This window comes from Micromys minutus (genome assembly GCF_963924665.1).
Source record: "Micromys minutus genome assembly, chromosome: 4".
NCBI lineage: Eukaryota > Metazoa > Chordata > Mammalia > Rodentia > Muridae > Micromys > Micromys minutus.
In genome coordinates this window covers 20,863,716-20,935,804 of record NC_137973.1, presented here as the reverse complement: position 1 = coordinate 20,935,804, position 72,089 = coordinate 20,863,716, and the positions used below count along the sequence as shown (strand labels likewise).

At 44.3% G+C, this 72,089-nt stretch overlaps 3 protein-coding genes across 3 annotated transcripts; 2 read left to right on the top strand and 1 right to left on the bottom strand.

Moving 5' to 3' along the window:
* Positions 1-16,814: 16,814 nt before the first annotated feature.
* Positions 16,815-19,264, top strand: TLR2 (toll like receptor 2; the record flags this gene model as incomplete). The annotated part of the gene is made up of 1 exon (XM_080916333.1): positions 16,815-19,264. The coding sequence occupies one exon, from the start codon at positions 16,815-16,817 to the stop codon at positions 19,167-19,169; it is 2,355 nt and encodes a 784-aa protein (XP_080772459.1). The 3' UTR covers positions 19,170-19,264.
* Positions 19,265-24,528: 5,264 nt separating this feature from the next.
* On the bottom strand, positions 24,529-56,875 carry RNF175 (ring finger protein 175; the record flags this gene model as incomplete). Its single annotated transcript, XM_080915359.1, is given in 6 exon segments — positions 24,529-24,666; positions 26,831-27,032; positions 38,408-38,515; positions 41,573-41,655; positions 41,657-41,680; positions 56,780-56,875. Coding segments are annotated over 6 exon segments (651 nt in total).
* A 6,981-nt stretch (positions 56,876-63,856) lies between these two features.
* LOC308419818 (mitofusin-2-like) lies at positions 63,857-66,480 on the top strand. Its single transcript, XM_080915639.1, is given in 2 exon segments — positions 63,857-64,309; positions 64,311-66,480. Coding segments are annotated over 2 exon segments (2,268 nt in total). The 5' UTR covers position 63,857; the 3' UTR covers positions 66,127-66,480.
* Positions 66,481-72,089: the final 5,609 nt, after the last annotated feature.

Here is a 72,089-nt window from a genome sequence, read left to right as displayed (position 1 = left end):
GAGTGGGGAGAGGGGGAGGGAAAGGGGGAACAGAGAGAGTGGGGAGAGGGGGAGGGGGAGAGGGGGGAGGGAAAGGGGGAACAGAGAGAGTGGGGAGAGGGGGAGGGAAAGGGGGAACAGAGAGAGTGGGGAGAGGGGAGAGGAGAATTGGTAGAGGGGGGAGAACAGAGGGACAGGGGAGGGAGAGAGGAGAGGAGAGGGAGGCGAGTGGGGAGAAGGGAGAGGGGTGAGGGCAGAGAGATTGTTCCTTGGTGATTTTCCTGAAGTCCTTTAGTATTCTTTATATTCTTATAAACAAATACTGTTTAGGAACGGTGAGTCACAGTTAATCTAGCTATCTTTGTTCATCCACACTGTTATTTTTTCCTGTAGTTTTTAATCCTTCACCAACATAGCTTTGGAGGCTGCAGTTTCATGAGTCCAGATGTCCCTCTGCTAGTCGACCCACAATCCCCTTTCTTAGCTCATTCAGCTATAACTGTGTAATTTCTGCCATCCTATTACTAATACTACTGCTATTACTGCTACTACTACTGCTACTGCTACTGCTACTACTACTACTGCTACTGCTACTACTGGTGCTACTATTACTGCTGCTACTACTGCTACTACTGCTACTACTACTACTACTGCTACTACTGCTACTACTACTACTGTTGCTGATACTACTACTGCTGCTACTACTGCTACTACTGCTACTACTACTACTGTTGCTGCTACTACTGCTACTACTGCTGCTACTGCTGCTACTGCTATTACTGCTACTACTGCTACTACTATTACTGCTGATACTACTACTACTGTTGCTGCTACTACTGCTACTACTACTGCTACTACTGTTACTGTTACTACTGCTACTACTACTACTACTACTGTTACTACTACTGCTACTACTACTGCTAGCACCACTACCAGTACTAACACTCCCACTCTCCTGCCTTGTGTTTCTGTCTGTTCTTAACAGTCCAGCTTGTATTCAGCACTTGTGAACACCAGGCACCATTTGTGCCCTGTGCACACACTTCCTTCCATACATTCACATACGTTTTGTAGCCAGGATGACTTGATCCAGATTTCACAGCCAGCACGTTTCTCCAAATTCCTTTAGAATGTTATTTTTTATGTCAGAGACATGGTGTCCTCAGGGACTGCTTTACCAAATGAAGCTCAGGCATGGCTCAGCCCTTTGGTACCCAGGACGTGCTCAGGGTTGGTGTGCTAAGTGAGAATTTCCACACTTAGCAAGTTCTTGTATCTGTTCACGGCAGAGGCTGTTGACTTCTGGAAATAGAAGGCTAAGGGTAAACAGAGCAAGGGGCTGTATGATAGATACCCCCCTTTTCTCCCCAGGACAAGAACCCTCTTCCTATCAGTTGGATCCAGATTTTTCACAGTCTGACTAGACTGACTAGGTGAACTACAAACTAGAGATGGAATTAGTTTAAGTTAGAAAGCCTTCCTAGAAAACATTACCAAACCTTGAGAGGTTGCTTGGCTCTGGGCCCTGCCAGCTCAGGTCTGCTTTGCCCCTCAGGATATGCAGGTGGACTGGAAGGAATGGGGTTTAGCTGGATGGGTAGGACATGGTTTTCAGTGAGACAGTTCTCTTCACTGGAGGTGAACAAGGAGTATACAAACCTTGGGGAGTGGGAAGGAGGTTTTTCGGGCTAACATTGGCTGAGGCTGAGGTGCTAGGAATGTTTCATTTGCACGAGGAGGAATTTCAGGTGTTTGCTGGACATGTCCTTATAAGGAGCGAAGAAGTTTAACCTAAAACCTGGCCACCAAGCTATGGGACTGCCTCAAGGGTGGCAGAGGTGGGGGTCAGAAGACTACATGTGCCAGGACATGCAGGCCCAGAGCAGGGGGGAGTCCTGCTCACGCCAGTCTTAGGACGAGATTTTCAAGGTTTGAACACATCTTGACCTCACTCTTGCTCCAGGCTGGGTTTCCCTGGATGTATGGCTTTCCCACAGAGCCCCTGTATTGTGGACAAGAATGATTTCCATTTTCCAGATGTGAAAGCTGACTCTTGTGATCTACTTAGTCACACAGCCATTGGAATTTAAGCTCAAGTCTGCTGACAGTGCTTACCCTGTCACACAACATTTCCCCAATAGTGCTGTGGAGGCTAGGTAATGCAGGAAGCAATGTTCTGGGACCCAGCTCTGGAGTGGAGGCACATGGGTCACTGCTGGAGGCTGCCCAGAGTCAGTCCAAGAGATGATTTAGAACAGTGATTAGCTGTAAGCCCATTAGAGCCAAAGTAAAGGTGTGTATTTTACATCTGCAGAGAAGATTCACAGCCTGCAGGTTAGAAATGGTGACGATGACAACTTACCAGTACTGAGCTCCTTCTGTATGGAGCATTTTGTATGTATGTACGTATGTGTGTGTGTGTGTGTTTGTGGTGTGTATGTGTGTGTATGTATGTGTGTGTATGTGTATGTGTGTAGGTGTGTCTATGGGTGTGTGTGGTGTATGTGTGTATGTCTGTGTATGTGTGTGCATGTGTATGTGTCTGTGTGGGTGTAGGTATGTCTATATGTGTGTGTGTATGTGTGTGTATATGCATGTGTGTATGTGCATGCATGTGTGTGTATGTGCATGCATGTGTGTGCATGTGGTGATGTGGTGTGTGTGTGTGTATGTGTGTGTGTTTGTGGTGTGTGTGTGTGTGTGTGTGTGTGTGTGTGTATGTATGCAGACCCACCTGTTATTGGAGTGGAACCTCATACTTGAGTCATTATTTAATTATCACTGACTTCCATCTTAGACCTAAAATAAAAAAGGACATTGTCTCAGGCATGGTTTTTTTGGCTTGAAATGTTCTTGTTTGGCAATTGCAGTTGAATTGTGCAAAATCTGTTGGGCAACATTCCTGTAAAGAGAACTCACAGGAAGATGAGAAGACATTCACACGCTGTAGAACTCTGGCCCCGTGTACTCCACGAGCAAGTGGCTACGTTCCACTGACTGAGTAGGTCATGAGGACTGGGGTGTCAGTCTCAAGAGCGCCAGTGAGGTGCTCAGTGTGTGGGCTTTGCTCAGATGGAAAAACCAACCCAGATGTTACTTGGCAAGTTCTTAAACAGTCTGAGCATCCGTGGCTTAAAGGAGGTTAATACCCCTCTTACAAAATTGTTACAGAATGGTGCGTGTGTGCGCACACACCGCACAAACAGATTTTAGCTTAAGATAGGGTCTCAGTGGAATTTATTCTCTACCTCTCAATCCCCATTTTGGATCCACTTATGAAACTTTGTAGTGTCTTCTTTTCCTCACATGTTATTTTTCTGCTTGCCTTGATTTATCTGTCTGTCTGTCTGTCTGTCTACTTCTCTACTCTCTCTCTCTTTCTCTCCCTCTCCCTCCCTCCCCCCTCTCTTCCCCCTCCCTGCTTTCCTGAGATTCAAAGGAAAAGCTCCCAGGGAGGGTATGGGGAGGCAGAGTGTGAGATGCCACTGTGAAAAATACGGGATTCCTGAAGAAACAGTGCAGTGCTTGGTTAACTCAGAGAAAGCGGGCATTAGGGCTGTGCAGCTCTGGGATTTCCTCACATAGCAAAACCAGGGACATGAGAAAGAAAGCGAGGGCTCTGCAGTGTCGAGAGTTTGAAGTGACAAGCTGATGTGGCAGTAGGAAGGACTGCACAGTGTCTGAGCTTCACCGGGCAACTCACCCAGCACTGGGACAGTCGGCCATCATGCTCAGAATCCCATGGCTACACCCAAGATGGGTTATTCCCCCTTTTCAGAAGGGGACAGAATTCTTCATATAGTCTAATTAGAAGCGTTAGGGCTCAGGTATGGCCCTCTATTTAATACTGAGAGGTTCACAAACCCAAGAATCTACAGAGCTTCCGTCGACACACGGGGCTTGCCAGAGAAGAAAGGAGTCAACAAGTGGGTCTAGGAAGAAGGAATGGTTGACGGAGGGAGAGGGAGGTGTGTACCATAGCATACAATTTTGTGTGTCCATACTGTACACAGCACACTTGTATCCATATGTTAGAATGAAGCCTGCATGTGCAGGCTATTAATGCCTTATCAGGAATACACTATAAATGACTTGTATTTTCTAACTCGGTGCCTACTGCAGGACTGCACAGCTGATACGGGAGATACTAAATAGACTCAGTATCCCAAAGGGATGCTGGAGCCCTGGTCTCCAGAGGTAGGTTAGTAACACGGGAGACACGGAGATCACAAGTCTCATGAATACTGGGCTGACCACCCCAGTAGAACATGGAGACTGAGTTCTCACTGGATACTGTTGTTCCCTTCCCTGTAAAACAGTGAGTCTCAACTTGTGAAATAGAGGCAGATCTCTATTTCCAAAAATAAGTTCAATATAATTCATGACAAAAAAACATTACAAATGTACAGTTATGAAGTTGCAACAAAAAAATTCTTTTTGGTTGGGGGAGGGGGTCACCACAACATGAGGAATTGTATTAAAGGGTCGCAGCATCAGGAAGGTTGCGAAACCACTGCTGCAGAGCCTGCCGGCTGGAGGTGGGTTGTACAGGTTTTGTTTTCTGATGTGTTAACCTGCTGCCTTCTGCTAGCTCTTTGAAGAAAGCATAACTCAAATGTCCGTGTCTCTGCTCAATGGTGTTTGTGGAGGCCGGCAACATGAGCTCCAAAGTTAGGCCACATGTTGGTGACTCCACAGGACTAGCTGGGGAACTCTCCAGTCAGTGGTGGAGTTAGTGAGGACAGCCCAGGATTTTTACCTAAGATCCTCCCTTTTGCACCTCCAGGCACTGTCTCATGGTTTCTCTTAGCCAATTCAACCAAAGTACATTTCGGGTTTGTTCCTGGGCATTAGCTTCATCTGGCCTCTGGCCTGAAAGTACTTTTGGTGATTTCTTCCCCGATCTGGGAAACTTTCCTCCCACCTCCTCCCTGGGGTAAAGTCTGCTTAGTCTCTAGGATCCTTTCTGCCCAGTTCTGTTGTGTTTCAGGGGGGGCTGACTTAGTGTGGCACGGCCTCCATTCCCGGTGACAGCCTCCTGGAGTATGTTCTGAAGAATTGATCTGACTACGGTTATGACTCCATGAAAGAGAAGAAAATGTGCTATCGCAACACAGCTTGTTCTACGTACTGGCTTCTAGAGCGAACTGGCCATTCAATGGACCTCAAGACTGTTATTTTGCCAAGGATGGAAATTATAAGGAAAGATATTCACTAATGTACACAAAGCAAATCCTGTTTTTTGATATGATTTCACCAAGGGAAGCTCTGAGATGTAAATTTCTACCTCATAGTTTCTAAGAGTGTGCTCTGAATTAATGCTACTTTTTTTTTTTTTTTTACATGTCACATTGTCTCATAAAAGCATCTGGGACAAAAGTCAGTCTGCCCCGGACCTGCCATAAACAACAGACTAGCAAGCCACTGTGTGGCTACTTCAGTGATACATATCGATACTTACTGTGTCTACAAATGACTCTTGTAACTTATCCTAAAAATAAATACAAATTTATATGAGGCTTATCAAATACATCCTATAAGGTTCATGCATGATTATGTTGATAACAGCCACAATATTTTGGTTAAGCTTTTTAATGCCATATGTGTGTGTGTGTGTGTGTGTGTGTGTGTGTGTGTGTGTGTGTGTGTATGCTTCCAAGAATCTAAAGCTTAGGAAATGTTACCAAGCTGAGGTCCTCCAAACTAGAACTGTTGGGGATACTAATCTTTTCCAGATTGTTCATGTTTCCCCAACTCTACTATAATCCGTATTTTTGAGTAAAGGTAACTAATTCCTTTTGTGATTGCTAAGCTTTCTGTAAAATCCTAACCTTGCTTGACTATTCTAGGCCGTTTTCCATCCACACTTTTGGTCCTTTTCTAAGCAGTTTACTATCAAACTCTTGGGAAAAAAAAATCACTCCAACCAAGTACCTGTTTTGCAAACTAGCTTCTTTTAAATATTCGCTGTGGATCCTTGCTAGATTCTTTCTATCTGGAAACCTTTGTGGTTCTTCTCCGTTGACTCTTAGAGAACTGCAGCTTCTAACTAAAGAAACTTGTTAGGGATTGCTTCTACAGCTGCCTCAATTCAATTAGGCTCCTAAATGCTGCATTCACAGACGCTGAGGGTCTCAGCCCCCAGCTCGATCTGATTGGCAATAAAAAATTGCCATACAGCCAATGGCTGGGCAGGGAGACTGAGGCGGGACTTGGAGATTTGCACCGACTAGGAACTGGGATAGAGTAGAAGGTCTTGAGGAAGAAAGGCCAGACCTGTGGGACGTGGGAACCAGGGAAAGTGGCCATAAGAGCCACTTCCCCAATCGTGTTTGGGGTAGCAGAGATGAAATATAGACTTTAAAAGATGTTAACTCAGAAGTACCGCAGGGGAGAGTTTGCTAGTAACGGGAAGGATTAGAACTGCCCAGCCTTTGGGCTAGTCAAGGCGTTTAAAATTAACTGGCATGCATGTGTGCCTTTCATTTGAGAATCCAGAGGGCCTGCCCTGACGGGTGGCCAGGAGCGCGACCTGCCGGGAGCCAAAGTGGTGTAACTAAACTCGTCTCTACGGAAACTATGCAGTAGTTTTTCTTGTTTGAGATGTTTGAAAATCACCCACAGCGGGACAGGCAGAATTAAATATGGGAATGGGTACCAGCTGGGTGCGGCCCAAAAGCGGCTCCTGTCCCTGGAATTTGATGCAAAACCAGGGCGCTGGTCCTGGCTCCTTAAATCTGTCTCCTGACCACCAACATGGAAATAAATGAGATAAATGAGAACGTATTTCATTATTTTCATGAGGAACGGTCAAACCAACAATGAATTCTTCACGATGGTAACTTAGTAATGTCCTCAGAGCAAACCGCTCAGTGATGAAAGAAAAAGTCAGAGTGGAAGTGAAGTCACTCTAGACATGCTGGGATGCACTTACAAGTCACTACCCCGAATCAAACGCAAAGAGGCTTTTCTTCAAGTACAAAGGATTGCGCGCGCGTCTCACATCGGTTCAGGTCTTTATTTCTGACACTGACCCTTACCAGCGTTCTCTTTATTGCATTTGTTTTGGGCATGAGCATATATCCTTCAAGAGGGAAGTCTAACCATCAGGGACTATAATCACCCTTGCTGGAGATGGGGTACTCTACACCCTCCCGCTACAATGACCGGAGCACCCACCCCTTCAGTGCCCAGTCTCCCCACAATCCCACTGTAGAAACAGCAGACTTCAAAAAATTAAAATTCCCCAGGAATCACGTGCTATGGGGTGGGCAAGGCTGAAATCCTGATGCCAGCCAGAGGAGACACTTATCTCCTCAGAAGAGAGTCCCCTTGGTTGTTACAACTTAAAGGGCCACCTAGTAGGCAAACTACAGCTGAGACATTTGTGCATCTGTTAGTAAGGGGTCTTCCTGCTCTCCAAGGGGACAATATACCATTCAGATGAGAAGAAAACATACGAGGAAACAAACCAACCTTTTTGACTTTTGCTCTATGGGGGAGGGTGCCTTCTAAGCACACATGTGTGTCCCATTGCACAAGTCTTTCCACATCCCTCGAGCATGGTAGTGTATACCGATGGCCTATAATACCTGTAACTGGTTGTGACTGGAAAAGTGGGGGGATGGTCACCTCTCAATGTCCAGGTGTTTCTCCTGCTAAAGAAGGTGTTGTTGCTCACAGGTGGTAAACATTGATTCAATCTGGGTCTGGGGAGTTGGCCCCACCAGCAAAGGGCACTTGAGTTCAATCCCCAAGATCTACAAGGTGGAAAGAGCAGCTGATTCTCAATAGTTGTCCATTGATCTTCTCCCCAAGTGTGTCATAGAATGCACATGCATACATGTGTGCCTGTAAAAATGCACCTCCCCATACACACAAAGGTAAATAATGTTTTTAAGTGAAAACTGTTTCAAGCTGGCAGACAAAAACAACATGGCCTGTATGTATTAGTACCATCTCCATGTCATGGGGATAGGCCCTCCCTTGCTGGACTGGTTCCTACAAACAGTCCTGGGGCCACCTGCAGTTTGGGTACCACACTTACAGTACACATGCACTCTGCCCCATCCCCTAGAGTCACTAGAATAGAAAGAGGCATTTGCCTCCCTCCTGTGAGCTCGTCACGACTAAAAACATAGTGGAGTCTCATGGGACATGTGGCTATATCTCTATGATGTCGGTGAGGATGAGACTCTTAAATGTAGGTGTGGAACATCTGGAATGTCCTATGGAAAAGTCGTAAATACAACATCTTGCACTCTCAGGGCTATTGGACAGGAGTCAGGGCAAGGCAGGGAAGTGTTCCTAGAAAACAGCCTCACAATAGATTGCTTGTCACTATGTCCACAGCCATAGATGTAAACCATCTGAATGGATGGTTTCAAGTTCCTCCAGCATGAAGACAATGCCCAATTGACTGAGCAGCAAGTTGCATAAGCTCGTCTCTTAACATAATATGTGGGCTGAAGAGGCGGCTCAGTGATTTAACGCTTGTTTGCAGAGACCCAGAGATTGGTTCCTAGCACCCAGATTGCGCAGCTCACAACTTTCTGTTAACGCCAGTGCTGGGATCTAATGCCCTCTGCTGGCCCCTACAGGCACTGCACTTACCTACACATATGTGTGCAAAGGCACAGACACACATAGACACACATACACATAAACAATAATAAAACAAATGGTAGAGACAGTGAAAGAAGGGCGATGCTTTCTCCCATTTCAGTATGTCTTATCTTTTAACTGCTGAGCATTATAGGATCAGGGAAGATTTTCTGATTTTTTTTTTCTTTTTTACTTTTTATTTCCTTTTTACACAACTATTGTTGCTGCATGTGGTATATATCCCACTGTGTACAAGCATGTGCAGAGAATTCCATGCTGTGAAGAGGCTGTGCTGGTAGTCAACCAGGTGCACAGTGGCAGGAAGCCATCCTCTGTATAAAACAGATCTCTGAAGAGTTACTCCCAACAGTGGTGAATGACAGAGGATGGGGACATGAATGAAGTACATTAGATTACACACAGTAGGGGCCTATTGTACTCTACATTGTTCCAAAAAAGCCTGCAAGGTAGGTTGTCAATAGCTTCGTGTGTGTGCACTGCTAATGGCTTGCTTGTTTCAAGTCAGCTCTCTAGCTCAGGAGGTTCCCCCTTCTAAGAAGGATTGAAACGTCCACACTTTGGTCTTCCCTCTTCTTGAGCTTCATGTGGTCTGTGAATTGTATCTTGAGTATTCCAAGCATTTGGGCTAAAATCTACTTATCAGAGAGTGCACACCATGTGTGTTCTTTTGTGATTGGATCACCTCACTCAGGATGATATTTTCTAGTTCCAACCATTTGCCTAAGGATTTCAGGAAGTCATTGTTTATGACAGTTGAGTAGTACTCCACTTAAATTTCATTTGTATATGTACTGTATGACTTATTCTTTAGATGTATTTTGGTTATTTGAATGAAACTTTTTTCCTGAGTTCTTAGATTTAATTAATAAAATTATAAATACAGTCAATTTTAATTTCTTGTAAATATTTTAAGAAAAAAAATATTCCAGCATATGCTTCTAAGAACAGAAAAGAATGACAATGTATAGCGAAATATAATTGTTTTTCACAGTCCACAAGAGATCAATTCCAGGACTCCTTATCTACAATTGCCTGGAACACACATGCAAACAATATATATTCTCCCGAATGCTGCAGATTTTCGCCCCTAGATTACTTACAACACAGAATGCCACATAAACATGGTGTGAAGATCTGTGTACTCTTTAGGAAATAAAGACAAGGAAGAGGTCTGCTCCCCCTGCTCAGTGTGGACAGTTATTAAAAATTCCCTTTTTAATGCAAGGTGGGTTGAATTAGTGGAAATAGAACCCAAGGATGTGGGGGGCTGACTGCACATGTATGAGGTCTAAAACATGGGTGGGTGCATTGGGTGTGTGTGTGTGTGTGTGTGTGTGTGTGTGTGTGTGTGCCATATAAGCTCAAACAAGGAGTGCGACCTGACAGCTGTCAGGGTAATACATTCTTACTAGGGTTGATGGTGGGGCAGCTGCCTATATGGTGCCAGGTTGGGAGAAGGGAGGAAGCCAACTCCCGCTGTCCTCATTTGAGTACCAGAGGTTGCAGCTCCCCTCGACACTTCCTCTTTAACCCTGGGCCATTCTGGTCCCATCAGAGGTGAGAGGAAGGTTGCTGGAGGTTCCGAATTTCTGAAGCAGTGGCAGACTATTGCAGAGTGTGCCCACACAGCCCTGCATTCCTGCACGTTTGGTGCAGTGGTTGGCACGTGGCAATTCAAGCTTTGCTTTTTGGAATCCTCTGTAAGTAAAATAAAATACATATGCATTTTTTAATATGCAGTTAGTTGTATCTATAGGTGTGGAACCTACAGATATGTATACATTTTAAATTGGAGTTATAAGTCTGGCTTTTACTCTAATTAGCTAAAATTCTCTTAGATGTGACAAATACTTTAAAAATCCTAAAGAATATTTCATCTACATATGTGTAAATAAAATTATAAAATAATAACTACATCAAAAATCAGAAATGTAAAACAAATATGTAATGGAAGTGTAGTGTTTGTCTAATGTGTATGACATCCTGAGTTAGCACAGAAACAAACAAACAAACACCCATTTCCATGGGTCCTCTAACATAAAAATATGCAAATATTACTTAAAACATCTTTTAGAAACATTTTGGGTCAAATACAACTGTCTATAAACTGCACATAGGACATGACTTCTTAGATTTGAGAGACACACATGCAGTAAACTATTACACTTACATAGCTTGGGAAATTCCCACTTGTTTGCTCAGTAATAGTGGCTAAGAAGTTGGTGATGATCTTGTCTGAGGCTCTGACCGGCATGCCCTGGACTCCAGTTACATTTACTAATTAGAAAATAAACTAAGGAAAACAGTAGCCACTTAGGTCATGTGTCTTGCTTTCCAAATGACTCATCTTTCCATCTGCAATCTTGTCCTGTTACTGTAGCACGTGACTAGGCTTAGCACGTGGCTCTTGAGATACTTCAGTCTCTTCTGAGGGGAGAAGGAACTTAGAACATGATAAAACTCTGCCTTCTTTTCAGGTTTTTCTGCTTGATGTTCTGACAGGTACCGATATCAATTGGGCCACTTTTTTCTGGGTCCTCTGGATGGGGGCAGCTGCCGGGTCACCACCTAGTAAGTCTGTTCGGTCAAGAGAGCACTGCTCAGCTTCTCTCCCTTGCAGATCCTGTGTCTGGCAACAGCTGTTTCCGGTGTCTACACTACATTCATCAGGGCCCAGCTAAGCTCTGAAAGGGGGAGGAAATGCATGACTCAGGGGGTGCTGGGTGGCTGCCATTGCATCTTGAGATTTCCACTCAGAAGAGCAAACCGTATGTATGCCTTGGACATCTGCAAGCCCTTATTCCGCCCCTTGCCAAAGAATTTATACAATTAATCAAAACTTATTTGCCTTGTCTTTGGGAGTTTTCTGTGTTTAGTTCCAACGTAAAGAAGTTCACCTTATTCATCATCTATGGATTGGCCCTTCTAGTGTAAGAAAAATCAAGGTTTCCCCTTCCCCCCTCTCCTTCCTCCCTCCCTTCTTATCTCCCCTCTCTCCTATCCCCCCTCCCCTGCTCTATACCACCCTCTCTTTCTCCATTCATTCCTTCCCTCTTTCTCTGTTTTTCTCTATGTTTCTAAACTGTAAATTCCTTGAATATAAATTCACACACACACACACTATATCTATATCTCTATCTATATCTATATCTATATCTATATCTATATCTATATCTATATCTATATCTATATATCTATATCTATATATCTATATCTATATATCTATATCTATCTCTCTCTCTCTCTTTCTCTCTCTATATATATATACATTGGAGCATGTGTTGAGCATGCAGGAAGTCCTGGTTCAGTCCCCAACCCCAGAACTCCAACCAAAGCAAAACAATCGACCGAGATCCGACTGGATTCTGTAGTATCTGTGTCTCAGTTAAGACCGGCTTCTGAATGCCCGAGAAGAACCCAGCAGCCTGAAGTGCATGTAGACCTGTCATTTGGGCAAACGTGCAACAGTCAGTTCTAGTCACTGACGTTTTCAAAGCCTTCCAAATTTACAAAGTGAAAATTGCCATTCCAACTATGAGATGAAAGGAAACGTCGATCCTCTCTGGAAGTGGCCTCAAAGATATACCTGAGGACTGTTTTGTACCAGAGCAGTTAATGGTCACGTTAATCACCATTGTAGGATTGACCACACTGTGCAGAGATGTTGCTGGTAGGGATTTGTGGCTGAATAATGGCTTTGTTTGTTTCTCATGTAGCCCAGGCTGGCCTAATTACTCCACAAAATCCTTCTTCCTTGGCCTCCCAAATCTTGGGATTTACACACTAGGTAAATCACACACTAGGCAGAAATCAAATACTTTTGATCAGTTTTGCTTTTAGGATTCCAAAGCGATAAACTCAGTTCACCCAGGAAGGCCAGTTGGGGAAGTCAGAGCACAGAAGAGCGGCTGCCTGCCAGGAGCCCGAGGCACGGGCTGCACAGTCACGTGGTAAACGTGGTAAACGGCTACCGGGGAGCCCGGGGCACGGGCTGCACAGTCACGTGGTAAACCTGTAGAACCAGACTTTGCGGGGCACACAAGCTCATGCTCAAGTTTGGATTGGTGCTTATTGATCTGGTCGCTGATTTTTAAAGGGCCAGGGGTCGGAAAGTGATTCTCCATAAGAAGCCACTTTGGAATCCAAACTCACAGCATTTGTGACAGCAAATGTAGCAGGGACTTTGTGTCTTCTTAGCTACACAACACCTGGATCCACCGAAGAGGAACAGCATTGCCCCGGCTCTTTCAAAGACTAATCTCATAGGGAAGACTGAAAAGCCAAATCATGCTAGGACCCAGTAGTCCCTGGCTGCATTTTCTTCTCTAGATGCAAATCCCCTAGAACAGCTAACTTTTGCTCATGAAGAGCTTTTTGAAGCACCATCACATTGGTGCAAAGGGTAGATTATTAACTTATTTTAAAGTAGGTTTTTTTTCCCCCTTATAACTGGAAGATGGAACCGCATCTCCATCATGAAGCAAACCAATCTTCCACCGTTTTCAGAATCACTTTGCGATGAAGATGGAGTAGAGAAAGTGAAGTACTTAGCCTCAAAGCTGTAGATAGAAGGGAGAGCCCTGGAACTTCCCTGTGGGTGGAAGGGTCAGCTGCTGCTCAGAGGACCATTCCGGGGTCCAAGGAAGGAGAGAGAAATCTGTGCTGTCCCATCCACTCAAGGTCTGGATGAAGACCAGCAGACTCTTTTAAGAGATGCTGAGCAGACATGGATGCCAGCAATATAAAGGCAGGGGGACAAAGAGCTGAGAAGAAGGAGAAACAGACAATGCTCCTGAGCCCAAGTTGCAGCTTCTGAGTGAGGATAAAGAGAAAGCAAAAGAGTTCAAGAGATGTGTTTGAGGGAGAAGTGAGATTCTGTGATTGGAGCGGTTAAGGTTAGAACCTTGGTCTTGGCAGCCCTGGCTAGCTAGCTAGCCTCTCCTATTGGGCCTCAATGAACTATATAAATGATTAACAGTAAACTACAGAAAAATATCTCTTCAGTGTAGCTACATCAGGAAGACCTAAATAACGAGGGTGTACGATGTCCCCATTCTAAATTCAGCACCCATGAGAAGGCAGGTTTGGGCAAGGTGTGGTGGTACCTCGCGTCATTCAGCCATTAATTGTAGGGCCTCCAGTTTTTTCCTCATGGTGATCTGATAACAAACTCCCTGTGATTGGCATAGGCTTGAAATTTTTAACTTTTCCTAGCTGGAGCATTTCAATAACCAAAGGGAGAGTGTGTCTCTTTAGGATACTCTTCCTTCCAGAACCCTTGCAGCAAGATGCTCAACTCAGCTAAAAGGTGAGCTGGGAGAAGCTTTCTCTTTGATAGCCCAGTCTCAGGCACTTGGGGAATTCCCACTCGGAGCCTCTGGACTTTCAGTTCTGTTTTGTCTGCCCTGCAGCTCCTGGCAGCTCTGGTGCCCTGCTTGGCTCCCCTTGCAGACCCCTGGGGGCGGCGCTTGCCACACAGGGGCGGGGACGGTGCTGGCGACAGGGAAGTTAGGGCCCTGGCCTGGGGACATCCCCTTCCCGCACTTCCCAGTCTTCGTGGGCTGGTGCTCAGATGGCCAGAGGGCACGGGAGCAGCGGCTGGAGTTCTCCCAGGTAGGTAGTTCGTTCTCGCTGCTGCCGGGTTGCTACACCCGTCCCTGGGAGGGTCGGAGCGATGGGGAGGCTGTTGTGCCTCCGCGGTGCGGGAGACCTGGTTCCCAACGTGAAGCATATGCGCCCCCAGCCGGGCGGCTCAGCTTTGGAGACCGGTGTTTGCCGCTGTAGTCCCAGTCTCACCTTTTTGGGACCAGCTGTGATCCCTGCCGGAAGAGGGGCACCACAGAGTTGCAGCCACTGTCCCAGAGCCTGAGGCTGTGTGACCAGCAACTTTCTGGCCCCGGGGTCACAGAGGGGAGAGTTTGTAGTGCTTGTCCCCAGACTCGGGGGAGGCGGTCCCTTGCAGGAGATGTGTCCGCAATCTTAGTTTGCATGGTGAAGGTTGAATGGCAGTCTCAGCGACCTAGAAGTGGAAAAGATGTCATCCGAGGAGGTGCAGGACTGTTTCCTTCTGACCAGGATCTTACTCACTTCTCTGCTTCTCGTTTATCTCTGGAGCATCCGAATCGCATCTCTGGTCAGAAAAGCGAAGAATGAGTGGAGTCTTTTAATAAGGACCTTTCCAGGGCGCCCTTCAGTTCCATAAACGAGAACCCTGTGTTTACATCTTAGATGTCGGAAAAAGGCTCTTCTGGTTTCAAAAAGGAGAAACTATTGTGGGTGTAAAACCCTCAGCTTGCCCGGATGGTTTTGATCTGACCGAAAGTTCTTCAACAAAGAGTAGATGAGGTGGGCAGGACTTAGACAGAGAGACCCTCTTCCTCCCCAAAAGGGAAATAGTGAACATTATGACTGTTGGAAAATACCTTATTTCACCATATTCAATTTTTTTTTATTCTGTTCCAAGCAAAGAACACTTGAACCTTAAACCTTTAATTAGTGTGTCCAAAATCTGCCAGACGTTGACAGTGTATGTTTTCGAAATTTCTAAGCTATCATTTTAACTCTGAAATTTATAAGTAAGTTAATATTTAACTGGATAAGTGCCCAGTGAAAAACCACCCCCAAGTTTAAAGAAGGGAAGTTAAGAGAGAACGCTTAAAATAGGGAACACTTTAGAAAGTTCATAATGCAAGGATTGGAAGCCTCCAAATATTAATCATATTGAATAAAAGCTACTTCATTTAAATGATCAAGGTAATAGCATCAGAAAAGAATTAACATCTGCAACCTACCAATCACCGGCTGGCTTATCTTTTTGAGAGGGTCTGGTGCCCTATGGGCTGTGGATGTAACTCATCATGGGGCTGTGGATGTAACTCATCATGGGGCTGTGGATGTCTTTGAACTACCACACTGCCAAGTGCTGGAGTGCTTGGACACCAGAGAGTAGACGTGACTGCGCCCTGTTTACTCAGTGTTGGGGATCAAACATACTCACACACTCGAAAAGCACTCTACTGACTGACAAGCTTACATCCCAGGCTCATCCCTGCTGAGTCTAATAGGTAGATTCCTTAGGGGACTAAAAGGGAAAATGCTCAACCAGTTATCAAAAGAAAGCTGTGGGAGATGGAGTACTTGCTGCTCTCCCAGAGGACCTGGGTTCAGTTCCCAACACCCACATGATTATAGAGGATCTCATACCTTCATTTGGCTTCTGAGGACACTGTACACACGTGGTGCACATGTATACATTCAGGCAAAGCACTCATTCCGAACAATAAAGTGGTGCTTGCCACCAGGCCTGATGACCTGAGCTCAATTTTCAGAGCCCACATGGTAGGAAGAAAGACCTGGCTTCCTCAAATTGTCCTCTGACACATATGCCCCTCCCAACCAAGACAGAAGTGTAAAACGTAGTTTGGAAAATTGTGTTACTTCACTGAGCAAAGAGGACCACGGGACGTGTAGTATCGTGGATTCTCCTAGGCAAGCATATGGGGGAAGTGCAGCAAACTACCTTATTTCCTTTGCATTCATCTAAGTCACCCAATCTAATTGGACACAGCTTTCCACGAGCTTAACTTTGCAGAATGAGAAGGTTCTGGTGGCCTGAGTGTCTCCTTCAACTCAGCAAACTATTGGCCCCTCTCTGCCTAGGGCTCCAAATGTTCCTTCTGTCTGCTACTAGTAGTAGCAAGGCCGAGTTGGTGGGCAGGAGAGTAGGCTGTTTCTGTGCCCAGCGAGAGACATGGTATAGTCCTGTGGGATTATGAGCCAAGGGAACAATGAATCAAGTCAGAGACATACTCCACAGCCAGAGTTGTTAAAGACAGGAGCCCGTGACTAGAAAGCCATGCGGTCATGTCTAGTTCCTTTCTTTAACTACTTGCATGCTCATTCCCAAGCATTCATCTGCTTATTTTCAACCCACGCTTATTGGGTCCTGTGTTGCTTTTTGTTTCTCTCTCAGGTGGCTCTTTTTACATTTCTTTACTGGCAGACAAATATCTGCTGATGCTATTGTGTATAACAAAATTCATTTGTAATTTTCATTCATGTATTGCATCTGCCTCTAACTTATTCCTTGGACACAAGAGAGCGAGAGATAGAGAGATAGAGAGATATGGGGTGTGCACAAGAGTGAAACAATGTACGCCCTCAGGCACACTCACCCACCATTTGTCTGTTTTAAGGTCAAATCTCAGAGGATGCCAGGAGCTCTTTGGATCTGCTGGATCTTGGTGGCCATGACAGGCCTCTCCAGGGAAGGCTGTTCCGCTCAGGCCTCTCTGTCATGTGATGCTGCTGGGGTGTGTGATGGCCGTTCCCAGTCTTTCACCTCTATTCCTTCAGGACTCACAGCAGCCATGAAGACCCTTGACCTGTCTTTCAACAAGATCTCCCACATTGGCCACAGTGACCTTCGAGCATGTGTGACCCTCCAGGTTCTGAAGTTGCAGTCCAACAGAATCAAGACAATAGATGGGGATGCCTTTGAGTCTCTGGGCAGCCTTGAACGTTTGGACTTGTCTGATAATGAGCTATCTAGTTTATCTTCCTCCTGGTTCAGGCCCCTTTCCTCTTTGAATTGCTTAAACTTAATGGGAAACTCTTACAGGACACTGGGGGAAACATCACTGTTTTCCAATCTTACAAACTTGCAAACCCTCAGGGTTGGAAATGTGCACACCTTCAGTGAGATGAGGAGAAGAGATTTTGCCAGGCTGACTTCTCTCAACGAACTTGAAATCAAAGCATTAAATCTCCACAATTATGAGTCCGGAAGTCTAAAGTCAATCAGAGACCTCTATCACCTGACCCTTCACTTGAGGGAGTCTACTTTCCTGCTGAGGATTTTTGCAGATGTTCTGAGTTCTGTGAGATATTTTGAACTAAAAGATACTAACTTGGCCAGGTTCCAGTTTTCAGAACTGTCCGTAGATGAAATCAATTCACCAATGAAGAAGCTGACATTCCGAAATGCAGATCTCACTGACGAAAGTTTTAACGAACTCCTGAAGCTATTGCAATACATCTTGGAACTGTCGGAGGTAGAGTTTGATGACTGTACCCTCAATGGGGTTGGTGATTTCAACCCCTTGGAGGCAGGTGTAGTGAAGGAGCTAGGTAACGTAGAAACAGTAACCATACGGAGGCTGTACATCCCCCAGTTCTATTTATTTTATGATCTGAGTACCGTATATTCCCTCCTGGAGAAAGTGAAGCGAATCACAGTAGAGAACAGTAAAGTTTTCCTGGTCCCCTGCTTTTTCTCACAGCATTTAAAATCATTGGAATTCTTAGACCTCAGCGAAAATCTGATGGTTGAAGAATATTTGAAAAACTCAGCCTGCGAGGGTGGCTGGCCTTCTCTACAAACCTTAGTTTTGAGCCAGAATCATTTGAGATCCATACAAAAAACTGGAGAGATTTTGCTGACTCTGAAAAACCTGACAGCCCTCGACATCAGCAGGAACAGTTTTCAACCTATGCCTGACCGTTGTCAGTGGCCAGGAAAGTTGCGCTTCCTGAACTTGTCCAGTACAGGGATACAGGGGGTAAAAACGTGCATTCCCCAGACGCTGGAGGTGTTGGATGTTAGCAACAACAACCTCGATTCATTTTCTTTGTTTTTGCCTCGGCTCCAAGAGCTTTATATTTCCAGAAATAAGCTGAAAACGCTTCCAGATGCTTCGTTGCTCCCTGCGTTAGTGGTCATGAAGATCAGACAGAACGCAGTAAGTACTTTCTCTAAAGACCAACTTGGTTCTTTTCCCAAGCTGGAGACTCTGGAAGCAGGCGACAACCACTTCATCTGCTCCTGTGAACTCCTGTCCTTCACTCTGGAGACGCCAGCCCTGGCCCATGTCCTGGTTGACTGGCCAGACAGCTATAGGTGTGACTCTCCACAGCGCCTGCATGGCCAGAAGATTCAGGATGCCCGGCCCTCAGTCTTGGAGTGTCACCAGGCCGCACTGGTGGCCGGAGTCTGTTGTGCCTTTCTCCTGTTGATCTTGCTCATAGGTGCCTTATGCCACCATTTCCACGGGCTCTGGTACCTGAGAATGATGTGGGCGTGGCTCCGGGCCAAGAGGAAGCCCAAGAAAGCTCCTTGCAGGGACATTCTCTATGATGCCTTTGTTTCCTACAGTGAGCAGGATTCCTATTGGGTGGAGAATCTCATGGTCCAGCAGCTGGAGAACTCCGACCCACCCTTCAAGCTGTGTCTCCACAAGCGGGACTTTGTTCCGGGCAAATGGATCATTGACAACGTCATCGATTCCATCGAAAAGAGCCACAAAACGGTGTTTGTGCTTTCTGAGAACTTCGTACGGAGCGAGTGGTGCAAGTACGAACTGGACTTCTCCCACTTCAGGCTCTTCGATGAGAACAACGACTCGGCCATCCTCGTTTTGCTGGAACCCATTGAGAAGAAAGCCATTCCCCAGCGCTTCTGCAAACTGCGCAAGATAATGAACAAGAAGACCTATCTGGAGTGGCCCCTGGATGACAGCCAGCAGGAAGTGTTCTGGGGAAATCTGAGAGCTTCAATAAAACCCTAGGTTCTCCACCCAGTTCCTGCCTTGTCTTAACTGAGGTCTTTGTGACATGAACTGTAACAAAGTTTATTCTGACATAATTCTGTAAGCACCATAGAATTGTACTGTTGAGGATTTGGTAAAGTGTAACTAGTAGCTGTGAACTAGAACTATTATCTTGAAGACTGTTACATAAATATTTGACACCAGGCAAATGGTTTCTCAGGTTTTCTTTATCTCTTGCCATTGAGGATAGCTGAATAACTTGTTCACTTAGAGCATCCGGAAACAGTACAGATGGCAGTTAAATGCCTGTATCCGGTCAGTGTGACAAAGGGCACAGAATGTATTTCCTGTTGCTATTCCCAGAGAGGGGCTTGTGTCCCACCAGCCCATCAGACCGTCCAGTATAAATGACACAGGCTGTATCTTTGTGTGAACTAGGTTCATCTTTCTGAGTATCTGACAGTGTCCTCTAAGTATAAATGAAATGTTTATCTGTATGGATCTGAAAGAAGTCTCCTGCGTCCTGGGGCAGGTTTCCACTCGATTTAAGCAGCTAATTTCCAGTGTGTGGTTGCTGCGGCTCTGGATCCCCTTGGGCATCCTGTTCTCCTGTGCAAAGTCTCATTTCTAATTCTATAAAGCTTTTTTTTCCTGTCTAAAAAAATACATGTGAGCAAAAGATAAGTAAATGTATACCTAGAGGTTTTGTATGACTCAGAATAACTCCATAGCAATCTCAAGACAGATACCACTATCTTTAATGTTTATAAGTAAGATATGATAATTCATCAAATATTAATGGCATCAGTTCTTCACTGGTTCTCCAGCAACTTTTGTCTTGTGCTAGGAACCACACGCAAAAAGAAATGAACCTCCTTTGATCCCTTTTTAATTCTCAGCTAGGTTTATGTGGCTATTTGGGTTTGGGAGTCAGAGAGACACTTAGGTTAACAGATGTGTGATTTTGAGCAAGTCACTTGACCTAATCCCCAAACCCTTTCCTGTCCTTAACAGGCAGCATGGTCTGTGCATGCTGAATTGCTGAGGTTTTGAGACGAGGTAATAGACAAGAGCCACTTCCTGGTTGCCATTGCTGCTGGAAGGATTTATGGAGGGCAAGGTTATCAGGTGTGTCCAAATGGGACCTGGGGCACCGTTGGAGTTAGAGGGATGCCTGTTGTAGATATTTGCTATGGACATTAGTGTTTTACAGGAAATTATTTATTTTTATATGACTGTTCATATGTAGATATGTTCCTGTTATATACACTAGCAGAAAGATGAGTGACCCTGTTCATAGAAAAATAACCTCAAGGAGGAAGTTCATCAGTGTGTAATGAGCTTTAGTGTGGGACCTTTTACAAAGTTTCTTTCTTTCCAAGCGCCCAGGAGCTTACTGGCAGAAAGCATAGGCCTGCCTATGAAACAAGTAGACAAACTCAGATTATTGTTATACTTGAGAGGAAACTACAGAAATCCACCACAGTAATAAACTTCCTTTCCACATTCCACTTCCTACAGGCATCGCCACATTACCAAGAGAACCAGAAAGACCAAACTTTGACTTATGTCTCTATATATGACTATATATTTAGCCAGAGAAGTGTTGACTTGATCCATTATCTATTTTAAATTACTTAAACCACAATAGAAAGAGCTTCATAGTTTTGGTAAGTTTAAAATCACCTTTAATCTTCATTATTCATGGAAATAAAAACTACTTTCAGCAAAGTAGCAGGATGCAAAATTAACACACACACATGCACACATACACACACACATGCACACACACACAAATCAATAATCTTCTATAAACCAGTGGCAGACACACTAAGACAGAAACCAAATATTGCCATTAGCCTAAGAAAACCCTGCAGGGAAATTTTACTGACAGCTCAAACACCTCTATAATAAAAACTTTAACACACTTAAAAAAATGAAGAAGACACTAAACGAAGGGAAGGTCTGCTATATTTATAGATCCAAAGAATTCCTATTATAAAGGCGGCCATTTTATCCAAAGCAGACCATAGATTCAATGTGATACTAGTGAAAGCTCATATACCATTCTTCACAAAAGTAGGGGGAAAAATCTGCAAAATTCATTTGTAAGAAAAAAGACCCATGATGCCCAAAGTCGTCCTGAGCCAAACGGATGCTGCTGGAACTATCACCAAAGTTGATTCCAAACTAGACTAGAGAGTCATAATGATAAACTAACATGATAACAGCATCAAAACAGACATGTATGTCAGTGGGATAGAGATCCCGGATATAATGCAGGCTGAACAAAAGGCTGGCTCTCAAGCAAAAGATGCTAGGAAAACCTGGCGTCTACACACAGAAGACTATAACCACACCTTATCTTTCACTCTGTACAAAAATCAACTGCCAACAGAGAAAATACCTCAAGATTTAAAAAAAAAAAAACCAAAAACTCTCAAACTGTACCAAGAAGTGGGTTTTTCGCAGTACTTTTACCATGGTTTGCAGGCCTTTAAAACCAGTTTGTGGAAATGATGTGGACGAATTTGGAACTACAGATGCAACAAGTCCTTGCAGGCTGAACTCCTTGGGGATTACTGGCCATTCCACTAGGTTTGTGAAAGACCAGGATGGCAATAGAAATGCAGACAGTAAAGACTCTGAGATCTCATGGGAAGGAGGATTCCCGAGGAATTCGGTGAGGTGCCACTTAGCTTGCAATCTAGCAAAGAACTGGTCTGTCTGTGTCATGAAAGTTTAGGTAGCTGAATTCAGATGTAATGGGTTAATGTATTTGAATATCAAGACAGTGTAGCATACAGGATGAGAGGTGTAAGGACTCTAACCTTGTTTTCAGAAATAAAACTGGGTTGCCCTCAAGAACTTTATAGTAAAATTCTATTGCAGAAGACATCAGATACTAGCCCGAGACACAGAGAAAATGAGATCATACTGATCTTGAAGTTTCCCTTTCCCTTGCTAGCTTTTACAGTCCCAGAAGGTGCTCTGCATTTACTCTTAGCCAGCTGGGAAACTTATGGGCTCAATCCCAACCAGCCTGACAAGATACACCAACTGGTGTAGGAGTGACATGGATGTTTTCAGAACTGCTGTCTGATTGGATTGAAGGCCTGTTCCACAAGAATTCCCATGCCTGGTACTGTTAACTGGGCCAGGAACCTGTGGCTAGGTAGATCATAGGCTCTAGGGGAGAATTAGCTATAGTGATCACACTAACTGGACATGGTATTAAACTGTATCCTAAATAGTTACTTTTATGTCCATAGGTTAGTGTAGCTCTCACCTTTGTTAGAAAACCTTCTTGCAGCAGGCATTGATCGGTACAGAGACTCACAACTGATCAACGTACTAGGGAGTGCTCATCTGTAAAGGGACCATTGGTATTACAACCCTTCATCCCAAGGCTCAGGCATCATCGTGGAAGAGGTGGAAGTAGTCATGGGACTTCTGTGAGACAGGTCCTTCCAAACATGACAGGATGCTGCACACACGAGCTCATCATGGGTATGACTGCCAACGCAAGGCCCGTGTAAGGTCAAGCCAGCTGAAATCCCAGCGTAGATTGGGAATGGGCTCACGAGTTCCGCCCCCACATCTGTTTACTCTGGATGCAGTCCCTGATAGGTTGCCCGTGTTCTAGGAGATGACCCCTTGCCTGTGCACGTACTGGCAGCAGTAAGTGCACTTAGCAGGTGAAAAAGTAAAAAAAAAGAGCACATAAACTTGGAAGGGAGAAGTGGTGGAGATGTGGTAAGAGAGGCAGGATGGGAGAGAGCATGGAGATTTGGTCAAATATGTGTATGAGATTTTCAAACAATATAAGAGAATCTTTTCTTTCCTTAGGCCTTGCATATATGTGCCTAGCTTACAATGCATATACCTAGTGTCTAATCATGAAGATAGTTGCCAAATAGTGAAACACGACAATTAAATCTAGGAGTTTGAAAGGTGAACCAATTATAACATGGAAGCACTTGGTAGTTTGAAGAAGAAAAATTCCCAACGAGAAGAGAAGTGAGTTACTTTGACAATGAGACACTGAAGGTTACACTGCCAGTTTGTAAAAGGCAAGAAAAGCAACCACTGTAGTTCTTTCTTCTTCATAAAAGTATAAAAGCCTCAGGAATCATAGGACATGTGTCTATCTGACTGTAGACAGTGTTGGCTGTTTAACAAGTTACCACTAATGTTAGATGAATTATTTTTAGGAGTACTATTGGTTATTTTGCTATTGCGGTGATAAAACGCCGTGACCAAGGCAACTTGTAGGATGGGTTTATCTGGGCTTGTGGCTCCAAAGGACAAGAGTCCATCACTGTTATGATGGGGTAGAAGGGCAGCAAGCAGCAATGGCTACTAAAAGAACAAACTGAGAGCTCTTGAACCCCAAGAGTGAAGTAGAGAGGGCAAACTCGGAATGGTGCTAGTCTTTAAACTCTTAATGCTGGTCCCAGTGACAGACATCCTCTAACACTGCCACACTTCCTAGGCCTCCCAATTAATGACGTGAAGAGTGGACCAAGCATTTAAACATTGAGCCTATGAAAAGTGTTCTTGTTCAAACTACCACCGGAGACCAACATATCATATCCCAACTTATGTATTTGCGTTGGCTAAGTTCTTTTTGCCACATTAACTTAATTTTGCAACAAATATTTCTGAAAGGTCCTCCTTGCTGGGCATTGCTTAAAGCACTGCGGAGGTAGGGGACACAACAGATGAACCCCGGTTTCGTGGATTGGAAGACAAACAGAAGCATTTGATTTTAGATACTGGTGCACTCTTCAAAGGAGGTGCCATTAGGTATCAAAACACAATTGTACTGCCCATCCCTGTGTGTATGTGTGGGTGGTTGGGTGTGAACAGAAAAGGGATTCTTTCTCCTTTAGTTTGGCCCTTGGGTGGGTTGATTTTGGCAGTGTTTGGGGTCTCTAAAAAGCTACAGCCCTGCTGATGTATATATATACACATATGAGCCATTTTTTCTAGTCTTAAGCTGCCTAGTATGTAATAACACTACTGACGTTCAGATGATGTTGCACTGATGCTCACCCCTGTGTATGTGGCACCTGCTACAAGTCTCTGAAACGGCGCATAGTGCCCATGGAGAGAGAGAAGAAACGTCGTAAGTGTGCTTCCTGCGTGGGTGAGGGGGTGAATGCTACAGGAGAGACGAGAAAGCACCCGTGGTTCATTCCATCGTTTAGCTTTTAATTCTTTATGCAGAGATAAATCACATTCAGTGCGACATCAGACTTTGTTTTCTGACCCCTTTGAATCATCTCCACAACCTAAACGGGGTGCCAATATTGAAAGCAACAGAGGGTTTGAGAATATCCCCATTAGGCAATGCAGTGGGAAGTCTGCGATGCTATTCCAGCTTTAAGAAATAGTTAATGCCTTGAACTATCGAAATCACCACAGGCTGCAAGTAACGAAGCCAATCCAAGCTCTTTGCATACAGCGTGTATGTGCACTCCCAGCTGAGGCTTACTGAAGGGGTTGTTCTCTATAGAGACAGGCAGAAGAAATAATATGATGTATAAATATATAAATGTCTCCAAGGGGCAATTCCTCTTTTCAATTCAGTATGCTCTGCTAGAGGAGCTTTGTATACTGGGTTCCATGATGCTGTGGTCCTGGCTGTCAGAGAGACTGAGTCAGGAGGCATGCTTGAGCATGAGTTTGGAGCCAGTCTGGGCAGCACATTGGGAGGTGGCTTCTTGAAAAAGAAACAAAAATAAGCAAGCATATAAATAAGCACTCACAATATCTGCAGCATTCTATCGTTATTGGCATCACAATCAATTTCTGAAAGCAAGTTGAGATCAAGACCAAACAGTGACATAAAGGCAAGGCATATACTGAGAAAAAGGAAAAGAGGAAGCTGCCTATGGAAAACCAAGGAACACAGGAGCTGCTGTCAAGTGAGCGAAACCTGATTCCCAGCCGTGGACACATCAGAGAAGATTCTGGAGAGTGAGAAGCATCTCTGATGCTTTGTCCCACACCATGTATCTCTTCTTTTCTCTGGCATCACTAATTAATTGTACCGAGAGAGCTTAATTGATGTACAGTGTCACCAATAGCAACATTACAAATGAAGGCCGGCTTTCTCACATAAAATTTTCCTTGCGTGAACCTCAATGAAGGGACCATATGGTGCACCCGGTGGTTTGTTCTTTCTAGGCAATACAAAGAAACATATCCCTCTTTGTTATTTAAAGTACAGCTTAATGTGCTAACTGGCTTGGTGACTGGTGAACTTACCACCCGTTTTATAAGATATTAACGGAAAGCTGTTGAGCCCAGTCACCTCACGCTAGAAGGGAACTTGAGGAACAGTAGCTGGAGTAGAGGAGACACCATGCACACAGTGGACTTCCGTCCTCAGGCTGGGCCAAGCCTGTAGGTGGAGCATCTAAGCTGCACAGGTGCCTTCAACCACAGCCTGGCCATAAGACCCAAAGCTACACGGATGGGGCTCTTCTTGTGTTCTTGTTGAAAGAGTCCCCATCTGTGTAGTCAGAGGCAGGGCACTGTCAAAAGCCACCACAAAGCCACATGCTTTGGGTTGGTGAGGAACAGAGAAGTAAGAGGGAGAACAATGCCTCCTCAGCACTGTGAAATCCCTGACTGTGAGCAAAGGCAGCCTTCCAAGAGAAGACATACGTGGCAGGCTGATGCCACCTTCTCAGTGCCCTTCTGCTTAAGAGGTGACATACTCGAGTCCCTTTGATCCTTAGAAGAAACATATGGCCTTGGGACAGAGATGGGGGGACTACATCTTTCTAGTTAATTCTGATTGAGGGTGGTTGCCTTCTTGTGGTCTTAATGGGACTTGCATTTATTCTGCTGGGAATCCTGGTGTCTTCACAAGTCTTAGTTTCTTGAACTAGAGAAATGACTCTGTGGTTAAGAGCACTGGTTGCTCTTCCTGAGAACCTCAGTTTGCTTCCCAGCACCCACATGGTGATTACAACTATTTGTAACTACAATTACAAGACACCCCACAACCCCTTTCTGGCCTCTGAAGGCACTGGGGCATGCAGGCAAAACACTGAGACACAAACTCTTCTTCTTCTTCTTCTTCTTCTTCTTCTTCTTCTTCTTCTTCTTCTTCTTCTTCTTCTTCTTCTTCTTCTTCTTCTTCTTCTTCTTCTTCTTCTTCTCCTTCTCCTCCTCCTCCTCCTCCTCCTCCTCCTCCTCCTCCTCCTCCTCCTCCTCCTTCTTGTTATAATTGTTACTATCAGCTTCCTGAGTCTATGAGTCTTTGTTTCCTTTCAATACCATTATTGCTGGAATTTAGCCTAAAAAGAGGGGGAAGTATAGGAAGAGAGTTAAGAACCTAAGATGTAAGCCAAGAAGTCTAGTCATTTCAGGGAAAGACAAAATTTGTTCCGCCCCCAAGCAGCTCCCTCCACACTAACTCATGGTTTCAGATTTTAAAGTTTCAATTTTAATTTATCTATGCTTTACCCACAAGCCCATTCGACCTAACTATTTGTCCCTCCATCTGTTCACCCAGCTCCACTCTGCTTCCTCATATTGTGCCCAGGTTTTGAATTGTGCCAACACATTTCCACTAAAGCTCTTAACACAGAAAGTATGTGCCAAAACAGGTGCAATGGTCTTAATTGCCGAGTGGAAATAGGACAACAAAAGTGTTCTACCCAAGCTGTATGAAGACGATGGCCGTTTAGGCCATGCTGGTCATCCCTGGACGTATGTAAGCTACTGTTTGATGCATTTCTAGAAAGATACGGGTTGCTCACCGTCCTCTTCAGATTGACCTTCTCTTTGCAGTAGGGGCAAGTCTGCTTCCCCCTGACAATACACCAGCCTTGGATGTAGACTTTATGAAAGCTGAGGAAGCTTGTTAGGGAAGTTCAGTAAACAGCGATGCCTGGTGTGGTGACCTGGAAAAGATTGATCTGTCTAGGAATGGAAGGCCACCATGACTCATGCCGAGTGGGCATATCCCCACTTAGAGAGCCAGGGACAGGGAAATGGAAAGGGAGTTTCGGCAGAATTATGGCCCTGTTGAACTTACTTAACACCTTGGCCTTGTTTGTCCTTGCCTTACTTGATTATAGTAAAAAATAGATGAAGCATGCAAGGGCCCCTTCCTGTAGTAGCTTCTTATATAAATGCATCTCCGCGGTCCCCTGATGCCTGTATGTGTGCGTTCCCACACACATGCTCTGGAATTCCCAATCCTAGATTCTGTGCGTTGCTGGTTATCTTGTCTGGGTGCTACTGGTAGACCAGCACTGGGTTATGTGTGTGCTTAAGCTTCTAGCTAGTTTTCTTCCTCCTCTTCCCTTGTTACCCTCCTGATTGAACCAGGGCCTCATGCATGCTAAACAGTACCACTAGATTACAAATATTCCTAATAACTTCTATAGTGATTTTCCCCTCAACTTTTAAAAATTACTGATAAATTATTTTAATATAATAAAATCACAGTAAATGTCTCATCCGTTAGCATGTACAGATTCATTAAAGTACCCCATCTGTAGGAAGTCTTCCAAAGTGTCCTTCCACAGGCAAGAATCCTGTTTTCTGACAGGACTAGAGACAGATCCAAACTTGCTGCATACACCTATGGTCTCTTGTAGGTTACAGATTACCATGTGACCATAAGCTATTCACCTTTTTCCCGTGCTATCTTAAGCAGGAATGTAGGAAATGTTTACCAAATGAATGTTTGAATGGCCCATTCAAAAATAACTATTTTTGGAAATTAAGATTTCTATGTTTTCCAGTATTGGGGAAAATGGTTAGCTGTGATTACTGATTAGTTTACAGTTAATGGTCTGAACGTGGTTTGGGGGCCAAGAGCATGTTTGTTTTTGGCCAGCCTGCTACCCATCCACGGTGACAGCAATGACATAATCCCTCTCTAAAAACCCAGAGGACTGTGGAGGTAGAACCCTGGGAAGGCCACTGATCTAATCCCTCCTGACTAGCGTTCTATGCAACTAAGAGTTTCCACTATTTTGTGCTCTTGGAATCCGGGACATTTTGGCAATGTCTTTGGATTAGCATAAAGTGGTAGATTATAAGAAAGATTAATGAACTCACATATAGCCAGCCATTTAAAACGCTGGCACAGAGCCACACCTTTCAGGCAGGTAGAGTTCTAAGGTCATGGAGCCAGCACCAAACACTCCTATCTTGTGAACTGTGCTCTCTCATCTTCAGAGAACCTGTGGTGGAAGCTTACACACTGGCAGAGCTGCCGAAGTGTGAAACCCAGAGAGTCTCTCCCAGCTAATATGACTCACATTTGCTCACGCCTCACTAATATGACTCATGCTAAAATGGGCCATTAATAATACTCCCCGCAAAGCATATTTAGAGGTGACTACATTTTAGATTACATATGCACACATATATAGCAATCCTTAAGGGCTTTTAAAGGTGAAGAGAGAAAATATTTCCTCTTGAAATTGGCAGAAGAGGCTCTGTTCCAACATTTGAAAAGTAAATCATACTTAAAACTAGGGCCAGGCTTGGAAAATGTCTAATAAGAATGGTGGTTTCTTGGTGTGTGTGTGTGTGTGTGTGTGTGTGTGTGTGTGTGCGCATGTGCGTGTGCGTGTGCGTGTGTGTGTGTGTATGAGAGAGAGAGAGAGAGAGAGAGAGAGAGAGAGAGAGAGAGAGAGAGAGAGAGAGAAAGAGAGAGAGAAGGAAAAAAAAAACACTGTAGATTCCATATGGGATATCTTTGTGTTTCTTCCCTTAAGTTTTTAAGGCTTAAATGTTGAAGAAAGGTTCTTATTGCATTTGAGATGCCTTTGGACCAGTTTCTGACTTTTAGCATCGAATCAGCGGAAAGCATCCAGATTAAACAGGACTGCATTATTGCCCATGCATATCGAAGGGATTAGGTGTGCCGGGCAGGATTAGGCGGGTTGCAGAGGCTAAGGTAGCCAGCCGGTCCAAGCATCTCACCACACCAGGGCTTTGATCTGATCAGGCGTATGGAGGAGAAGGTGCTATGCAATCTTTGCTGTGATGTTAACGATGAGCGATGCTTTGCTGTATACTTCTGGACAAATGAAAATACTGACTGCTGGCCAACCCAAAGACAATGCTGGTGTCCACAACCGCAGGCTTGAACAACATGGCTTTCTTTGTTCAAGGGTCCTAAGGCAGCATTTTGTAGTTAGAGCTATTCTTGCATAAACATGGATTATAGGTCCAGGCTTGTCCATTGTAGCTTGGATGTGAAAGATTATTCTTCATGGGTTCATGTGTGTGGATACTTGTTCCCAGGGAGGTGTCACCATTTCGGGAGGCTGTAGAATCCTGAAGGGATGAGAATTCATGGCAGCAGAATGAATCCACTGGGGGTGGATGACTGAAGGTCACAGTCTGTCTTTGGTTTGAGCTTTGCCCTCTGCGTTATGGTCAGCCATGATAAACAGCACCCACCACATGCTGCTGCCACCAGTATACATTCCCATCGTCCCAGACCCTCCAGCCCACAGACAGCTGTTTCAGCAGGAACCCATGGGTAGACAGCTGGGTGGTCTGAAAACAGATGCCAAATGCCAGTTTTTCCTTTTGTGATCTGAAGTGTTGGGTGGCTTTATGGTGCCATTCTTTTTAAAAAGTCTCTACCTAGAAACTTTGCAAGAGGTTTGGTTTTTTTCTTCCCCATTCTGTTGCTACATGCGGGCTCCTTGTCGATAATTTCCAGTCAAAGTGGACATCTTTGTGTTATTCTACCAATATTTAGACACCAGGCTCTTTATGAACAGTATTGCAATGTCCCCAGCACCTGATACACTCCACAGGGTTTGGTGGTGCTGGCCTCCTGCATTTTAAACACATACCCAGGCATCGAGTGATACCTCAAACTACACATGACTTTTTCTCACTCCCCGCCCACTTCTGTCTCTGCATCTCTTTTTGTTCATATGCTCATTACGGCTTCTACCTGCTTCTCCAGGCAGTACCCTGTTCCAAAGACCAGCCTTCCTGCTGTGTGGGATGAAGAATGTTCTTTTACCAGGAAATTACTAGAAAGGCTGAGGCTCACCTTAATCAGCCATCCATTATTCAGCACTCGGATCATCAGAGAGGCTCAAGAAAAGACAGGGTCAGAGGACAAAGGGTTGAGGATGGGAACTATGCAAGGTATAACCTGGGGTCTTTATTACTTCTGAACTGAACTAGTATCTGAGATGCCTTTTCCTGTAGGGACAATGCTCAGAGGGGCTGAGCATCTCAGATAGGGCTCATCAGCACTATCAGCCCTGGAGTACACTGTAGTTATAGCCATCCATCAAACCTCTGAACTGCTTCTGCCTCTGGGTGGCACTTATTGTCCACAGTATCAAATCTGAACCACAGGGGTAGCTGTTGAGTTTATCCAGTCCCTGGATCGTCCCTTCGAGTTTCCATTTGGGGGTTCCCATCTAGAGACCCGGAAGCAAATCCAAGCATATATTTTCTTTTCCTCACTCCCACATTATTATCTGAGTACTCAGCCTGGTTAGCCCCTGAAAACAACACATTTAGAATATGAACTTGGGAACCGTTCTTTTTTTTTTTTCCAGAGCCTCAGATGACACTTTGATCAATAGTGACAAGGCATCAGAATCTCCATGAAGTGAAAACCAATTATTTTTTTTGCACATAGCATTTATCTTATAATAGTTTTAGATTAAAAGAAAGTATTTGGGGGAGATGGTGTAAGAAGTGCCACATGTGTCTTTGTCTGTAGTTATTAGAACTATTTTAAGGACTTGGCAGATGATGAGTCTGTGAGACTAAGTCAAAATCCTGCAGAGCAGCTTGTTGAAGATTGGGGTAAGTGTTAATGCTCCTTCCTCGAGGCAGGCTTCCTCTTCCTTCCCAGCATGCTCTGGGTTGTGATCTTCAGTTCTTTGCTCAGAGGTTTACCTATGTCTTACTATGGAGACAATTTTTACTCAATCCTCATAAAAGGCTTTCATGTCAGCCCACTTTTCCTTCTCTTCTTCCTATCCGTACCTAAACATGTCTCCTGTCACTTTGGGGTTCCTCATTCTTTCTCTAAAGCCTCTCACTCTGCTATATTATTGCCTGTCCATCATGAGGCTGAGGCTGATCTTCATGCTAACTTAACTCAATGTGGCATGGCTTTTTTCCCTCTCTTTTCTCACACTTTTTCCCACTTTTCTCTGGGCAGCTACTGAGATTTACAGCTTCCCCACCGTGGTGATTTTCTTTTACACTCCAATAAAATTGTCCTCCAAGTCTTTTTAAAAGGACAGGGCTGGAAACATGGCTCAGAGATTAAGAGCACTGGCTGCTCTTCCAGAGGTCTTGAGTTCAATTCCCAGCAACCAAATGATGCTCAGAACCATCTGTAATGGGAATCTGGTGTTCTCTTTTAGCTTGCGGGCATACATGCAGGCAGAAGGCTGTATACATGATAAATAAATTTTTTAAAAAGAACTTCATAGCTACATCTAGATTAGTGTTTCAACAAACAGCTGGATTCTACAGCCCACAGCAAACTCACCCATGTCAACTTCCATGAGAGTGGTGAGTTTATATCACTGAGGAGGCATTCTGCAAGAATCTTTCCACCCTCATGCACTTGTCATTTTTTTATATCAATCTGACCTTGGGCTATTTGCTTTATACTCCAGGTAATAACCTAGCATTCCTGTTGCCTGCTCCCAGCTGTGAACATTGAGGCCTTTTGTACTTTGACCTCCCTGTTATTGTGGGTGTTGCTGTTTTAAGTACATTCTTACCCTAGAATGCTATGATATGTTCCATGCTCATATGGAATATTCCTTACCCCGATCTATAATTAACTATTTCTCTAAGAAGCTCTGGTTCCTTTTATTGTGGAGAGTTTGATAAACCAGGATCTGGGCGTTGGAATGATGTTGCTTCCATGATCTCTTGGCTTTTTTATATGCTGCATAACGGTGACTAATCTTTATGGCAAGATTACCCTGGATTGATTCTAAAATGTCTTTATGTAGCATCAAGTATGATTATTTTCTTACATTGCTACGAAGTCAACTCAGGGCTTCACATGTGTCAGTCAAGTGCTTTACTCTTGAGCTATTTCCCAACTCCTCAAATGATATTTTTATTCTACTAGATGAAGTTTCAGTCAGAAATAGTCGATAATTTCTGTTATGACTCATCTTTAATTAATTTCTTAAATGTTGGCAGTTAAAATATGCTAGATATGATAACTCGAATAACTTACACATTTTTACAAAATAACACATTTCCCAGTACTTCTATACTGAATGCATTTTTTTCACATTTAAAATTTATTGTGTGTGTGTGTGTGTGTGTGTGTGTGTGTGTGTGTGTGTGTGTGTAGTGGATGGGCACATGTCACTTGACTTCTGTATGAAGGACAGAAGATAACTTTCAGGAGTCAGTTTTTTTCTTCCACCATATGGATTCGAGATATAGTCTTATCAGCAAGCACCTTCATTCACTGAGCCATCTTAATGGTCCCAGGGTTGTATTTTCTAATTAACTAACAACAAATAGTTAATTCTTGATAGAATGTGACTTCAGAGAGCAATCAGTTTGGAGCACCATGACAGTACTGAAGGGACTGATGTAGAGATAATGATGTGGAGCATCTTCCTTCTCCATTTAAGTAAATAAGTAAATCAAACAAAGAAAACACTACTACCCCTAGAGTAGATGCCATGGAGTCTGAGCAGATCTCAACAAAGTCTTTCCCTATTATCTATTTTGATTCTATGGGAAAAGTGATGCAAAAGGAAGTAAGAATGTGGCATTTGGGTTGGGGAGGGGAGGGTTGCAGCTTGGGAAATACTATTGCCATAATATTTAATGGCATGGTGATGGATTGGTTCAATAACTTGGTTTTTGTTGTTGCTGTTGCTGTTATTCCCCCCCCCCCCATTTTAAAACTAGAGACTATCAAGTTCTCTTTCTCAAATTGTACCACACAGCTCCAGTGGACAGAGGACAAAGGAATTTCTCTGGGTGATATGTCCCAAACCCACTATGGATGAACTCTTGAATAGTAAGTAGTGTGCCTTAAGTGTGATGTGTTTTTTTTCTTACTCATGTACACACATGTATCTATTATGAAGTTTAATTTACAAATTAAACACAGTAAGAAGTTAAAAATGAACAATGAAATAATGAACACAGTATAGTAAGCGTCCGTGTTTTGAGCATAAACTTTATGAAATGTGGATTACTTGGACACAGGTATCATGATTCAGTAATTGCTGATGTAATAACTGAGCTGGCTGCTCAGTAACTGAAGGTGGGTAGCATACGCATAGGCACTGGACAAAGGACGATTCATGTATCAGTGAGATGGAGCAGAGGAGTGAAGGATTTCATAGGCTGCTGAGCTGAGAAAGTCATGAAAGTCAACGTTACTATTTATTTACAGAATTTCCCACTTAATGTATTGCTCATGAATAGCTGAAGCTGCTGAAAGTGAAACCACAGATGAAGAGGGGCTGCAACAGTCATGAAATGCTTCTTTGTCATGCAGTGCTTAGACAAGCCTGTTCTAACTGATTTCAATTTTTAGCTGGGCATAGGAAGGCCTGGGCAGTTTATAAAAACTATCTGCAGGCTCAGTCTTTATGTTGATCCAGAACAACTGGAGCAGGGGTTGTCCCTAAAGCTGTTCCCTGTCTGTCGAATCTGTTCTTCTAGCTGAGCTGGCTTGTCTGGCCTCGGTGGCAGAGGGTGCACTAGCCCTGCAGAGACTTGATGTGCAAGGGTAGAGGGAAACCTGGGGGGGGGTGTCTACTCTCTCAGAGGAGAAGGGAAAGAAGTATTGGGGGAGAGATTGTGAGAGGGGGCAGTGATAGCGGTGGAAAGTGAAATAATAATAATAATAATAATAATAATAATAATAATAATAATAATAATGATAATAAACTGTTTGCAGATGACACTGTATCCAAGTTACACCATCATCTTGGGATGGAATCATAGGTCTCAAGACGACAGCTATAGGTGATAATTTTTGATGGTCCCTTGACTCCAAGGGATTCTAAGGACAGTTAAGATCATTAACCATTAGAGAAATTGTTCCTGGACATGAACATAGATTAGAATTCTCTGGGGACAGATTTCTGATGTACTGATGCATGGGGCCTCCCTCGAATGCTTCTGAGTTCATGTGTACTGAGCTGTAAAAGAAACCTTGATGAGGCTGCTGTCAGGTACATTCAGGGCTGATGATCTCAGCCACAGATTCTGGGCTCTGTAGCATGTTTGCAAATATTCTGACCTGACTAAAAATGTCTGGAATAAGCATCATTCTTTCTCATGTGAGAGCATGAGCACTAGACAGACAGCACCAAGCAGGCAAGAGCAGAGCTCAGGGCTTCGGGCATGTTCTTCCTGTGTTGGAGCTGCCACACAGTGACAAGCCCGTGGCTCTACAAGTTGAATTATCTTTCAAATGCACTGGGAGTCCCTGTGACAGGCTCCACCCATATCCTAAAGGAAAGGTCTTAAAGAAAAATCAAAAAAGCTAACCAACCCATACAATTAGCCCTAGACTTGATTCATAAATCATAACCCTTGCAAATTTGCTGTGTTTTATCTATAAAATAGTCTCCAATGCCAGCAGTGGCCTGGCATATTTCACTGAATTAGGGAAGGGACTGACGTATGGAGGAAAGCAGTTGGGCTACTGCAGGAGCCATCATCTGATACATGCATACATACATACATGCATGCATACATACACACACACATACATACATACATATATACATACACACATATATACATACATACATACTTACATACACATGCATATATATATATATATATATATATATATATATATATATATATATATATATATATATATATATTTGAGATAGTGGCTCATTATGCTGTCCAAGCTGACCTAGAGCCTGATGATTTTCTTTGTCCGGCTTAATCTTTTTTTTTTTTTTTTTTGAGAATTTCATACATGAGCACTGTTCTATATAATTTTCACCCACAGACTTTCCCCTATACTAATTCCTCTCAATTCCGTTTGAGATTCATAATCTCTTCTTTTTTAATTCATACACACACACACACACACACACACACACACACACACAACCAAATCTACATTTCATGATCTCTTTTTGTTTAGTTATTATTGTTTAACACACACACACACACACACACACACACACACAAGTCCATTTAGTGTCGCTCATGTATTTGTGGTTGACCAGTATTAGAACTGGATTATCAGGGACTCATGGCTGGGGAGAATTGATTCTCTCTCTCTCTCTCTCTCTCTCTCTCTCTCTCTCTCTCTCTCTCTCTCTCTCGCCACCAATTGCCTGTAGTTCTTCATAAGAGTGGAACCTTGGGGCTTCCCCAGCCTACACTAGCATGTCAACTGGTGTCATCATGTAAGTCATGTTTAGGGACAATATTGTTGAGACTTCATATGTAAGTGTATGTATGTACATACACACATACACATTGTCTTAGTCAGGTTTTCTATTCCTGCACAAAACATCACAACCAAGAAGCAAATTGGTGAGGAAAGGGTTTATTCAGCTTACACTTCCACATTGCTGTTCATCACCAAAGGAAGTCAGGACTGGAACTCAAGCAGGTCAGGAAGCAGGAGCTGATGCAGAGGCCATGGAGGGATGTCACTTACTGCCTTGCTCCCCCTGGCTTTCTTATAGAACCCAGGTCTACCAGACCAGGGATGGCACCACCCACAATGGGCTGGACCCTTTTCTCTTAATCACTAGTTGAGAAAATGCCTTACAGCTGGATCTCATGGAGGCATCTCCTCAACTGAGGCTCCTTTCTGTGATAATTACAGCTTGTGTCAAGTTGACACAAAACCAGCCAGTACACACTTACATGTACGACATAGTTTCACAGCAGACCTCTGCTTCTTGCAGTCTTTCTGCACTCTCTTCTAGGATGTTTCTGTGCTTCGGTGTAGTGTTGTGTTGGAGATGCAGGAATTGGCTCGTGTAAGCTCCAGTCAGGTGTGTTCTGCAGTTTGGCCAATTATAGGCTAACAGTCTCCATTGGCTGCAAAAGTCTTCTCTGATGAGTGCTGAGAGCCACATGTATCAGGCAAGACTAATGCACGAGCTCTGTAAGACCAGAGCCAGGCCTGGCTTAGAACTCTCAGTCCTCCTGCCTCTGGATCCCACGTGCTGGAGTTACACTGCTCATTCCCATGCCAAGCTTGTCTGACCAGCTCATTAATTTAAGAAGGACACAGAAAAGAATTTTCATATTTAGAAAAAAAGTGTGTGTATGTGTGTGTCTTTGTATATGTGTGTGTGTCTGTGTATATGTCTGTGTGTATGCTTGTGTGTCTGTATGTATGTATGTGTCTCTGTGTGTGTCTCTGTATATGTCTGTGTGTCTGTGTGTGTGTATGTGTGTATGTATGTGTATGTGTGTGTGTGTGTCTGTATAAGGGAAATATCTATCTTTCCTCCACTTAAAAAAAAAGATTTATTCTTTTATGTTATGAGTACATTGTTTCTGTCTTCAGACACACCAGAAGAGGGCATCAGATCCCATTGCAGATGCTTGTGAGCCACCATGTGTTTGCTGGGAATTGAACTCAAGACCTTTGGAAGAGCAGTCAGTGCTCTTAACCACTGAGCCATTTCTCCAGCTCATGAATCATCTTCTTGATTAAAAATACAGTAACAAACTCATGGTTTCAAACAGAAAAATCTTAGTAGTATATTCACCCCCACTAGTAGTAAAAAACTAGTTCCTTCAAAATCTGAAGGGATAAGTTGTCGGCATGCCTTCTTGCAGGAAAGTTCATGCATGAAGGTCTGAAAATCCCAAGTAATAGCCTTGGAATGACTATAGTTCCAAACGTTTCATGAAAACCTTCTCAAGTGTTTCTACAGTCAAAAACAAAGCATCATAACATGTGTCAGAAGAACAAAAGTAGTCCTCACCTTTCTACATCTTAGACTAGGAGCACTGGGGTTGGCACGGTTACCTCTGTTCAGATCTGCGAGCAACGTTAGCAGCTCTCTCCGGCAGACCCGTGGAACATTAATAAAACTGGATCCCTGCACTGCCACAGCCGGTGCTATGGTAACACGGGCTCACTGCTCATCCACTTACCTTCGGTATTTTATGGCTCAAGAGTTGCCAGTTTTTAAATTTCTGTTACGGACCCGGTGACTTGGGATGACTTCAGGAAAGGAATTTTCTGGGGAACTGTTATTCGAGCTGCTTTCCATCACTAGGGGATTCTTCCTAAATCCACATCCACAGCCCAGGCCTGCTCCATGGATTCATTAATTTCCGAGCCAGCGTCTTCGTGGAGAAGCAATTCTGACCACAGAGCATGATCACCTATTCCAGTTTATTTTCTCACAAGCCCACTCTTCTGGGATCCTTTTCTATTTCCATTTCAGTTTCTAAGTACCCATTTCCCTCCCGCTGGAGATTGGAGATATAGCCACAAACACACGGTCAGGAACTGTGCATTGACATTCCTGTAGCAATGGACCTCATAGGTAATGATGCTCCCATAACATCTTATCGTAGTTTGTGTAAAAACACGTGTGAGGGTTACACAGTAGGAGCCTGGCTAATGGGATTTTCAGAGCACATCATACTCATTCAGGGATTTCAGCTGGCCATTTGAAATTTTCTCGCAGCCACATTCAAAAGTAAACAGGAGCGGGGACATCATTCCACCAATGTGTTTAAACACACAGCCCTTTCTACATGTAATCAGCACAGAGCCTTATGCTCATCATGCTGTGGTTAAAATCCCCTGTGTTGTTTACATGTAATGAGCCTCTTATTTCACATTCCAAGTGCTCATTCGGCATATAAGCTACCGAACTTGTCCCTGGCCAACTCAGTTCTAAGGATTTTAAGAAACAAGGGTCTCAAAGGAGCCCTGGACACTAACATTTCATAATAAGTGAAGACACACTTTAATCAGTTATTCCACACCACGGGAGCCCCACTTTCATCAGTGATCTTCTCAGTCTGCAGGTGAACTATCGATTCTCTTTAAAGTTCTTTATCTTCAAAGAGTTTTATTTTGTAGGTTGGTCCTCTCTGGCTTTTTCCTTGGGTCCTCCAATGATGAAGCTACATGTGGATACCTACGATGGAGAATGGGTACATGGAACATGCAGAGCCAAGTGCTTCCAGGTGAGAGGAGGCCATAGCCAAGCGAATGGCCCACGCAGATGTTTAGACATATTAGTCTCTTGAGTGAAGACACTTACTTGAGTATTTGCCTGATCCCACACATTGTAAACATGATGGCCAAACAACCCACTACACCAAGTGCATAAATGATCTTGTAGATGAGAAGAAACCATCTGTAGACCAATCTGTGGTACAGAAATGGAGGCATGTAGGATGAAGTAAAGCACACTGTGTCTTCCTCAACGCTGTCTAAATAAAGTATTTCTATGTTGACCTTTTGGGTTGAGGAGCTTAAAATGCTTTTGTTCTTTTAAGGCAGAATCTATGCATGCAACCAGGCCAGTAACAAACTCAACACCCTCCCACCTTAGCTTCTGAAGTGTGGGATTTACACTGTGTTCCTCAGTTTCCCTCGGTGGTTTTGAAGTCTTTGCTTGTTACAACCTTGCCACCTTTCCCAGTTTGCTTCCTGTTGGAGGCAATGCATCACCTGCACAATTAAACTTCCTGATAGTGTTAGATCAAGCTTCCATTACAATTTAAAAAAATGCATTCTTTCTTCCTTTAGAAAAAAGGTGACGGGCATGCATTGGCATACCCATAAAATGGGTTAGTTCACGGAGTCTCAATTAGAAAGGACTACTTGAATCCATATGGTTTGAATATGGCTTGTGGGCTAGCTCAAGAACTGAGTTGTTTATGTCATTAAAAAAAAAAGTATTAAAAAAAATTCTGTATTTAAGAAACAAACACACAAGAGCCACATGTCCTGGTCCCTCATACCCAGGTGCACTTATGCCCATGGAGGGGCGGGCAATGGTAGTCTATGAAGCAGACACTTGTACCACTGCACACATTGCCAGGAGACTATGGTGTCTCTAAAGAAGTCAGAGAAGGCGGGAAGGCTTTTCCACTGAGAGGTACTGAGACATCGGTTATTCTGATCTGCCTGTGCTAAGCAGTTCACACAAGTGGAAAAGCAACTAGTTCAAAATGGGGGTTTATGCTGCAAAACTAATGATGTTAGCAATGTGAACAAGAACTGAGAGGCTCCTCCTGGCCCAGCCTCAGCCCTAGCCCCAGATGGTACCATACAATAGGTTCCTTGGACTCCACACATAATCAGGATCATTCTAGGCTCAGGCCTACACTGAGATGTTCCTGGCTAACAGTATTTTGAACTGAAAGGCCACTCTGTGCCAAGTGCTATGCCATTGGAAGCAGACCCTTGCAGACTGACATTTTTGGATTGACCTTGGCTTGGCACCATGTGCCTTGGTCAACTTTCTTGACTGCTTCCTTTGTGAAGTGAGGATGATGGGGCTGGTTCCTAACACTGACCTCAAAGATGTGTGTGTGTGTGTGTGCATGTGTGTGTGTGTGTGTGTGTGTGTGTTTGTTTGTTTATCTATCTATTGATACATATGTATACATATACACATGCATATATATCTATAAATGTATGTACGTATTATATATGTATACATATGTATAAAATACATACATTATATATACAATGCATTTGTGTTTAAAAGACTGGGCACATTAAGTCCCCAACATGCCCATCCGTGTCACAAATATGTTAGATTATCCCTGTGTTCATCTCTCTGCTTATTGGACTACACGTACCTCCAGGAGCCATAGAACCCAGGCTGCTTGCATTTGCTTCAGGTAAGAGACTGTGTTCCTGTCTCAGAACAGCCTTCCTATGAAAGTATTACCCTACCGTCATTCCTCAGCACGTGAATATCCAGTTAACGCCATTTTGAATTGTGCTGTGTTAATAAAATCCATTTCAGCATGCACATCTTTAGTAAAGAGTAAAAGTGAAGGTACACCAAATAATTGCTTTAAGATAAACTTTGTAATTTGTCACTTGTGTCTCATTTGCACACGTGTTTTATATACCCGCATGTCAGGAGGTCATGTAAAATATTTGGAGGTAAAAACATATTAAGAAACTGTGCTTCAGATCACAGTGGAAACCTTGACTTTTGTTTGGGCAGCACTTGAGGCATTTGGAGCCTTGGAATTGCTGTGGGCAAGAGACATCGACAGCCTGGTCCCCTGGACACCTGAGCTATATGGGCCACAAAGACTAGCAAGAGCAGATTCGGGTCATTCCTGAAGTGAAGCTCTCGGCACTGGGTGAGCTGATTTGCTTAGGAGCCTGCACTGAGCTAGGGGAATTCATTATGCAGAGGGAAGGGAACTACTTGTACTGATTGTATTTGGGGGTGGGGGATGGGGGCTGGGTGTAGGAGAGGTGAACCCAAGTACATTATGTTCTGAAACTCAAAGCACTTTGACAAATCCTAAATAGCTTATAGTTTGGTAGTCAGGAGAGAGGTGGCCATATATCTTCTTTTTACTGACTTTACACAGCTTTCTAAGACCTCTGTCTGGCTAGTCTAAATAGTTTACACTACTCTCAAGGGCTTCCAAATGGGGAATTAATTCTGCAAACTTGCATACATGTGACTGCTTTCTTTTTTCTTTCTTCTTCTTTTTTTTTTTTTTTAAGAGAGGCCCATCTGAAACTTACTACATAACCCAGACTGGCCTAAATCTCATGCTTCCCCAAGAGAAAATGTCAGTTACCATCCTGTTTACTTAAATATCTCTTACTGTATACGTCTTCTTTTCCATGCCAAGAAAGAAAGCATACAGTTCTATCATTCTTAGTATTTAACAGAGGAAAACAAATCCACACATAGAGAAACATCATGAAAACATTTCTCCAAGCCCTATGATTTTTGTCTTCTCCAATGGTAAAATGCTGCCACTGTCTCACGATACTACACACTACACACTCTCTTCTCTCTTCTCTCCTGACTGCAGTGGTTCCTCGGTGAGGACTTGCACCCCCCTCACAGATCAAGGGAGAAAGAGAAAGTCTGTGGGCACATAAGCCTGTGAGGATCCCAGGGAATTGCGTAAACCCCAAGAGGATGATGAGCACCCCAGGACATTTAAAGCCCCATTTGTTAGACTCACTTCTGTATATGTCCGATGTGTTCGGTACCGTCAGGTCAGGTCCTAAACTTGCAGCAGTTGCTGGTTTTAAGGCAAATAAAACAAAATGCTGAGCTAAAAATAAACATGCAAACAGTGCTCCAGAGACGTAAAAAAGAAAGTAGTTTCACTTCCTTTTCTTCCTGCCTCTGCTGACTGAAGTCTGCTGGAGACGAGTGTGAATCCCACACGGGTGTGTGGATCCACGCTGTGATAGGTGCTTTTACTGCAGAAGGTAGCTCTGAAGAGGCTGTAACAATGAAGAACGTTCCCACCAGTAGAGCTTTATTTCGAAGAACAAAGGGACAACCCTGCATCTGCAACAAGATCACCAGCTGACAGAGAAATAATCAGAGAGTCAAAGGGATCTCAAATGTCATCCCGGTTTGCTGCCTCGGGACCTCCACCACTCACTAAATGATTCATACCCTTTCCTGTTGAAAGCAACCTCACCAAGACCATTCCACAACAATGGCTTACCCACCAGCTGTGAGTTAATGCTACGGACAGGAGAATTGGTACAGTCACTTGAGAGTTCACATGGGGATGCTCTAGAATGACTATGCCTGTTCTTTTCACCTGACTGCTTCAGAGGAAGCCATGTAGGGCCTCAACCAAGGAGGGCTTTGGCCAGGCAAGTATCACTATAATTGTGAAACCCTAAGTTCCAGTGTCTGTGCTACCTCCCTATCTGCAGGGTGACATCGAGTTCAAACACAACCTAGAGCAGAAAGCACTGTGAAAATCACACTGTGTTACTAACACATGCCCATGGGAAAGGCCTTAGAGGAAGTGTGGCTCAGTGGGATGTCTACCTGTTACAGTGAGTGCTACAGCCTGCTCTCTTGCCTCTGTTGTAGCCTCTCCCACTTCCTTTCCTCTTTCTCCTCTTTAGTGACCCAAGCCGTTTCTAGAAAGAATGATGGGTGGACCTCACTCTTTCCTTGTTCTCTGTGTCTGTACTGTGGCCTCCAGAAGGTACATTTGATCTGTCTGGGCCCAACCCATACAACTGAGCATCACTGGCTGGGTTCTTTTCCAACAGTTGTACTTCAAGAGCAGACCCAACCGCTAGCCACTTTTCCCTTCCTTCCTTTCTCTCTTTCTTTCTTTAAGATTAATTTATTTTCATTTTTATTTGTCCACTTTACATCCTGCCCACTGCTCCCTCCCAGTCCCACCTCCCACAATCATTTCTTTGCTCTCCACCTTCCCTAGGAATCCGCCCCCACCCCCACGACCTGGCAGGGCAGACAAAGCAGCTCAGCTAGCAGATCATATCCCATGGACAGGCAACAACCTGTAGCCCTTGTTCCAGTTGTTCGGGATCCACATAAAGACCAAGCTGCACATCTGCTACACATGTGACAGGAGGCCTAGGTCCAGCCTGTATCTGCTGTTTGGTTGGTGGTTCAGTCTCTGAGACTCCCAAAGGTCCAAGTTAGTTGACTCTGCTGGTCTTCCTGGAGTTCCTATCCCCTTCCAACTCACAATCCTTCCTCCCTTAGTCTTCTGTAAGTCCCCAGGCTTCATCCACTGAGTAGCTGTGGGTGTCTGCATTTGTCTGAGTCTGCTGGGTGGGGCATCTCAGAGGACAGCCACTCTAGACTCCTGCAAGCATAACAGTGTATCTTTAACAGTGTCAGGGATTGGTGATCAAGTTAAGCCGGTTGTAGAAAGCAGACTTGGAAATATAAGACCTGGTAAGACCTTTGGTCTTTTATGTTTTACGGCATCAACCTCTTATCTACTTAACACGGTTACAAAGGACAGCCTGTGAGGTGTCATCATTGAGTGGGAACAACCACATTTTAGGATTATTTGATGATTCAGGTCCTGGATCCTGGCTTAGCAGTAAAGAACCCTCTGCCTGTTCTCTATATTTCCAGCAAGGTGGGAAGATCTGGTAGAATATGTCACATATTTATTATCTCAAGCACAAAAGAAGAGCTTAGGAGGGAATGTCTCTGACTCCTTCCAGCAAGGTCTTGGTTGTGATGGTCTGAGGATGTTAAACAAAACCACAGGGCAGGACTTGAAGATGTGAGAGAAAAGGCAAACAGCAAGAAATTTTCCTGGCTTTTGATTCTCCTTCTCCACCTCCTCCCGTTTCAGAAACAGAATTGCTCCAGATCTTTTTTTTTTTTTTAAAAGAAAATTCTAAGGCTGTAGTCTTTTACATGCAATTGGAACAGAAAATACCCATAGAGGGAAGTATACTTGGAAAAATTTGGTGCTTTTCAGTGAAAACTTCAGAGAAGAGTCGATATTCTTTATTCTTATCTAACTAGTCATCATTAGTCACGATTGCATTTTTTTTTACTCTATTTGTGGGCATGGTCAACATGTATGTGTGTGAGTGTGCATGTATGTGTGTGCAAATGGTGTTCTTGTGTGTGTGTGTGTGTGTGTGTGTGTGTGTGTGTGTGTAGGAGGAGGAGGATGAGAAAATGAGCTTTATTTTAGGAAATAGTATAGTTTTCATCCAGAGTCACACAGACGTCAGTGCTCTCATAGTGACTACAGAATTAAAAATACAAATTGTCAACTCCTAAAAGAAATCACCTGTATTTTTGGTCATTTGGTACATATCATATATTATACAGTTTCTCTTTTGCTTTGAAGACTTATTTATTTATTTATTTAATGTATGTGACTACAACGTTGCTCTATTCAGCAGCCACATCAGAGGAAGGCATCAGATTCCATTATAGGTGGTTGTGAGCCGCAATGTGGTTGATGGGAACTGAACTCAGGACTTCTGGAAAAGAAGTTAGTGCTCTTAACCACTGAACCATCTCTTCAGGCCCCCATTGTCTGGTTTTTAAGGTTCATTACTTCTGATATCAAAGGAGATGGGTGTTTTTCAAAATCCCATCATCTGGTTTTATTATTACTTTTTGTAGTCTTCATCTTTCTAAGAATATAGTTATCTTTTACATTTTCCCTGTAAAAATGAAATTTCTAAAAAGAAAAAAAAAAACCTGAGTCTGTTCATTTAAAAATATGTAAAGATTTATTTTATTATTTTACATGAGTATTGTGCTTGTATATACGTGTGCATGCCTTATGCCTTGCAGATCAGAAGTAGGCATTCATTCTCCTGCGATGGAGTTACAAGAGGTTTTGTGCCACCACATGAGTGCTGGGAACCTGATGTGGGACCTCAGGACGATCAACCGTGGGTCCTGTGGACATCTTCATGCTTGTATGCATACCCCTTCCTCACACCCACACATACTTAAACATAATCAAAAAGAATCTTAAAAAAATAAGGAAGCAGTTCTGGAAGACCCCAACTATCTGCGTCTGCAGTGCTGGATTTAATCAGTAGTAAATAGTAGTGTTCAGTGTACAGGCATAGTTCTTAAAGAGAGGCTACATACATCAGGCATGAAAACGGGGCACTAGCATCATCATAAGGAGCACATATGAAAAAAAAATCGCTTCCTAAACCATCTTTAAATTGTATACCCAGCGCCCTGTTTTCTTAGGAGAAAGGTTAAAGACTCGCATTATGAAATGAATAATTGTGTGGGGAGGTGTTTCAAAAACAAGGGTCACATTTCATAGCAATATAACATTCTTTATCAATTTCCAATGAGTTAGAGCTCCTCATTTTTAATAGTTACTGTCACATAAGAAATGTAGGAATGCTGTGTCTCATAAATACACACACGCACCAAGTGAGACGAAGGCGCACACATGCCAAGAAGGAGGCCTGGCACACGGGACACATTAGCAATGCCAGAGGGGTCACCATCTGGGCATGTGAGGAGAATGCACGTCTGCATGACTGGCTGAGGCAGCCTGAGCATCTGGGTCCCATCTTCTCTCCCCCCACACATCATAGCAGGAGGAATCTCCTGACAGATCAGATGCTGCCCAAAGGTACCATGCTTCTTCTCTTGTGGTCGGGCACATGAATGAACGTCAGGAGATCAACAGATCAAATAAATCAAAGGTGCATTTCCTTTGGGCATCAGGATGAAAGGTCCAGGAGTATTGAAGGGAAGATGTAAGGTGCTCACTTTCTCTGCACTGCAGGTCCTCGGCTATTTACAATCATTTGTACGTGTGTATGGCATATGAGGGTTGGGGGCGGGGGAGCTACACAGATGTAAGGAGGGAAACCTTATGGAAATACACGATTCCAGGAAACCCTGGTGCTATCAGCATAAAGGCATTTACAGAAAGTGTGGACATGAATCCGAGTGAAAAAAATGCATGGAATCCTGGTGTACAATGGGCCCTGAGAAAGTCAGATGCCCACGCTTCCATCTCAATCAGATATTTTATTGTATAACTTAACTCTTAAGGCAGACCCTGCAATGTTACATGTATAGCCATGTCTGTGTAGACCCTGCAGTGTTACATGTATAGTCATGTCTGTGTAGACCCTGCAGTGTTACATGTATAGCCATGTCTGTGTAGACCCTGCAGTGTTACATGTATAACCATGTCTGTGTAGACCCTGCAGTGTTACATGTATAGTTATGTCTGTGCAGACTCTGCAGTGTTACATGTCTAGCCATGTCTGTGTAGACCCTGCAGTATTACATGTCTAACCATGTCTGTGTAGACCCTGCAGTGCTACATGTCTAGCCATGTCTGTGCAGACCCTGCAGTGTTACATGAATAGCCATGTCTGTGTAGACCCTGCAGTGTTACATGAATAGCCATGTCTGTGTAGACCCTGCAGTGTTACATGTCTAGCCATGTCTGTGCAGACCCTGCAGTGTTACATGTCTAGCCATGTCTGTGCAGACCCTGCAGTGTTACATGTATAGCCATGTCTGTGTAGACCCTGCAGTGTTACATGTCTAGCCATGTCTGTGTAGACCCTGCAGTGTTACATGTATAGTCATGTCTGTGTAGACCCTACAGTGTTACATGTCTAGCCATGTCTGTGCAGACCCTGCAGTGTTACATGTATAGCCATGTCTGTGTAGACCCTGCAGTGTTACATGTATAGCCATGTCTGTGTAGACCCTGCAGTGTTACATGTATAACCATGTCTGTGTAGACCCTGCAGTGTTACATGTATAGCCATGTCTGTGTAGACCCTGCAGTGTTACATGTCTAACCATGTCTGTGTAGACCCTGCAGTGTTACATGTCTAGCCATGTCTGTGCAGACCCTGCAGTGTTACATGAATAGCCATGTCTGTGTAGACCCTGCAGTGTTACATGAATAGCCATGTCTGTGCAGACCCTGCAGTGTTACATGTCTAGCCATGTCTGTGCAGACCCTGCAGTGTTACATGTATAGCCATGTCTGTGCAGACCCTGCAGTGTTACATGTCTAGCCATGTCTGTGCAGACCCTGCAGTGTTACATGTATAGTCATGTCTGTGTAGACCCTGCAGTGTTACATGTCTAGCCATGTCTGTGCAGACCCTGCAGTGTTACATGTCTAGCCATGTCTGTGTAGACCCTGCAGTGTTACATGTATAGTCATGTCTGTGTAGACCCTGCAGTGTTACATGTATAGCCATGTCTGTGTAGACCCTGCAGTGTTACATGTATAACCATGTCTGTGTAGACCCTGCAGTGTTACATGTATAGCCATGTCTGTGTAGACCCTGCAGTGTTACATGTATAACCATGTCTGTGTAGACCCTGCAGTGTTACATGTATAGCCATGTCTGTGTAGACCCTGCAGTGTTACATGTCTAGCCATGTCTGTGTAGACCCTGCAGTATTACATGTCTAACCATGTCTGTGTAGACCCTGCAGTGTTACATGTCTAGCCATGTCTGTGTAGACCCTGCAGTGTTACATGTCTAGCCATGTCTGTGTAGACCCTGCAGTGTTACATGTCTAGCCATGTCTGTGTAGACCCTGCAGTGTTACATGTCTAGCCATGTCTGTGTAGACCCTGCAGTGTTACATGTATAGTCATGTCTGTGTAGACCCTGCAGTGTTACATGTCTAGCCATGTCTGTGTAGACCCTGCAGTGTTACATGTATAACCATGTCTGTGTAGACCCTGCAGTGTTACATGTATAGTTATGTCTGTGCAGACTCTGCAGTGTTACATGTCTAGCCATGTCTGTGTAGACCCTGCAGTGTTACATGTATAACCATGTCTGTGTAGACCCTGCAGTGTTACATGCATAGCCATGTCTGTTTGTATCTTGCTTCATTTTCAAAAGATTTTAACAGACACATACATCATTGTCACAATAATAATTTCTAGTGTTTCATGACTGTTAATAGGCAGAGAGTTTGATTTAAGCAGAGCAAAGCCTTGATCTGCCACAGGTTATTTGTTCTTGTACTGAGATCCGTTAATAGTGCATCCGAGCTCTGAATTCTGTACAGGCAGGTTTCAGGTCCTATTAATTTATGGGGTCATTGAAGGATTCTTTTTCAGGGGAGATATCACTCCTTCCTTCCTGAAAATATGAAAAATAGCCTCACATTAAAATAGGTAGAGATAACAGTATTGAAGTGTTTTATGTTTTAATTAAGAGCTGTCAAAAGTACTGGGAGATGATTTAACCTTGAAATTCTGCCAATATCTACTCTATATTGAGATCATCATCTTGAGGAAAAAATTACTGAGTGAAAGAGAAAGATTTCAACTTTCAAATGGATGGTCTATGCCATGCTGAAACTGTGGGATAGAACCTTTTAAACATTTAGTCATGTCCCAAGCAAAGTAGAGGATACCACCCTCTGCACCTACACCTCTGGCATCACATAGACCGGCAATTATATTTTTACATTTTAAAGTAGATTGTTTTCTTTGCTTTTTTTCTGGACTCTCAGCTTTTATAGACCACAGAGTATAATCTGGACATGTTAAATGATAATTGTGTGTGTGTGTGTGTGTGTGTGTGTGTGTGTGTGTGTTGTGTAAGGCAGAGTCTTCTTCAGCTCAGAGAAGTTTCAAATTTGCCATGTAGCAGACTCTGGCTTTGAACCCATCTCTCTGCCTCTAAGTCTGCATGAGTCACTATACCCGGATCAGAAAGCGTTCTGGCTTTGCAAATTCTCTGTCCACTTAAATACATACCCTGAGTTATGCTTGAAAAAAAGTAAAACTAATGATACCATCAGAGTATAAACAACACACACACAAATGTCTTCTGCATATTGTTGTGCTCAGACATTTCCTGCCTACTCATTCCTCTTGCATGGAGCCTGTATATTCCTATCAGTGGCAAGGGACCGAGCTCCTACAGGTACCTGTTTACCCAACTGAACACTTCCGCAGATCTGGGTCAAATTCTTAAGCACTACCCATGTGGAAAGTTACCTTATCCACCTCTCACGCACACGTTCAGATGCCTTCATCTCCAGAGCCCACTAATTGTCAACGTGACTTGGAATTACATTTTCCCACCAACCACCTTCAGTGTTGTTTCCCACGGCCACCCATGGTTTTCTCAGATCCTTTTGTTATAGTCCACATTCTTCCTTGGATTCCAAGTCTTCTATGTGCACTTTAAAAATTCCTCTCTCTAATGGTCCACTTTCTTCACCATACAGTTCTTTGGGATTTGATAAATGTGTGCTTTGTATTCATGAATGCAGAATATAACACAGATCAATTTTACTGCTCTTAAAAAACCTTATTCCATCTGTTTATTTTTTCTATTCCGTATGAAGTGCTCAGTTTTACTGAATAGGTTCATGTTTCTGCATATTCCATATAATTAGAACCATACAATATGCAGCCCTTCGCCAGGGTTCTTTCATGTCTGTCCATGATTTGAAAACTTCTATTTTTGTTGAATAGTACCTCATTGCATGGATATATCAGTTAGCTCATGTATTCAGAGGTTAAAGGGCTGGGTTAGTTCCAGTTGAAATGATTATGAACTAAGATAATATCTATCTATCTATCTATCTATCTATCTATCTATTGATCCATCCACCCACCCACCCATCCATCCATATATCCATCCACCCAACTATCTGTTACACACACATGTATGTGCACACACACACACTTGCACCAGATATTTTAGTGAACGTACATTTTAAATTTAACTAAGTAAACACCCAGTGTTGGTCATATGGCGAGACTGTGAACAGCTTTTGTGGGAGACTACCAATTAGCTCCAAAAATTTTGCCTTCTCATCAAGGAGAACTCCTCTTTTGCCTTCTCAGCAGCATTTGACACTTTTAGTTTCTTGTTCAAGTCAGCTTTTGTAATAGCACACATCTGTATTTTCTTATCCTCCCAATTTTCACTCTCCCATGACTGGGGAATGATGTGGGCAGAGAGTTTCTTCACATGAGTTCTCTTACTGTCTTCACACCTGTTTCCTTTGGATACCTTGTTACTTTTAAAATTAGTTGTTGTAGGTTTTTAAAAAGTGTGTGTGTGTGTGTGTGTGATGCAGGAACCCACAGAGGCCAAAAGAGAATGTCAGAGTTCATGGAACTGGAGTTACAGGCAGTTTAGAGTCACCTGATTTGGGTAGGAACCAAACTCAGGTCCTCCGTAGGAGCATTAAATGTTCTTAACTGCTGAGTTTCCTCTTAAGCCTCAAATTAACTGCTTTTTTATAGTTGAAATTTATGTTCATTTGTTATTCCAGTTTATTTCCAAGTATGCGCTACTGTAAATTTTTCGTCAGTCTGAGGCCTGTTTTTTTTATTAGATTTTTATTTTCTTTTCAGTATCGTTGACAAGTTATTTATTTATTATGTATACAGAGTTCTGCCTGCATGTATACTTACAGGCCAGAAGAGGGCACCAGATCTCATTATTTTTGGTCATGAGCCACCATGTGGTTGCTGGGAATTGAACTCAGGACCTCTGGAAGAGCAGCCAGTGCTCTTAACCCCTGAGCCATCTCTCGACCCCAACAGGATAGTATTTTTAGTTCCATAAAATAAAATTTTATTTTCATTCATTGGTCAGACCTTTTGATATCAAGCTTAAGAATTCATCACCAAATCCAAGTGGACTGAAGTAATTTTTTTTGTTTATCTTATGAAAAATTTCCATTTCCTCCATAATTTCCAGTTTTGTGGGATATAGGCTTTTGTTGTAGGATCTGATGATTTCTTGAATTTTCTCAGTTTCTGGTGTTATGTCTCCCATTTCATTCCTGATTTTGTTAATCTGAATACTGTCTTCTGTGGCCTCTGGTTAGTCTGGCTAAGGTTTTATCTATCTTGTTGATCTTTTTCAAAGAATCAGCTCCCCCTTTTGTTGATTATTTGTGTGGTTCTTTTTGTTTCTACTTGGTTGATTTCAGCCCAGAGTTTGATTATTTCCTGCCTTCTATTCCTCTTGGGCATTTCTGCTTCTTTTTGTTCTAGAGCTCTCTGATGTGCTGTGAAGCTGCTAGTGTATGCTCTCTCCAGTTTCTTTTTGGAGGCACTCAGAGCTGTGAGTTTTCCTCTTAGCACTGCTTTCATTCTGTTTGGATATATTGTGCCTTCATTTTCATTAAATTTTAGAAAGTCTTCCATTTCTTTCTTTATTTCTTCCTTGACCAGGTTATCATTAAGTAGAGCATTGTTCAACTTCATGGTTTTTTGTTGTTATTGAAGACCAGCCTTAGTTCATGGTGACCTGTTAGGATGTATGGGATTATTTCAGTCTTCTTGTATCTGTTGAGGCCTGTTTTGTGACAGATTATATGGTCAACTATGGAGAAGGTACCATGAGGTGCTGAGAAGAAGGTATTCTTTTGTTTTAGGATGACATGGTCCATAGTTATCTGTTAAATCCATTTGGTTCATAACTTCTGTTAGGTTTACTGTGTCTCTGCTTAGTTTCTGTTTCTGTTTTCATGATGACCATTGTTGAGAGTGGGGTGTTGAAATCTCCCACTATTATTGTGTGAGGTGCAATGTGTGCTTTGAGCCTTAGTAAGGTTTCTTTTATGAATGTAGGTGCCCTTGCATTTGAAGCATAGATATTCAGAACTGAGAGTTCATCTTGGTGGGGGGTTTCCTTTGATGAGTATGAAGTGTCCTTCCTTATCTTTTTTCATAAATTTTGGTTGAAAGTCAAATTTATTTGTTATTAGAATGGCTGAGAAGCACCTAAAGAAATGCTCAACATCCCTAGGTATCAGGGAAATACAAATTAAAACAACCCCGAGATTCCACCTCACACCAGTAAGAATGGCTAAGATCAAAAACTCAGGTGACAACAGATGTTTGCAAGGATGTGAAGAAAGAGGAACACTCCTCCATTGTCTGTGGGATTGCAAGCTGGTGCAACCACTCTGAAATTTAGTCTGGAGGTTCCTCAGAAAATTGGACGTAGTACTACCTGAGGACTCTCCTGTACCACTCCTGGGCATATACCCAAAAGACACTCCAATATATAGCAAGGACACATGCTCCATTATGTTTATAGCATTAATTTTAATAGCTAGAAGCTGAAAAGAACCAAGATGTTATTCAACAGAAAATGTACATTTACACAATGGAGTACTACTCAGCTATTAAAAATAATGACTTTATGAAATTCTTAGGCAAATGGATGAAACTAGAAAATATCATCCTGAGTAATGTAGCATAATCACAAAAGAACACAGATGGTATGCAATCACTGATAAGTGGATATTAGCCCAAAAGCTTGGAATACCCAAGAAACAATTCACAGATCATGTGAAACTCAAGAAGTTAGAAGACAAAGAGTAAATGCTTCAGCTCTTCTTAGAAGGGGGAACAAAATATTCACAGGAGGAAATATAGAGACAAATTTTGGAACAGACACTGAAGGAAAGGTCATCCAGAGACTGCCCCACTCAGGGATCTATCTCATATACAGTCACCAAACCCAGACAATATTGTGGATGCCAAAAAGTGCATGCTGACAGGAGCGTGATACAGTTGTCTCCTGAGAGGCTCTGCCAGAGCATGACAAATATAGAAGTGGATGCTTTCAATCAACCACTGGACTGAAAACGGGGTCACCAATGGAGAAGTTAGAAAAAGGACTGAAGGAGTTGAAAGGGTTTGCAACCCCATGGGAAGAACAACAATATCAACCAACCCCTCAGAGCTCCCAGAGACTAAACCACCCAACAACAATATCAACCAACCCCTCAGAGCTAACCACCCACCAACCAAAGAATACACATGGAGGGACCCATGGCTCCAGCCCCACATGTAGCAGAGAATGTTCTTATTGGGATTCAATGAGAGGAGAGGCCTTCGGCTCTTCGAAAGCTTGATGCCCCAGTGTAGAGGAATGCCAGGGCAGGGAGATGGGAGAGAACAGGTCAGAAAAGACTTTCATAGAGGCAGAGGGAGGGGGGATGGGATAGGGGGATTCTGGAGGGGAAACCAGGAAAGGGACTAACATTTAAAACGTAAGTAAAGAAAATATCCAATAAAAAAAAAGAATGAAGAAACTAAAGTCTTGGATTTTATATTTAAGTATAATATATTTTTTGAGTTTTGTGGAAATTACAGATTTTGTATCCAGTGATGGCTTTTAAAGTTTGTATATATCGGAGTATAATCTGACAGGTTTTCCTATTTCTTTACATTTTATTATCTTAAATATCAGGGAAATGGTGGCCACTGCGGTTAAAGGAACGGCTGGAGCCTTTCAGCTCCCGAGCAAGCCTGGGGTCTTCTTCTCCATCATCCTGCCTTCAGTTCCGATGAGTACAGGGGACTGTTCTCCAAGCAGATGGTAGAGTGGAGAGTGCGGCAAGGCAGGGCACAGACACTGTTTTCAAAAAGAAATGCGTCCAAATGCCCTACCGTACAATGTAGACCAATGGCCAGTGAGTCACTTTAGCTTCACCAACACATCTAGAAAGGAATTCTTCCATCAGCAGATGGTTTCAGCAGCACATGTTTACATACGTGTGCATCTTCCGTGCATGCCCTATCTGTTCTGTATCTTCAGAGTTAACTAGTGGTTCTGAACCATCTAGTACCCATGCTAGAAATCCTTGCAGAAATGTTTCTGAGCCACACCTCTGTGAGATATGTCCGTAGGTGTGTCTTCTGTGTAGAGAAGAAAATCAAGGCTCTGAAATATCTAAGGAGCTTTCTCTTGGTATGAGATTAAATGTTTAACAAGTCTGGATTCCAGCCTTCTATCTGCAACCAATGAGTTATACAGTTTTGGCCATTGTGTTTAAATTCCATGAACTACATTGTACGACATGGATTCAAAGTTAAATACCACTCCAGGTAACTGGACTAGTGTTCAAAAAGCTCCTATTATGACTACTATACTAGTAATTTGGGAAGTTTGTATTATTATTACAGCAACTATAAAGATTATTATAAGGTGATGACTATAGTGATTATAGTTATACGTTGTATAATGATATACTGCTAATATATTGGTGGAAGTTGTAGCGGCCAATGATGGAAATGAACTTTATTATATGACCCTTTATTATATTTTAGATGATTTGGCCCTGTATCGTAGATTATATCGCTTCTTGATATATTGTAGATGACATGACCCACTGTTATATTGTAGATGATATGGTCTTCTGTTATAGTGTGTTATAGAGAAGAGCTGGAAACTTCACAAATCTTATAAATAAGCTCAAGGCTCTCAATGTGCCTGAGAAGTGCTATGTGACCTCAGGAATCCATAGAAAATACTCAGAAGCTAGACTCTCTCTGCATAGATATTTAGGATATCATACATCGAGAGATACACTCAGTCCTGGTTTCTCCAACACAGTTCATTTAACACATAATAAAAAAGCAGAGTCTTAACAAGCTATGAGTGCTTTGGACAACACTTCCGGTTCCACTGGTCGCATATACCTCCAAAGCCATGCTATACCGTGATAATTTGCTCTGGAGGTGAGTTTTCAAGAAGGGATGCAAAGCACAGAGCAATCAGGGCCACGTGTGGGAAAGCCAGGTCTTAGTACTGAGGAACAGCACCAGTGGAGACATGCAGAAGAAAGACTACTTGAGCTGCTCCTTTGGGTCAATGCCATTAAGGGACTCATGACCTACTTAGTTTCTAAGCTAACCCAACAGAATACTGTCACAAAGAGACGTGGCTATGCACTTGATCATTGCTAGAACCCTTTTATCAGGGCTCCCAGCATGGGGAAGAGTAAGACAAGATTGCCTCAAGAGAGGCCACAATCTCAGCCACCTGGTCATCTCCAGGGTGACCATTAGAACTGCAGAGCCCCTTTGGGTTGCCATACAATAGGAGAGTGCTGTGATGGAATTAGAGATTACAACCTTAGAGAGTGGTTGTGGGGTGATTGAGAGGGTCCGTGGTCACCCTAAATAAAATAAAGATACACAGGTATCTCAAGTGTCCAAGTGAGCCAGAGAACAGCTTAGAGCTGCTGCCAGCAGATGTCAGGCTTGGAAGCCTGCCTGTGTCCTTAACTCCAATGGGCACAGGTCCTCAGGGAGAAGCTGACTGCTGTTCCAGCTTACCTGTGTCCTGACAGCAGCAAGAGCTTCACACTTACTGCTGCAGAGTACATTCCCAGAGCGGACAGAGGAGCAGCCTTTTAGAGCACATGGATGTAATCCTTGGCATTCACCACCCCAAACCCCAGCAAGTAAAATTGTATAAGGAAGTAAGGCGGCAGATAGTGGACCCGTGGCACTGTTTCCTTTTAAGGGCAGGAAGCTAACTGCAAAATCTACACCCTATTACTGCAGATACAAAACCACCCCATATCATCTAACTCAGAGATAATTGTCAAGTGTGGAAAAAAAATGGAGAGATGGATCAGTGTTTCAGAGCCCTTCATGTTTTTGCAGAGGACCCAGGTTCAGTTTGTAGTACCCACATGGCAGCTCCCAATCATTTATAACTCCAGTTCCGGGAGAGCTGATGCCCTCTTCTGAGCTTCACAGGTACTGAGCTCCTGTCACATGCATACATACAAGCAAGAAAACACTCAGACGTGTAAAATAAATAAGTCCTAAAAATTAAAAAAAGTGTGGGCGGTTGTGAGATAGAGTTCTTCTGTGAGGCAGGCAATGGATACCTGGCGATATTTGATTCTAGTTTTATCCATTTAAAAATCTATCCAAGTGCCATGCAAGAAGTAGTTTTGTCACTTATAAGTTTTTGTTATTGTACTGTTATTTATTCTTGAGATGTTCATGGAAGTATATAATGTACAAAGTATCTATTTAGAGCTATGCAATGTACAAAGTATCTATTTAGAGGCATGTGATGTACAACAGCTATTTAGAGGTATGCAATGTACAATGTATCTATTTAGAGGTATGTGATGTACAACGTATCTATCCTGATCTCCCTTCCACACCCCTGAGTCTCCTCCATATTCCCATCTCATGTCCTTTACTAAAAAGAAAAGGCCAACATCAAACTCTGCTGGGTCCAGTAAGTGTTACCCATGTGTTCAAGAGTGTGGCCACTTGTGAGTAACATACCAGGGGCCAAGGAGGTGGGCTTTTTATTTTACTTATTTTATTTATTGACAAGGTAATGGTGATGTACAATTTTGATGGATCTGTTAAAAAATAAAACAAGATTGTCTCATTAAAATATTAAAAATTACCTAAACATAAGTAGTATTCTGTACTGAAAATTCCTCTAAACATACATAGGAAATAATATTTATGATGGAAACATTAAATAAAATACTTGTTTAAGGCAGTCCTTTATCTTTCACAGACAAGTCTTTGATAACAACCAGCACAAGGCTCATCCCTGCAGCGTGCCCACAGAGGACCCACTACCCCGGCACTGCCTTTGCATCTAGGCTACGCTTGCTGCAAACCAGAGGTTGTCCAAGTGTGGTCTCAGGAAAATTCGCACCAGAAACACCTGTGAGTTTGGTTCCAACTGAATCAGAAGTTCTGTCGGCGGAGCCTTGGATCTGGTTGGCCAAAGCCATTCAGGGAATTCTGACGGAGGACTGTGAAGGTAAGCTCTCAGGCTGCAGGGAGTGCAGGGTTCAGTGGACATGCTCTGGTGGGGTCGCTCTGCAGAAGGGATATCCCGGTCTGAGTTCCACATTTCCATGGAAATACAAACCTTTTCTGGCAAGACGACAGGCATTGATGTCTGCCAATGTTGCTTCCCTCTGAAGCACTGTCAGAGAGCTCAACGTTTGACCTCTGCTATCCTAAACCTCATTTTCTAGGCTTCCAGCAGAGGTTGTCCATGCACAAAGGGGAAAATGGTAGCTAAGCCAGGGCTTCTCACCTTGGCCCTAGTGACATTTAGGCTAGGCCTTTCTTGTTGCAGGAGCTGGCCTGCATGGTAGAAGTTTACCAGCATCCCTGGATTCTTCCCATTGGACACAAGGAACAATCCCTTTCCCTCCACCCCAACACCAAAGCCAAGTCTAGACAATCAGAAACCTTACCCAGATACAGCCATGGATCACCGCAGAGCAAAGGTACACTTGCCTGGGTAGCACTGACCTAAGCCAAAGCAGCACTAATCCATAGTGGCCACAAAAAAAGGAAGATGGCAGTCAGGGGACAGACTAGCTGATGCCTAGGGGACTCACACTGCAGGAGTGGCTGTGTCCCTGTCTCCACTGTACCGGCACCACCTGGCCTGCAATCAGGGCAGAGAAGAAGATCAAGATCATCTCCACGTGCATGGCTCTGGTGCACCTGGAGCATCTTCTCCTGGTTCCAGCTGCAGCAGTCACACAGGGGTGAAAAAGGTCCCAGCCACTGCATATCTGGCAAAGCAAGAACACCACTCTGGCTGTCGGTGGCTAAGCTTTGATCACAGGGTCTCCCTTGACTTCTTCCTTTCCCTTGTGATTGGGGGAAAGAGCAGCAAAATCAGTTCCTCCAGCCTTTCGCTGTGTGTGACTTTGATCTCAGACTTGTCTTTTTATTTAAGAGACCACGTTCGTTGAGAAGGCTCCAGTTGGTTCCAGATCAATTGGTTCATTGTCTCCTAACCCTAGGAGAGTCATGTGTCTGCGAAAATGCCTTAGTAACTCACGATACATACAAGGCAGTAACAGAAAGTGTAAATTGACTTCAAGTGACTTCTCCTATCTTTAAGCAAAAGGCAGTGCTGCAGACAGATGGTGCCCGTGCCAATGGTGGCGACCATCACTGAGAGGCAATGGGCTGCACGCACGGTTACATAAACACAGCCACTGCAGGGGGACGACAGGTCTAAGTGTTTTCTTGGACAAGAGTACACACATTTGGAAGATACATGGATTTCAGATTTTAGCTGGACACCTGCTGTTTGCACCTTGACCGAAGACATCACTGGAACGGCATATCAGGTCAAAAGTGACCTTGACAAAAATCTAGAGCGGTGGATCTCAACCTGTGGGCCCAGGGGATGCACATCAGATACTGTGCGTATCAATGTTTTCAATTTACAACACGAGCAAAAGTTTGTTTTTAAAGAACCAATGAGCGCATGTGAAGCGCAGGGTCACCACGACACGAAGAACGGTATTAAAGGGTCACCGCATTAGGAAGCTTGAGAAGCCCTGATCTGGGGTAAACATTCTTGACCTGGGCTTAAATTAAGATCATTAGGGAGCTTTCAGAAGTTCTAGTAGCCAAGTTGTACCTATGAATGGCAAACAAGAGATGTTGAGAGCTAACCCCCACACTGAAGGCCCCGCCCTAGTTCTTCAGCTTGGCAGAATTCACGGACTGAAAGCTTAGCCTCTGACACCTCCTCTTGCCAGTCTCACCAGCACTTTGATCATGGCTCTCCAGCCTGCAGCGATAGCAGGAAATCTATGTTCTGTGCTCAAACCATCCCATCTGTGGGATTTTACTATGCCAGGCCAAGCAAGGTAATGAAGATTTCCAGGATAGAAATTTAAAATTTTAATCATGTTTCCTTTTAATGAATGCGTAAAACTGCATTTGAATGGGAAACTGTGTGATATTTACAAACACATACAGGCTGAGTAATGTTGAAAGCATCCGTTTTTTTTTTGTTTGTTGTTTTGTTTGTTTGTTTTTTTTTTTAAATCCTCACTTGATTTTAAAGGTGGTTAAGACTGGGAATCGCTGGGCCAAAGGAGAGAGGAGGGAGAGGGAGGCAAAGGGACACAAAGTGGGAGGGAGAGAGTTGGGGAAGGAAGGGAAAGGGAAGGGAGGTGGAGGAAGGGGGAGGGAGAAAGAAAGGGAGAAGAGGAGAGGAAGAAGGGAAGGGAGAGAGGAAGGGAGGACAGAGGGAAGGAGGGAGGAAGGGAGAGAGGGAGGGAGGGAGAGGAGTAAGAAAGGGGGGGAGAGAGAGAGAAGAGAGGAGGGGAGAGGGAGGAGAGGGAGAGAGAGAGACCTAAAGTCAGTTCGAACAGGAGAGAGGAGGAAATGTAGCTCCAAGACACTGTGATTTCAGTTGCAGTGGAGAACCCTCAGTCACTCTTCTGAAGGTACTTTTCTAGTTCTGGCTGGTTGCCACATGCATGTTCAGTTAGCTAGTGTTGCAGTCAGAAGCCGGTGACCTCGCAAAGGTTCTTGTTGGCTATGCTGTTCATTTAGGATCTTCCCTTTCCCAGCATCCCTACAGGGCCTGGAAGTAGCCAGCATTTCAGAAAAGGGCTTCATCCAAACCTCAGGGGTGCCCCCTGCTGGATAAGACAAATAAATCTAAAATTCTGAGATTCTTAAAATGCCTGGTAGAGTTGGCTTGGAGTTGGACTTAGGGAAGGGACAGAAATGGACAGAAAGAGATGTAAATGAATCAGAGCCCTTCACTTATCAAGTGAGGATGCTGGGGGCAAATTGGGGAAGATGCGTATATAAGGTCAGTGGATCTGTGGGAAGCCGATCTCAGAAGACAAGAACTATTTTTAAAAGCTTATAAGAAATACACTCACTCCCTGTAAGAAATGGAAGCAAAGAAAAAGAAATGACAGTCTAAGAACTTATGTCTTTTACAGACCTAAATCCAAAATGAGCATTAAATATTCTGTGAAATGAATAAACTTTCCACATAGTCCATGTGGGTGGACATGTGGATTCACCATCGATCTAAAATGAGATTTCAGTAGATAGCCAAATCTGCCTTATGATAGTAATCCATTGTGTGTGCACATGTGTGCACGTGCACACATGCACACACACATCCCGCCGCACACGCCCATATATGTCTAATGGAAATCTATCTTAAGTGGCTTAATGAAAATGGAAGTACTTTGAAGAGCATAAATTAGTATACACATGTAATAAGTATCTCCTATTTTGAATAGGAATACATTCATAATTGATTACTCTAATGCAAGAAGGGAGGGGCTTTCATTTTTATTTCTTTCATGTGGTGCTCGAAGTACCCAATGGCCCCACTGTGGGTCCCAAAACACAGAGAAAACAGCAGTTAAAGAAAACCAGATGTCTCATGTGCCTAAAATAAACGAGAACTTCATAGTGCCACATTTCTAAGAACACACTAATCTAACTTGGTGGTACTGCATGGGTCACATTGCAGAAGGCATATAAAATCCACACTCTTTGGGTCTAAAGTATCAGTATTACATACACACATGCTAGCTTGCCCCCTCTCTATCTTAGAGCATTTACAAATACAAGGATGACTCCGTTCAGTCTCTCAAACTGTTAAGAAGAGAATCTTGTTGTTAAGAAAAACAGCCATAAAAATACTAATAACCTACTTTTGTGCATCATCTGTAGAAAGAAAGCTTCGAGAGCTGGAAAACATAAAAGGACACATTGAAATCGCTTTATTTTCTCAACATGTATTTTAAAACATTACATGAGAAATACAAACTAAGAAAAAAAAAGAGTCACGGTCTCCACCACCGGAATCATTTAGGATGAAAGTAATTATAAAAGAGCTTGCTTACAGAATAAAAACAAAACAAACGGAAAACACAGCAAAACACCAGCAACCAGCTCACTATTAATAAATATTGGCTTCTTTTCCTAGGCCAGAAAACCAGCTGTGTCTCCATTCCTCTACTTTTGTTTTGGCAAATCAGTCAAGATTGCCAAATCCCATGGGCAGTGGCCCATTAGCTTCAGGGCTGTGGCTTGTAAATCCAGTGTGCCTAAAAGCCATCTGCTTGGTAGTGTCTGGGCCAATGCCAATGGGCACACACCAGCCCTGAGGTCACGGCTTTAGAGTCAGAGCTGACTAGAAGCTGTATTTGTTTGGAGTACTGTTCTGCTTCTAGGTCAGGAGGTACTACTGAGCAGAGACCATTTCTTTGCAGTTGAACAGGATCCACCAAAGACTGCCTTCAATGAACTGAAGCCTTCAAACCAATCAATAGAAAAATAGAACCTCACCATAGCTTACTTCTGAGGCTAAGCAGTGTTAAAAGATACACCATTCAAAAGCTGAAAATCCCCCAAAGACAGCAAAGAGAAGGCAGACAGAACATTAGTTAATACAGATCTAGTATTAGCCAGATTACACTTTCTTCAAAAGGTGTAAGCAGTTCTGACATGGTTCGGTCGAGGATTTCCAAGTCAAACAGACTGTCTGAATGTGTGCTTCTGTGAGGGGCAAGAGGAATCCACTGAGAAGAGAAACCAAGGCTCTGGGTGAATCTCTTATGTTTCTTAGATAGGCTTCTGCAATATTTTCCAGGTGACGCCAGGAAGCGAGAAGTGGTTAGTGCAGCACTTGGCACTGGTATCTGCCCCATGGCTCCCACAGGTGGGACCTAGATAGCAGCTGGCCTCAGGTGACAAGTTCTAGAAACACAGAAACTTTCAAATAATAGCAGTACCCATGTGTGGTGTTTTGAGTGATAGTGTCCTTATAGGCTGACATCGAGGAAATATTAGGAGGTGTGGCTTTGCTGGAGTTAAGTTTAGCCTTGTTTGGGGAGGGGTGTAACTGGGGATGGGCTTTGGGATTTCCAAAGCCTATGCCAGGGCGGGTGCAGTGTCGCATTCTGTCTGTGACATGCAGGTCAGAAGTGAGCTCTTCGACTGCTCCAGAGCCAGCTAGCATGACAGACTCACCCTTTGAAATTGTAAACAAGCCTCGAGACGCCCCCCCCCCCTTCTGCCATTATAGATCTTTAGGTTAATGGTGCTGAATGTTAAAACTAGATTCAACCAGAAAACTAAGTATTCAATAGGACGAACAGTGTATATGCCTTTTTTTTTTTAGTAATAAAGTCCTGGGTATAATTGTCTTCAAAAGCCCTATGGATTCTATCAGGTTTTAAATAGAGAATGATAAATTATTCTTTTGAAGCCTAGAAAAGTTGAAGGCATAGAATTGTACCTAAGACATTTTCTGTTAACTACCAGTGGTGATTTCCTTAGATAGCATGATGTCGAAACTATTATTTCCTAGCAAAAAAGTTGTTCCAGTCCTCAGCAGTACAACCTCTTCTACTCTACCAGGGTGGCACCTACTTTTGGGGGCCACATTTTCTGAGATACTATTTGGTAAGCTCATTCAAGATCCTAGGAGTCTGGAAATGATGTGGAGACTGAAATTTGTCTGGAAAGATGAGCGTATAAAAAAAGTCAAGACTGAGGTGGAGCACGGGACTCTGAAATCCATGACATGTCCTTCGAGACCATCTGAGCACTGCACTGGCTTAGAGGCAGGAAGACAGAGGAGGGAACGGAGCAGTCTAGGAGTTGACCCAAGTGCATATGATAAAGGAGCTACTTAGAACCAGTTTGGGGAAAGGGGGGATTGTTCAATAAATGGTGATGAGACAAGGGGTGAGGTCTTTGGAGAAACATAAGTTGGGGCCATCTATTGTCATTCTGTATTTCTAAATCAGCCCCATATGGATCAAATATTTAAATAAATGTAAGGACAAAAACTCTTAAAAGCCTTAGGAGAAAATGTGGATAAATATTTTCATATATCTTGTGGTAGATGAGACATTTAGAAAGATGATATAGAGTCCAAAATGATGAGAGCCAAGCAGCTGACGGGTTCTGAGCATATAAGAATCAAATCTATTACAGATGCCTCCACCCAAGGACAAACCAGGGAAAGAAAACCAACCCCACAGGCAGAAAGGCAATAGGCCAGATGTAAAAAGAGCTGTGTAGTATATATTTTGAAAGGTACAAGATTCCAAAGGATGGAGTATGTGAACAGGAAATTCACAAAAGAAACGCAAATGGCCAATATATTTGAGTAAAGATGTTCAAACTCACCAATAATGACCATTAAAAAAAAAAAAAAAGATAATGAAGTAAAAACAAGATGTTCCAGTGAAATATGGGAAGCCCAATGTATGTCATTGACTCTACTCCCTCTCAGGGGGCTGGGAGACATCAGGAGAACAAACTGGTACGCACCTCCAAACAGAAGGAGAGAAGGAGATCCGAGCAGCAATTACAGGATTGCAAAGCAGTTGCACTCTGGGAAAATAACATGGAGGCAGGATACCGGGAGAGGTCAGCACAGGAAGGCACAAAGTCAGCTGACCATGCTAACACCCTGGGAGGGGGGTTGACTGAGGCTCCCCAAGAGTTCTGGGGTAGCAACACACCTGGGATTGACAGCAGCAGGTTCAGCTGAGCGTCAGTCGAAGGCCTCTATGCTGACTAATAGGAAGAACAGACTCCCTCCAGCTTCCAACCCTAGTAGGCTGTGTAGATCTGGGGTGGATAGGCAGATTACAATAATTAGGGGCTGTGCATGTGGGCTTCTGTTGTGTTATTAGCCTTATGGGCAGGATACAGACCTGCCCATTGACTCAGAGTGTTGACCAGACACACCCCACGTATGGAAAACAAGAAGGTTCCATTCTGTGGAAGCAATCTAACCCCAGAGAAAGGACCTATAGCCGCCGACAGTTCTCGTTCACCCTGAGAAAATGTCCTGCAGGTCAGCTACCAGCACTGTCTGCTGCCTGTGTTCTCTGTTGCAAGAGAGCATCCATAGTCAGAAACTAACAGAAGCATAACCAGATAATTCCACAAAGACCCACAGGCCAGGGAATTCTAGGTTCTGTCAAACTGTCAACTAACTCGAACATCTTTCAAGTGGCAAAGCCAGAACAATCAACTCAGAAACTATTAACGTCCCCTGGCCACATCTGAACACATGCTGAGTCCCTGTTAAGGAACTCATGCCATAGGGCATAAAAAAAAAAAACCTCAAAACCAAACAGACAAGAAAAGATTGGGTTGTGCCAGCCGAAATTCTTGAAAGAAGAAGTTATGACCCCTCTTTCTGTACAACTGATTCTTTCCTTCAAAAATTGTTTGAAATCACTTGTATGATTTGAGACGTCTCACATGTACAAATGGTGTTTAAAGTGGTTCACAAGAGGCACGCGGAGGCTCCTTTTGGAGCGCCGAGTTCTTAGACACTGTCTTATAAGAGTGGTAGGGTTGTAGTGACGGTGTTCAGAGGCCATCGGTTCACCGGTTCATCAGCAGGACAAGTGACGAGCGCAGCTCCCTCCCCTCCCGCTTCTCTCGGTGTGGCTGTGTGGCGTCGGCTAGTGACCTGTTGGGTGTTGATGGCCGCGCCCGGAAGGTGAAGTTCGGACAGGTGGAGTCAACACCAGCAGTAGCCAACCTGGACCTGAGTTGGCACAGAGGAGACCTCAAGTTCTTTTCATCTATTTGACTCCAGTCATGTCCACGATGCCCAACCTGTGAAGGTCTCTTACCATCTTACCAGCTGGAAACGAGATGTCCCTGCTCTTTTCTCGATGCAACTCCATTGTCTCCATCAAGAAGGATAAGCGACACATGGCTGAGGTGAATGCTTCCCCTCTCAAGCACTTTGTCACTGCCAAGAAAAAGATCAATGGCATCTTTGAGCAGCTGGGGGCCTACATCCAAGAGAGTGCCAGCTTCCTTGAAGACACCCACAGGAATGCAGAACTGGACCCAGTTACCACGGAAGAGCAGGTCCTGGATGTCAAAGGGTACCTGTCCAAGGTCAGGGCCATCAGCGAGGTGCTGGCCAGGTGGCACATGAAGGTGGCTTTTTTTGGCCGGACGAGCAATGGGAAGAGCACCGTGATCAATGCCATGCTCTGGGACAAGGTTCTGCCATCTGGGATTGGCCATACCACCAATTGCTTCCTACGGGTTGGGGGCACAGATGGCCACGAGGCCTTCCTCCTCACCGAGGGCTCGGAAGAAGAGTGTCAAGACCGTGAACCAGCTTGCCCATGCCCTCCATCAGGATGAGCAGCTGCATGCAGGCAGCCTGGTGAGTGTGATGTGGCCCAACTCCAGATGTCCGCTTCTGAAGGATGACCTCGTGCTGATGGACAGTCCTGGGATCGATGTCACCACGGAGCTGGACAGCTGGATTGATAAGTTTTGCCTGGATGCTGATGTGTTTGTACTGGTGGCCAACTCAGAGTCCACGCTGATGCAGGTGGAGAAGCAGTTCTTCCACAGAGTGAGTGAGCGTCTCTCCCGGCCCAACATCTTCATCCTCAACAACCGCTGGGATGCGTCTGCCTCGGAGCCTGAGTACATGGAGGAGGTGCGGCGGCAGCACATGGAACGCTGTACCAGCTTTCTGGTGGATGAGCTGGGAGTGGTGGATCGAGCTCAGGCTGGAGACCGGATCTTCTTTGTGTCTGCCAAGGAGGTGCTCAGTGCTAGGGTCCAGAAAGCCCAGGGCATGCCAGAAGGAGGCGGCGCTCTTGCAGAAGGTTTTCAAGTGAGGATGTTTGAGTTTCAGAATTTCGAGAGGCGATTTGAGGAGTGCATTTCCCAGTCTGCAGTAAAGACCAAATTTGAGCAGCACACAGTCCGGGCCAAACAGATTGCAGAGGCCGTTTGTCTCATCACGGATTCCCTGCACATTGCAGCTCAGGAGCAGTGGGTTTATTGTCTTGAAATGCGGGAAGAGCAGCAAGACCGGCTGAGATTTATTGACAAGCAGCTGGAGCTCCTGGCTCAAGACTATAAGCTACGAATTAAGCAGATTACAGAGGAAGTGGAAAGGCAGGTGTCCACAGCCATGGCTGAAGAGATCAGACGCCTCTCTGTGCTGGTTGACGAGTACCAGATGGACTTCCACCCATCCCCAGTTGTCCTCAAGGTTTATAAGAATGAACTGCACCACCATATAGAGAAAGGCCTGGGCCGGAACATGACTGACCGCTGCTCCACAGCCATCGCCAATTCACTGCAGACTATGCAGCAGGACATGATAGACGGCTTGAAGCCCCTTCTTCCTGTGTCTGTGCGGAATCAGATAGACGTGCTGGTCCCTCGGCAGTGTTTCTCCCTCAGCTATGACCTGAACTGTGACAAGCTGTGTGCTGACTTTCAGGAGGACATTGAGTTCCACTTCTCCCTTGGATGGACTATGCTAGTGAACAGGTTTCTGGGCCCTAAGAATAGCCGCCAGGCCTTGCTGGGCTACAATGATCAGGTTCAGCGTCCTCTCCCTCTCACACCTGCCAACCCCAGCATGCCACCCTTGCCACAGGGCTCCCTCACCCAGGAGGAGCTCATGGTCTCCATGGTTACTGGCCTGGCCTCTCTGACATCTAGGACCTCCATGGGCATTCTCGTGGTCGGAGGAGTGGTATGGAAGGCAGTGGGCTGGAGATTCATCGCCCTCTCCTTTGGATTGTATGGCCTCCTGTATATCTACGAGCGACTGACCTGGACCACCAAAGCCAAGGAGAGGGCCTTCAAACGCCAGTTTGTAGAATACGCCAGTGAGAAACTGCAGCTCATCATCAGTTATACTGGCTCTAACTGCAGCCACCAAGTCCAGCAGGAATTGTCTGGGACATTTGCTCACCTGTGCCAGCAAGTTGACATCACCCGAGATAATCTGGAGCAGGAAATTGCTGCCATGAACAAGAAAGTCGAGGCTCTGGATTCACTTCAGAGCAAAGCCAAATTGCTCAGGAATACAGCTGGCTGGTTGGACAGCGAACTCAACATGTTCACACACCAGTACCTGCAGCCCAGCAGATAGTGGGCGGCCAGGGCGGACCTGCACTGAGAAGAGGCAGGGCCGCACCTCCCATAAGCTTTAGTCCTTGGCCGCTGCAGAGAGAAGGAAAGCACCCACTGTCTTGTACCAGTTACTCCCCACCCCCTGCAGGAAGACCCCCGGCTCATACCCTAATGGACACCAACACGGACTGGACAGCTCAGCCCCAAGGAGTCATGCATGTATCTGTGTCTGCTCACCACGCTCAGTCAGTTGAAAGTCACTGCATTTGATAAGGTCTTCCTCAGGATGGCACCCTGCAGAATGACTGGCAGGAGCCTTCACAGGCATCAGGCAGCACTCCTACAGAGAGACAGTGTTGGGGGTGACTGGACTCTCCAGAAACATTCAGGATACTTCTGGAGTTGCCAAGTTTGTCTCAGAAGAACTAGTATCTTGCATCTGGCCCTCAGCTTTAGCACTTTTTCCCACTTGCAGAGTCTCTCAGTTGTGTGTGGTGGCCAGGCTCAACACACCCTGGGCTCTAGACTCAACCAGCTTATGTGGGAAGCCGGAGACCCTTGCCAGCCAGAGCAAAGTAAGAGCTCAGGAGAAGGTATGTGAACTAGGGTGTCCGATGTGGTGGTGCTGTCGGTGTCTGGCACTGTGATGACAAGGGACTTGCCTCCCTCCTTGCTCTTACTTCAGCTCTTGGCCTGTTAGTCCTGGTTTAGTAAGTAGTAAGAGCTAGTTGCTCCAGATGGCGAATGAATGTAGCAGGAGGAATGGTGGAAGATGGGAGCTGCCGGGTTAGTACAGAAGAGGTCTCTATCTGACCTAGCACTGAGGGGCTCACAAACCTAAGGCTCAGCTTGCTAATTTTAGCTCATCCCTGCCTTGCTACAAGCTCCCTGTGGCCACCATTCTCTGGCCTGGCCTGTGCCGATACTGCAGCTGGTTAAGAGCAGCACGAGAAGCCCAGCAGCTGTCCTGCCCCGACCCGACCCCTCTAGCCTCCCCTCTCCTGCTCCCGAAGCCTCCCGCTGCTTGCTTGGCCTCATGTCAACACTGAACTCACTGTTGAGTGTTGAAATTGGTAATAGTCAAAGCAGGGAGGATTCCAGTCACCAAGGTTGATTGTCTTAGAAAAGCAGTTTTAGAGTGATGAATCCTTTGTAGGACAGGGAAAGCGCGTCTTTAGATAAACCATTGGGCTCCAACCCCTCCCAGAAGCCCACAACCAAGAGATCTCTGTGGGACACTGTCCTGCTGGTTGGGTGCCCCATGGGCCATGTCCTCTCCTGCCATGTCTGCGTGTTCACTCGCCCCTCAGTCTGCCCGTTTCGCTGGGACAGTGATGGTCTTGGTCAAGGTCAGCATGTAGTGGAAAGGCCTAGTGAGTGTATTGCCAGACTGGATAAATGGGGTCATCTCAGGGGGTCAGGACAAGTCAGTGTCATGTAATCCCAATGAGTGTTATGTTCTTTTCTGGGGGTGGGGGAGGGTAGAATAAACTCAGATTCTTTTCAGTATAAAAAAAAAAGTGGTTCACTAGACTACAGGGCCTGTGGTTGGCGTTTGCCTAGGAAGGAGAGCTGAGGTTCTAGACCATGCTGTTTGATACTATTGTTCATTTGGTCAGTGACTTAGTCACTTAACAAATGTATACTGAGGACTAGCCATTTGTTAGACTCAGTTCTGCATACTAGGAAGCCAGCAGCTGGCAAATATGACCAGGAGCCAGCGCTCCTGAATCTTTGATGCTGATGGAGGTTCTCAGACAAGCAAACGCACAAGCGGACACGCTAAAGGTGATGGAGAGAAAGCAAATGGGGTGAGGTTTAGAGCGGTGGGGTGTTAACAAATATAGCCTTGTCAGTAGCTGGTCCAGTCTCTCTGTATGTCCCCAGCTCTGTGAAGTCTAATTGAAAGCAGCTCTTGGTTCTAAGACCAGCTCAAAGGACCACCCTCTTGCCACACCCTTCCTGCTCTCTTCCCTGCATCAGGGGCAGTCCTTTGTGGTTAGTCTTCCACTTTCAATGGGATACTTTTTTCCTTATTTTAAAGATTCAGGCTCCAGAAGAAAAGCCCGCTTCTAATGGTATCGATATCTAGCCTGCACACATAAATACAGTGCAGCCCAGAGCTGTCCCAGGCACAAACAAAAATTAGACTGAATTTTCAATTCCCACCAATAGGAGGCAAGAACTAGCCAGGCAGAACTTCAGGCATCAGCATCGTCAAACTCCCTGGAGGTTGACAAGCTAATTCATTCCTCCCCCTTCACGTAAGTTTGAATCAGAACCTTGGGGTAGAGCCCAGCAAGGTACCCTTTAAGGAGACGTGTAGTAATTCAGAAGTACTCTTAGATTGATTCTTTCAAGGCCACAGGAGAAGTATCAGGGTCTTTACTCTGAGCCAGTGGAAGCTAGTGGGAACGAATCCCGAACAGGCCGGGAGAGAATGAAGAAAGCCCGGGAAGAAGGAAGAAAGAGAATCGGAACATTTTCCAGAACGTCCCGAGACCCTGCCTCCATTCTGGGCCGGCTTACACCCCTGTGGGCGGAGTCTTGGAGACTAGACATTGCCGCGTGCTTTCCGGGCCACATCCTCAGGACCCGAACGGGGTTTCTGGCCCGCGCCCCCGCCGGTACCTGCTTGAGCTGCAGGGGTGCCTCTAGCACGGTGGCCACCCTGCGCCCCGCCATGACCGTCGCCGTGTCGGATCCCCTAGGGGAGAGTGTGGCAGAGTCCGCGTGGGAGCCGAGCTGGCGTTGGTTGGGCGAGTGGCCTGGCCCTGGCTGCGCAATGCGGTGCCTCCTCCGGAGCCCAGGTCACCAGGCACCGTGCACCTCTCCAGCCTAGTGCGCTGCACCCCCAGCCTCACGACGCGCAGCACGGGCGCGTTCTGCGGGTCCTCCTAGATAATGGAGCGGCCTGTGTCTTGCCCCGCCCCGCACTCCCTGCTGGAACCAGAGGTGACTGGGCTGGAGGAGGGTCCAGAACAGGTAGGAAGAGGTGTGGGGAGTTCAGAACCAATCGATCAGAGCCAGCAAGGGGCAGGGGTGGAGAAGAGGGAGAGTAAAGGAAGAGTAAAGGGAGAGGGAGAGTGGTGTGGAGAAGGCAAGGAAGGAGGGCGACCAGAGGGCATGGGAAAGGAAGAAGGGCAGAGAAAGAGGAAGGAGAGGAGGAAGGAAAAGGAGAAGGGCAGAGATTGGAAGAAGCAGAGAGAAGGTGTTGAGAGACAGAAGGAAGAAAGAGGTTTCCTTTGTCGCTCTCTGGCAGAGGGGTTCATTAGAACAAAGTATGGTTGGCAGCCCAGACGATGAGCTTGGACCTCCCTTGGACCTCAGATCTTGTTTCCTGGGTCACACTGTTCCTCCACCAACAGTACTTTCAAAGATAACAAAACCGAGAAATTCCACCATGAAGAATATGCAGAGTTCTATGGTCCTCCGGGTGGTGCTCTAGGACCTGTAGGGTCTCTTGGGAGATCACTCACCACTTACCCTTGCCTTCTACCTTCAGCGGGCACCTCTCTCATAACACCAAGTGCAAATTTATTCAAGCATACAACGAAGAAGCACACGGTCTACAGAATGCATTTTTACTTCTTCACCCGATAGAGGTTACTACTGGAGCTTAAAAGACCTACTCACTGGTCACAGCTCTGCAGTTGGGGGACTCACTGTCTAGCAGAGGTCAGGGACAGACAGACATCCAAGGACAACTCGTGAGGGTCAGTGTGTATGCTTGGAGACTGGGTCTATCAGAAGGGCTATGACAACCCCTCACTTCTGGATCCTCTCCGAGGTGCTCTGGTCTAGGGGATGTTGGCTAGGGCATGAGAATTTCTCTTTTTAACAGGGTTCCTGGTGCTGATGCTGCTGTTGGTTATCACCATAGATTTCCCTGGAGTGACTGGGGATAGTGCTAGAGGGAAAGAGGGTGTGAAGGCCTGGAAACTGGAAGGGTACAGCGAACAGAAGGAACCATAATAAAAACCTTGGTTGACACGGACACTTGCTGTGCCCCAGGTGCTGCACCAGGTCGTTTATATGCCTTGACTCATTCACTCACCGGCCCCACAGGCATATTCTGAATCTAAAGAACGATGGCTCAGAAGCTTGGTAAAGTGCCAGTGGGTATACCTCGGTGGTACAGCCCTTGCCTAGCATGCAGAGCCCTTGGATTCCTTTCCCAGTCCTGGGGGAAGGTTTCTTGACACTTTAAAGCTACTAGGTTGTGTGGTAGGAATTTGAAGCCTGAGAAGCCTGAATCTGCTGCCTGGGCTCTTACCCACTCAAGACCGTGGCTATGAAAGTCTATGTGATTCATATTAGGCAGTGCGGATGGTGGCTTCAGGAGAATGGAATGTAATTTCCAGTCTGATGTGAGGGTATAACTAGATTTGTCTCTTGGCTCCAAGGGAGCCTTCAGTGTGTTTGTTGGGATCTGTGTTAGAGGTAGAGGGTGGACAGATTCAGACAGACCCTGGAAGTTTAGGTGATGGGATCTACGAGGTTTGACTACTCTTCAGTGATGAGGCCCTGGCCTCGGGCTGGTGCAGTTTAGCATTTACTTACTTAGGTGTTGCTGTTGCTGAGAATGAGTAAGGCAGAGCTGGAGGAACTGAGATCCTTTGAGCATGTTGCATCCTTGCTTTGGCTTCTGGCTTGACCCAGGGGACAAAGGTCAATATATTTATCCAGTGAAAAATATGTTCACATTTATCTGGGTTTTTTTTTTTTTTTTTCAAGTCAGTCAAATAAATAAGACAGTAGGGCATTTCCAGATAAAAATAGGAATTTTCTTTCCTATAAGGTTCTGGCCTATTATTATTATTGATTCTAGCTTCCTAATTGGAGATTCCCTTCCCTGGCTGATGCCATAAAGTATCCAAATACTACACTAAAGACATGGGGAGCCATAATGTTGACATCCTCGGTTTCACTTCAACAGTTAGATCCGAGTGAAACCCCAAACACACCTCCTATGCTACTTCTCTGCTATGATTTGCCAAATCCCTCGTCTTCTTCAGTAGCACAGAAGGAGGTACAGCTGACATGACATAGGGATCACTAGACTATCGGGGTGACTCTCTGAAGGGGTTAATCCACTCCTTCCAGAACAGGGGCTAATTTCCATAAGAGCAGGTGTGATGGCCTGAATGAGAGTAGTCCCTATTTATCTGACCCCTTAATCACCAGAGAGTGGCACTGTTTGAAAGGATTAGAAGGATTAGGAGGTGTGGCCTTGTTGGAGGAAGTGTGTTACTGGAGGTGGGCTTTGAGGTTTCAAAAGTCTAAGTCAGGACCTTTCTCTCTCTTTCTCTCTCTCTCTCTCTCTCTCTCTCTCTCTCTCTCTCTCTCTCTTGCCTGTGGATCAGGATATAGCTCTCAACTACTTCGTCAGAACCTTGCCTGTCATGCCTGCTGCCATGCTTTCCACAATGATGAAAATGGACTAAGCCTCTGAAATTGTAGGGAAACCCCCAATTTTATATATTTTTTTAATAGGAGTTGCCTTGGTCGTGGTGTTTTCCTGAATATCTCTGACTTCCTGTCTCACCATTGTGATGTTTTCCATGATGAAGGTCCTCACCAGAGCCTGAACAAATATGGCTACCCGAGCTTGGACTTTCAGCCTTCAAAGCTTTGTTATAGGTAGCTCCTTTTCTTTAAAAAGCACTTAGCCTCAGGTTCTTTGTTATAACAACAGAAAAGAGTGACATTTATTTATTAGTCTTATGACTAATTTGCAATGTTGTTCCCAAATCAAATAGCTTGTAGTGGACAGCATATTAAATTCTGGGCTAAACTAACTATCTCTCTGTTGCACGGCACTAATATATTTAAAATATTAGGTTGTTTATGCATCTTCCGCTCATCCAGAGTGAGATTGTAATGATGTGATGGATGAAAGGGGTGACTGTAGTAGAGGAGGTAGGGGTTAAAAACAGGTGTGGGATTAGACAGGCAGACTCATAGAGGAGAGTGGAAACA